Source organism: Rhipicephalus sanguineus, chromosome 6 (assembly GCF_013339695.2).
Source record: "Rhipicephalus sanguineus isolate Rsan-2018 chromosome 6, BIME_Rsan_1.4, whole genome shotgun sequence".
Taxonomy (NCBI): Eukaryota; Metazoa; Arthropoda; class Arachnida; order Ixodida; family Ixodidae; genus Rhipicephalus; species Rhipicephalus sanguineus.
Genome location: NC_051181.1, coordinates 112828579 through 112889526, shown reverse-complemented (window position 1 = coordinate 112889526; position 60948 = coordinate 112828579). Strand labels below are relative to the sequence as shown.

General features: G+C 42.8%; 1 protein-coding gene across 4 annotated transcripts; it reads left to right on the top strand.

The window, feature by feature from the left end:
• The first annotated feature begins 415 nt into the window (after positions 1 to 415).
• Positions 416 to 55499, top strand: LOC119396194 (syntaxin-binding protein 5-like). Of its 4 annotated transcripts, none has more exons than XM_037663290.2 (29): positions 416 to 725; positions 2520 to 2617; positions 6639 to 6720; positions 6852 to 6952; positions 9395 to 9529; positions 9766 to 9829; positions 14848 to 14931; positions 15957 to 16080; positions 17986 to 18061; positions 20495 to 20649; positions 21563 to 21635; positions 23346 to 23496; positions 24434 to 24501; positions 24762 to 24802; positions 25179 to 25387; positions 26584 to 26709; positions 30684 to 30838; positions 32153 to 32241; positions 33070 to 33185; positions 40639 to 40789; positions 43140 to 43208; positions 46317 to 46433; positions 47052 to 47168; positions 48495 to 48827; positions 49580 to 49688; positions 49979 to 50074; positions 51942 to 52066; positions 52193 to 52317; positions 52595 to 55499. In XM_037663290.2, the coding sequence occupies exons 1-29, from the start codon at positions 588 to 590 to the stop codon at positions 52730 to 52732; spliced, it is 3465 nt and encodes a 1154-aa protein (XP_037519218.1). In that variant the 5' UTR covers positions 416 to 587; the 3' UTR covers positions 52733 to 55499. The 4 variants fall into 4 exon arrangements, with proteins under 4 accessions (XP_037519218.1, XP_037519217.1, XP_037519219.1 ...); XM_037663289.2 differs by having other exon boundaries at positions 43140 to 43235; XM_037663291.2 differs by lacking the exon at positions 43140 to 43208.
• Positions 55500 to 60948: the final 5449 nt, after the last annotated feature.

Here is a 60948-nt window from a genome sequence, read left to right as displayed (position 1 = left end):
GAGCCACGCGAGTGTTTTCCTCTCTCTCCTAGGTCGGTAGACAATTATGCATCGTGTAGAATCGCATGGCTGAGCAAGAATCCGAGAGTTATGCAAGGAAATGTGTCGTTGAGTGCGCCCAAATGCTGCATCAAGGACGCTCTGGTTTAGTTTCGGTATTGAAGTCTCGATTCCAAGAGATGATTGCGCGGCTCAGGTTGTCAGAGTTTATATTTGAGCTCTCGTAGTGTACCTCTCCTAACATTAGTCAATATTTTAGAAGCGTAAAACGCGAAAGAAACGCCTTCCTCTCGCGTACGCGCGCTATTTTCGGCGTTGACTGCATACCAAAACTAGCCGAACAGTCACGTGACTAACATCCGGGTGGTAGGAGCGTCGCGCCCATTGGACAACGCAGAAAGCGCACCCAGCGACCCCTGTCAGAAACCGAGTGAATTTTTTTCCGTAACAGTTCACGCTTCGCGAGTCGGGCTGTGTCCACGTAGTTTTTTGTTTTTATCCTTTTACTCGAGACATTGCTTTCGGATGCACTGAGTGCAGCGTACTCATGTTTCCAGTAGGATAACGAGGCCGCATCTTCACCGGGGATGCCTAGATCCGATACGAAAAAGTCTGGATTTTTCAAGGGTGTTCTCGATGGGCTACGGTCCTCGGTAACCCAACCAGTGAAACCAGAAGCCGACGTCGAAGAGACGCTCCGACCGGAACATTTTAAGGTTTCCAGAGTAAGCGAACACAACATCTTTTGAGAACCGTTACGGACTGCAACCGCACGATCGTTGCGGGGACATAATTGATTCTCGGTGCGCGCAGCGGCCCGAAAAAAAAAAAAGGGGGTGTGATTTGTGTTATGACGGGAGTCGGCCATTTCATTCGCGGGTTGTGTGCTTGACAAGAATCCGCCTACCACAGTGAACGCATGGATTGCGCTCGGGCTTACGCGTGCACGCAGGGATGCTCGGATTTGCATTAGATCCGCGTTTTAAGTGGCACTCCGTACAGTTTTGGCTTTCGGCAATGGCTCGGCCCCCGTAGTTATGCAGTATGGCTCTGATGTCGCGATTGTGAAAGACGGCGATGTTTAGAAAAAAAAAATGAAAAAGAAATCGGCCACATCACACTGACCTCAACGGCCTGCGCGTGTTGTATTTGGCATGTTGCGTACCTCTCACTTCGCTCGTGTCAGTAAGACACGAATCCGTGTTATATGCGCGAGGCTACTACGCTACCTGTGCCTTGCCCGTACCGTTTAATGCCAAGATTTTTTGTGCAGCGTCTCCAAGGTTCGGTGGTTTGTTTCGGTTTGCGCATCTCGCTGGTTTATGTTTATGGAATCAGTTACAAGCGCGGAGTTCTATATCACTCGTGTATATCGTTGCGACCCGTATTGACCAGAACTCTACCGCTTCGTCACACGTGAAATACAAGTGCCTACGCGGACAGCTTCTAGATCGGCATTTCCAACGCGGCATGACCCTTACGTGCTTAACGTAAACGCGCAAAGGGCGGCCGCAGATGTTATAAATGTCGTGCGGGGCAGGAGCGGTCGTTGATTATCGAATTTGGTGTCGCAGTAAGTAGGTTCCCGTTCGCCAACCGTGTTCGATCTCGAATAGGGAGTCGCGGTTTCTGCGCGGCTGTACGAGAGCATCTCTGATTCGGAAATGTAAACACCATATTGCCGAGATTCCCTAAGTTGTGCCCGAATTTCCGCTCAGCTCGCGCAAAATAGCGGGACCCGGCCACCAAAATCCTGTTTCCAGGACCAGCGAACGTGCTAGTAGTTGTCTCGCGACCTTTTAGCTATTTGTCGTAGATGCAGCGCAAGTGACGCAGATTGGTTGCATTCCTGAAAAGCACATTAATCATTGCGGAGGTCACGACCTTTTCTTTCTCAGTTTGTTTTCGTCGTACGTCACAAGTATGTTAGCAAAAGCTCTCCAATTTCTTCAGTATTTTCCTAGCTTGGTGTAGTGCACGAAAAAAAAATGAGCAGAATTTAACCGTGAGTATTGTAAATTACCTATTTGAAACACGATGCACCATGGTTTCTCTGGGACTTGCACATAGAGGATTGTCACTGTAGTTCATAAAAAACAAAACAGATCATTATATAGAAGTCGTCATATAGTACGCTCTGAGCTTATATAATTCTCTGTGGCTTTTGAAAAAGGCAACACTTCTCTATTGTACCCAAAACGGGTTTCCGAAGCCTAGATCAAGCACATTTACATGCAAAGGTTTCCCTCGGATCAGTTTCACCCGTGTTTTTGTTGTGGACAGGTGTGCATATGACGCTTCAAGATTTATGGGCCATTTTGTACTTGGTACATGACTAGGCAGGCTGGGCAGCCAAAATTGGGCCAAGAGACGGATATAATGGCAACGTGTGCTGTCTTTGAAAAATTAGAATTTCCTTGATTTTTATAATTGCTGCGAGAAAAAGTAGCAGAGGAAGGCTGGCCCACTTGTTAATGCACTCACGAAATTTCCTCCTTTTTTTTTTTCGCACCTGGCAGACTGTACGCCATGGATTTCCTTTCCAACCAACGGCATTGGCATTTGATCCCGTGCAACGGATACTTGCCATCGGAACAAAAAATGGCTCTTTGAGGTTGTATCCTTCAGTGTGTACGTCCATACTTTCTGTATTTATTGAACGACCAGGTGAGGGGTTGCGCTTCAGATAAGCACAGCAATATTTTAATATTTACAACTTGCCGCATCAGAGCAGTGCTGCCGTTTTAGCCGTTGCAGAAGACACATTGAACATGATTACACCTTTCATGGTGGTGTTGGAATCTTAGGCACATACAATCGCTGCAATCTTGTTCATTTCTGTGAATTATATCCAATGGCCATTATAGATGTTGCTACACACCTTTTCTTTGTTTTTCCATGCCACAAGTCGATGAACTCATGGACTGTGTAATTGGGGCGCTGCCACTATTTGAAAAATCACAAGTGTTTGCATCGTGCTAGGGTTAGTAAACACGTGCAGTCAAGTACAGAGAGCATCAGACAAAAATTGCTGGATGAATTTTTTAATCTCGAATACAAGTTCACTATGTGGGCGTGTTTAGGCGTGGCATGGTGTCGGCTGTAACGTTTAGTACAGATGTCCATTGTGTGCAAGCACGAGTTACGTAGAAATTGACACTACTTTCAGGTGCATGCTGACACTCTGTTTCAAGCACAAATAGCACATTTGTGTTTGGTATTGTTTGGTACGCTTCATCGCCACTTGGCTGTACTTGAGCAAGGTTTCTTTTTGCACCACATACTTTGTTCCCCAAGCATGCAGTTGCAGTTTGTTATGTTCAGTTTGTGAGTTTTATTGCTCTTTCATTGCTCTGTTTTGTTCATACTCCTTTGTGTTGTATGATTTCCTTGTGTTCATGCCTTTTGTCTTGATTTAATAAATACTTGTGTGTTTTATTTCACAGTTTGTGCTGTGTCATTAATGAACACTTCGTTTGTTGAGAGCACGTTGAAAGAGATTTGTGGTTGCTGTAGTTTTATTGCTTATACGTTGCTTAGATGGTCAGACACATTTGAACCATTAAAGTGTCAGCACCATTGTATACCTTTGCACTGATGTGTGAATGATCGGCATCCATCTGTCACTCGTAACGTCATTTATTTTGACAAATGCTCCAGTGTTTTGCATCACATCAACTCCATGAGGCCAGTTAGTCTCCCTTCCCAACAAACTTTAAAGCGGTATACATGCCACCTGTTGTTTCGGAGAACTGCCTACATAGGCATAGGTCAACCAGTAAGACTGTAAAAACATTTTTTGACTGTGATGTAGTGTTTGCTCAGTGTAGCAAATGAAATGCAGTGTAGATCTTTAAGTCAGTAGCTGCATCAAGAGGCGTTCACGCTTAATTTCATCACAAAAGAAATTGATATGCCAAGTCCTGGGTTTCCTAGCTCTTATTGCACATTTATTTTCCCCCTTGGCTTCATGCTATAATCTTCAAATAATTTACTGTCTTTCAGGATTGAGCCTGAATTTATACCTAATACTGTTTTGATGTGGGAGCATTCATTTAAACGGCATTGCAAGAGTGCAGTGGTTGTCAGATCCGGTAGGTATGCACACATAGTAGCTTACCACTTGGGTCAGCAAGAAACGTAACATGCTGTAACAGCCAGCAATAAAGATATCCGCAGCGTGGTACCTTGAGAATATTGTATATGTTATGTGAGCTAGAGGTGCCAAGACTTTTGTTTCGTTGAACGGTGAGCTTAGTTTATGTATGTCTAGCTAAATGATGCCTACGTATGCAGGCTTGTTTCACTTGCATTAACCAGGCCAGGAATTATTCGCGTACATAATTTTCGTCACGTGTATATTTTCTTTTGTTACCCATGTTTTTGTTGAAACAGCATGCTACAATTTTTTTCTTTCTTGAATTTTTCTTTTTTTTTCTGTACTGCATACTCAATCTAAAGCTTGCTCTTCTGCTTGAACAGCCATGCTGTGCAGCCTACTGTGCAAGTCGAGATAGTGTGCAGATGCAAAACCACTGATCAAAATGATTAAAATGCGTTGCATGCATCGTGATGCAACGCATTCAGACGTGCATGTCTGAATAAGTACGAGTACGGCGCTAAGGAAAATGCAAGTGTAAAGGTTGATAACTGAGTCTACTGTCGATGTCATTACATCGTCATGTAGTGAATTTATACCTTTCCTCATAGGGTTTCACAATGTTTTACATCTGGTGTATTTAAAACTGTATTCACACGACGGACGAAATCGCGATTCGAGCTTGCAGATTGCGTATTACGTCACCATGCATCAGCTGTTTCCGTGTTCCCTCTTCGGTTCGCGCAGAGCGATTCGTGAAACGACGGAGGGCCCAAATCATGGTTGGGATCCTCGGGGAGCAAGGCCGAAATCCTTGCGTGTAGCGTGAATTCTCCCCTGTTGTGTGAATGCTGGCTGTGGAGATACTTGATACATCCGAATCACGTCTCATGTCACGGGACTGATTCGTCCATGATCACGTCCATTATGTGAGTACAGCTTAAGTGACTGGATAGGCACTTCTCAAATGGGCTAAACGCAACACAGTTAACGTTTCTGTGGAGAGTTCTCACATGAAATCGACATTCTGTACAATTGATAGCACTCTCTAAAGAACTAAAACATTCTTGCTTGTTCTTTAGCCGTACAGATAAGATTCCGGAGGTGCAAGAAACATGGCAAAACTTAAATTCAAATTCACAGAACTAAATTAGTTGGTAGTGGAAGGCGTGAAGTTTATTTCTTGAAGAAAAATTGTAGCGTAAAATTACACAAGTACAGACAGGTACACATAACTGGCGCTGTACTAGTCCCGTGTACTAAATGTGTATTAAACTAAACGTGGTTTAGTTTGATGCATCACTAACTTTTTGCATTGTTTTAAATTGGTCACCAGTGCAGTCATCGGCCAACATAACGGGAACCATGCAGCATGTAGATCAGCACACCACTTATGCGAGGTCATCATACTGTTCTTTTGTCCTTGCACATTTTGGAGCAATAGCGACCTTCTACAATGTTTTGATGTAATTCATTTATGTATCAGTTTCTGTAATTAGCTGCATACAGCAGCCACATTTCGGTATTGGCAAAATGCAAGACACCCGTCTACTTAGGTTTAGGTTCTCGTTAAAGAACACCAGGTGGTTGAAATTAATTTGTATTTTTCCACAATGGTGCAGCTCATAATCGTATCTTAATTTAGGCATGTAGAACCCCAGAATTTAAATTATTAAAAATTCATCTTAGCTATGAAATGAAAGCTCTAAAAATTCCTGATTAATTTGTGTTATTTTTGTTTCTTGAATGTGTCATATAACGCGGCAGAGTTAAAATTACCAGGTTTTCTTTCCTTCAGACGAACCACATCCTTCTATCTACAGCATGAATTTGTACATTCTCACATCTACTTTATTTATTCCTGAATAATTGTGCCAGATTTTGTAAACACACACCAGATTCATTCTGGGCAAGAGGGATTGCTTGCAATAAAATAGAAAAGTGGGCGTACGGTTAGCGTATAATTGAGGACGACTCAAACGATGCAGGAATGTGTTGGGAGAGCACATCCTTATCCGGACCTGTGGCATATCTTCTAAAAGTGTGTACATTTGGGTTGTATATATGTATCGTATGCTTATTGGAAAGCACGAAATGTCCTTTTGGTTAATTACAAAGTAGAGTGTAGTGTAGAAGGAAGTGAGGCATGCAGGCACAGACACAAAAGAGGAGAAATATACAATACAAATGCTGACTATCACCTGAAAGGCTGTACTGTGGCGGAAAAGAAGGTAGTCGCGAATCTTATTTGTGCATCCTTAGGAATAGCTGTGTCACTTGTTAACCTGGCAAATGTGCGGGTCACATGAGGGATAACTGCTTAAGCATGTCATTTCTTCTTTGACACTTGGCGTTTGTGTTGTAAATTTTTCCCCTCTTGTGGTTGTGTCTGCGCGACTCGATTTATTCTACAACGAATTACAAGCAAATAGCTTGGCTTCCTGTCATCTTAGAGAACGGCCTTGTGTGCTTCATTGCAAACTGTCAGATCGTGTGCAGACACCTTTGCTACAGAACCTTGACTCGCAACGTCTCAAAGGTTCGGCCGGCCCGGCGTGGATTGTACCATTCAACATGTGTTGGAGTATGCTGTGATACAGATTTTATTTTTGGTGAATGAGGTGAGGCTTTTTCACTTACTCAGCATGTCCTTTGAAAAGTTGTGTTCGTGGAAGGGCTGCTATTGCAATGCGGGATGTGGATAACGACGGTCCCGTCCGGTGTTAACGGCCGCGTGTCGCTTTTTGTTCAGGGTGCTCTGATTAGCGTGTGTGCAGATGATACTCTCCACCTCTGGAATCTACGCCAGAAGAAGCCTGAGGTGGTGCACACGCTCAAGTTCCAAAAAGAACGGCAAGTCCCAGTGTTTTTTTTCTTCTGCTATCTTTTACATCTGTATTAGTGATATTTGAGGATTGTTTAAATTCAAGAGGTGTGGTGGTTCTTGAAGGGGCTGCGCCACTGGAATGGCTGGGGTACACGGGCAACGACAAAAACAAAAACAAGTAATAATTTTAGCTGCATTTGTAAATCACCGTTCTGCAAACCAAAAGAGCCATTCTCACTGTAAAAAGGAGCTTCCCTGAGCCAGGAAAGACAAAAGTGATGACTCCCCCTTGAAGTTTGTCTTCTGCAGTTCTTCAGCTTAGTCTTCTTCAGCTTAGTTGTCTTTTCAATTGGTAAAGAAAAACCACATTTGTGTACTAAGAATCCGAAGACTGAACTTGACAAGTTTCCAGAAGTTTTCCCTGAGCCCCAGGGACCTAAATATGAAGAAACAATATTAATTTCATGTTGCATGGTGGCAGTGTCTTAACACAAAATTCGAAATGCAATGATAATATTACCGTAAAATTGACAAAAATTTTGCAGTGGAAGCACAATTTGTCACTCCAAACTTATGTAAGGCTTTTGCTTAGCATCCTTTAGTGAACATCTAAACTGGAGTACACCGGCGCCTTTTTTAGCATTCTGAAATATCGGGATATGGCTGGCACAGCTGGAAGTCAGCATGAAAATTTATGCAGAATAGTGGAGTGTCATCAACATTAAGCTGCTATCGCATCCCTAAAGGATCCCTGACACAGTTTTTTTCAGAATGATATAAATGTTTAGGCTACAACTACAGTAAATCATTCACACCATAATTTAACCGAAGCATCTTGTATCAAGGGAGCTATGGGCGATTAAAGGTTACCCTCCTCTCAAGCCGTGCTTTTTCTCAACTCCTCCGTCGAGTGGTCGGGGCTAAGCGCTGTCTTCTGCGATCCTCTGCTGGCCCACTGCAGACTTTAGATGCCAGGCTTTGTGTTTTTCTTGTTGATCTCTGTGCCACCAGGTGCTGCCACAAACCTGGCCACTCATATTTTCTTTGGTTCAAGATGTTAACAAGCCAATCAGATAGGTTGCAAGAGTTACATTCCTAAACAATGTCACTTCCCAATAAAACAGCGACAGCTGCAAAAGGAAGGGAAACAGCACAAAATTTTGATGGAACACAAGGTGAAATAGAGACGAGAATGGCACCTCAAGCCCAGCAAGGGACAGCTGAATACTTGAATTGGTGTAGCACTGTGATCTTTAGTTATGCGATTATTTAAAACCTTATAATAAATTACATACTTTATGCAGTGCATTTAAATCAGCCTTTTAATGATCTGAAGCAGCTATGCTACCGGCTCAATGGGTTTGTAAGAGATTGTGAAAATCGTTTCAGGATCTCTTGAAATGTTTATTGATAGGTTAGGCATTGCTTAGTTGGGCATAGATAACAATGAAAAATCACTTGCTTCGATGTGATTTCTGCAAGTTGTACTACCCACCCATGAAAGGTACAGCTTGCCATCAGCCACGTGTAGAGAGTTAAGTGAACATAATAAATTGATGGAGAGGTGTGTCTTCTGCACACAGGTTTCTATCATGGTCTTTGGTGGGCCTGTTCCTGTGAATATACTGCATATAAACATGGCTTTTTTGTCTGTGTTTATTCACATGTAACATTTGAAAGTGAACCGCTTCTGCAGTTCTTAAGATGCAAATATTTCGCCTGGAGCATAATCAGACCTTGTTGGAGATTCAATCTTACGATTATCACCATACCGGAGCATGCATTACATAAGGAGGACTAACCACAGTGGTAGCAGATTGTAAGGCCAGTCCAAATAGAACAGCTTTTACATATTGGAAGTGTTCATTGTTTTTAACCAGATCGGCTGTTCCCAGATTTACCTGTGAACTACTTTTTTATTATAAAGAAGTGGGGAGAGTTTTCTTTTTCCGTGAAAACTTTTACCCTTCTCTCAAAACTGCAGGGCATGTTTCGTCCCTACACGCTCACTTATTGGTTTAGTTTATGTTGAAAGCACTGCTTCAGCCCCAGCCTTTATATAAGATGATCTCAGTTTCCCCAGTAAATTCCAGTGGAAGCCTAAGACAATGCCTAGACTGAAGTTTCTAGAGCATTTGCCTACTTTTTGTTGACTCATGGTGAATTATGCCATCTGTTGTTTAGGAGAATTGTGTGCACGTGAACAGTGGATAGGGGCTCCCTGTATAAAGCTCGCATCACTAAGAACTCTTGGCACTGTGTAATTATTTGTTAGGCACAAACTCAACCTCTTGCTGTAGCGTTTCTGGAAGGCAAATTGGATTTGAGACTAGTAAAAGAGCAACTGGCGAAAGACTGTTGTATTGAGACTGTTAAAACTTGTGCCTGCTGTCAAGCCTGTTTTTGACAACAGCAAAGACCATTAATTCCTTTGTGGACCGTATCTCTCGTCTCTTTTCTTTTTCTAGGATCACCCATTGTCACCTGCCGTTCAGGAGCAAATGGCTGTACATTGGCACCGAGCGTGGGAATTTGCACGTAGTGAACATAGAATCGTTTACCCTTTCTGGCTATGTCATCAACTGGAACAAGGCTATAGAATTGTGAGTGTGCTTTGCCAAATTCTAAGATACCCAAGAGAGTTTTAGGATTTCCAGCTCACTCTATAACTAAGATGACTGCATGTGGTTATCTTTTTGTTTACTACAGATGCACTTTGTTTCCCTAATGTGACAAAAAGTGCAGACATTGAGAATGCACAAACAAAAGATTGTGTAAAGAAAGGATCATGCGTGGTCCTGCTGTCATGGTGTACAGAATTTGTGCTCCGTCTATGCAGATCTCGCAAGACTCATCCTGGCGCAGTTGTTCACGTCAGCGACAACCCTGTGGACTCTAATAAGGTCAGTGCTTTGGCTTCTTTTCTTTCTCGCACATGTGTTTATCCCCATTAAATTTTCCTGTTTTACTTTTGTGCATATGTCACTCGATTCACTCGGGAAATGCTGGAATGTGACTGGCATATATCGCCATCTTATGTTACGTATATTGAAGCATTACTCTTCATGATAGCATGCTTCAGATTTTCTGCTACTGCAGTCATAAATGCCAGATATGGCAAACTTACTCCTAAAAAGTAATTAAGTTAAATGACTTATTACATTGCTAGAATATTTACAAATGTAATTGCATTGCAAATTACAGCGGCCAAAAGTAATGACACCACATTACTATTATTTCTGAAAAGTAATCAAATTACTTTGAAATTACTTCAGCAAAAGTTATTTCAAGCAACATCATTCAAGGCTTTGGATTCGGATGCTATGCAGCTTTCTAGTGGGCCTGTTTGGTTCCCATGCCTGAGGTTTGGCACTCAGATTAAGTTGTCTTTGTTATCTTTCATTTGTTTTTTGGTGACTTTTTTTATGCCATAAGGGAGGCGGACATGTTATATTTCAGTCAAAAGTAATCAGAAAAGTAAGGAGCAATTTTTCTCCCTTGAAGTAATTCATTACACTACTCATAACAGTAAAGAGTAATTTAATTACTGTAATTCCATTACTGCCAAGTCTGGTCATTGTGTAGCCTTCCCAGTACTTGGGCAAGTTAGCAGCTCTGACATCGTTGGTACAAGACATGTTGAATGCCAGCTTGGGGCTACGAAGGTCCCAGCTTCGCATTTTAATAGAGCTGATAGCATTTTGTTTGTTGACATGTCACAGAGTTAGCAGTGATTAACATGACATGGCATTCCTGACTCGCTGTTTCTGATCTGTGTGATGCAAGAGGAAACACTTTGATCACCTGTTGAAGTACATGGTTAAGCCTAATTGCACCCGATTCTTGGCTATACCTCCATTGCGGGCATGGACTGTATGTACAGAAAAAAAAACAGTAAACGTGAATGAATGCATATGTTTAGCTCATTAATAAAAAATTATGCTTTAAAGCAATTTCCTGCTCTTCTGTTATCCCTCTGTCGTCTTTCTAAGCATTCCTGCGCAAAAAAAGGTAGGTGTTATTTGCTTTTGGCAGCTGCCTAAGAATAAACTTCTGGCACTGTTTGTGACAGTTTTCGTTGCACAAGGCAATAGATTTTGCTATTAATTGAGTTTTCAGTAAATTAGCTCTCTGAGCTGTTTTACGCAGCTGATGTGAATGCGAAGCCTTGGCTTCCAAGATGGGCTCACAGGAAACCTATTTCTGTGAAGCACTACAAATGTTCTTTGTAAGGCTTTTGAAAATCGTCCTCGTAAGACACTTAAGGCCCATATTTTTAACTGTTCTGTGGCACCATATGGCGGGTGCATCGTTGCTGTGCTGCTTTCGTGCTCAAGCTGCGCAGCACTTTTTAAAAACCTTTTGTTCATCCTTGCACGTTGACAGAGATGAATTGCAAAAGAACATTGTGCATTGTGTATGCCCCGAAGCACTGTGGTCAGCGGTTGGCTGAGCACACATTCAGGCCTGTTTCCTCATGCACATGCGGTTTCGTGCATGCATATTGACCCGATGAGTAGATGCCGGTGTGACTGTGAGGCGCCTGACCAACTTTTTTTGTTGTCCTTTGTGCACTAGTGGAAATCATCCATAGCCACATGCATTCGTTGAATTGGCATGTTCTCGTATCAAGGAACCATTGAGAGCGCTGTGTCTATGTTTTGCAACGTAAACAACAGCCTGCCATGAATTGTGTGTGGCTCTTTCTCAAGTGACCGGTTGTTTTTCCAAGTGGGCATAAAATGGGAAATAATAAACTGTGTTTCAGTAACTGAAGTGTACTTGAGTCACTGCACAGAGCTCCTATGCATGCCTGCAACAAAACTGAAAAATTGAAAAAAATGTTAGTCTGTTTCGTTGGCTGCATGTCATTTATGATGCTGAAGATGACAAACAAGAATCTATTGAATAAAAATAGAATTCTATAAGCAGATAAATCTAGCCCTCCAAATCAGTCCCAGTGCCTGAAGCGACCCTTTATGAAGGATTGGTGACCACCACTGGTTCTTGATCGGCCCTGTTATACACATGCAATTGTTCACACACGATGACTAGAAGCAAATACTATTGTCGAGGTGCACAAAGCATTTTATCAACCGACTGACTGACTGACTGACCGACCTGATCAAGGGCTTTATTTTAGTTTCTACGGAAAAGAGGTGGTGGTAGGAAAAAGCAAGACAATATCCGCCTCATAGAACTCAATTCTTTCGTTGTTTATATGCTCCATGGTACATGTCGTTGCCTGACAGCTTATTTTTGCCTGTTTTGGCTAATTATGTTTTTGCGTGTCTTTTGATTCATTTATATATCTCTCACTACATCACGTCAGTAGTGTTGCAAAGATGGAGTGGAAAGATGTAGACATTACTCACGCTGTGCCGATATCGTCGACATATTAGCTTGCCTAATTGCAGCTTGACAAGGTCTACACATTTAAGCCAGCATTACACTACTTAGTGAGCTTGGCTTGAAATTACTTGGTACTTTGTCCTTATTGTCCACGTGATGAGGTATGACACGAACAATCTTGGTGTGTTGCGAGAAGAGAGAAAAAAAAACAAACAAGCATATTAGTATACGCCTTCAGCAATGTTGACAAAATGCTCTGGTCAAGGGCAAAGGTATGAGGGACGCGAGGCAACTGCGCTGGAACATTTTTCCTTTTTAGACACTTTTCATGTGTTGAGAATACACCTAACCTTTTGCCATTTAGCCCTCAATTAAAACCTAGGCACATCTTATATATCTCATATTCCTACTAATAATGAAGTTTTGTGACACTGCTTCTGGTAGCCATGTACCCAGTAATCTGGTTTCAGGGGCTCATGGTTAATTGATGGTGTGGTGGGGGTGAAGTTTATATGTATAAAGGTATGTCCGAAATAAATTAGGGGGTAGGGGGTGTAAGGAGTTTGTTGTGGAAGGGGTTTGTATAAAACCCCGGCCTTTGGTATTTGTGGAATAATTGCACGTGTCCGAGTAGTGGGCAGCAATATGCTTGAAGTGGGCCGTGTTTAAAGAAATATCTAGTTTGTTTTCACTTGAAAAGGCCATCTTCAAGTGACTGGGAAAACGGATTCTGACTTTCCTTTTCTTTTCTTTTTCCAAGGCCAGGTGTAGCCTTGCATTTTGTAGGAAATGGCCCACATTTCTCTATTAATAATGTTGTTCAAAATGGTGCCCAGTTGATACAGCGAGGTTTTAGCAACTGGAAACAGTAATGGCTCGGAAATTATGGTAGCAAGGTAGGCAGGGCAGAATGGTATGTTGTCTCGCTGGTGTCCCGTTTGAACACAGTCTTTAATTCAGTTGCAGTAACTTAATGTTAAGCAAGGTTTAGCTCTGTTTTGGTAACGATTCTTTGTACATCATTTTGATGAGTGTTTGCTTTCACACGCAGAACTAGCACTAGAAACACACACCTTGCAGTGCTGTCCCATAGCCAGTATGATGGTTTCGAGGTTGGACGTAACATCCCAAAACCTTTGTGGTTTTGGGACGTTAAACCCCAGATAGTATTATTATTATTATTATTATTATTATTATTATTATTATTATTATTATTATTATTATTATTATTATTATTATTATGAGGTTCAACCCCCCCCCCCCTGAAATTTTTACACTATATATGTGCGTGCACATACAGACACACACGTCAACATATATGAAGGGGGGTCGAGCCATCCCCGAAAAAATTTCTGGGTTCACCCTTGCCCTTGAATCATACTGATCCATATCAAGTACACTCCTCTTCTAGCAATACGTTTTAAGAAGCGCATAGTTAAGCAAGTGGTGAGAAGTTGTCATTAAAGCCATAATTTTGGCAAGATTTGTTGCCCCCGCGACGATAAATTGTCTTGTTGAAATGTCGGCTCCAGCATCATTCCTTGCTTGATGATTTATCATCACATCAAGCTTCCAGCTTTTCCTAAACTTAAGGGGGGACCCTGCTTCGGAGACATATTTCTTTGTTTTTGAGTACATTTTTATGAAACTTTCGCAGCTTATGTATTTTTATGTCCTGATTTCAAATATGCAATTATTTTTCTAGTACATTATGCTATTTCCAAAATATCAAATATTTCATGTATATTGTTGGGAGCAAGATTTATTTATAAATTGTAAGAGTTATAAAGCAAATTAGCATACCACAATAAGCTGGAATGAATGCTGTTTGCAATAAAACAAGAATGGATGTTCTAGGCCCAATTGAACAAAAGTTATAGTGCGTTGAACACTTGGCAAGTCAGCAATGTCGAGCTCAGTCAAACTGGGATCAAGCTGGGAATGTTCAAAATACCATAACTTTTGTTCAAATGGGCCTAGAACATCCATTCTTGTCTTTTTGCATACAGCATTGATTCCAGGTTATTGTGATAGGCTGATTTGCTTGATAACTCTCACAGTTTAGGAATAAAGCCTGCTCCTCACAATACAAAAACTATTTAATAGTTTCAAAACTACATATTGTATTAGAACAATAATTGCATGTTTGAAATCAGCACATAAAAATACATAAGCTGTGAAAGTTTCATAATGATACGCTCAAAAACAAGAAACATGTTTCAGAAGCAGGGGCTACTTAAGCAAAAAAACTTAAGGAAACGTGATATCAGAGACAAGGTGTATAACTTTAGCTTCCCATACCTTCATCAGGAGGATATCCTCTAGACAGTTCTCTACAAATACCTGTGGTGGGAGCAGCCATTTTTACCTGTTTTGGTTGAAGCATCCTTACTTGTGCCATCACATTGCTTAGTACCGTATTGTCTGTCGCTTTTGAATATGTGCTTGTTATACAACAAACAAGCCGGATCCAACTGTGTTTGTTACACATCCATATAGCACTATTCCAACTTTTCTTCATTTACGTAACAAAACTGCATGTCATGTGTGTTAATTTTTTTCTGTGCAGCTGCTCATCGGCTTTGAGACGGGAGCATTGGTTCTCTGGGACTTGCGCAGCCGTACTGCCGAAGCAAGGTTTCAACACTCTGAGGTGACATGACATTACTAGATGGGTTGTGTGTCTTGTTTATATTGATATGTCTAGTCATATTGGCAAAGAAAGTTTAGCTTGTGGCCGAGTTCTATTGAATGATTCCAGAAACAGGTTCTTGTAGACATTTTTTCTAAAATGCAGTTATAAAATATTTTTGGGAAATTTCATCGATAAACCATTCGGGTCAACAAAACTTGCATGTGATTCAGGTGTTGGCTTGTCGATGTAATGTGTCAGGTTGCTTAAATAACCATTGCAATGTACCGAATAGGCGGTGAAAATGTTACATTTGTTGAAGGGCTTGTAGACATGAGGTTTGCTCCATCTGTACCCTAGCTCAATCCACAGAAATGGAAATGGTGGCTCTACATTATGGCGGATATTTGTAGGGTGCACCTTTCAGTCATGCCTGAATCGCACTTGCTGCTTGAATGCTGTGCCCATTTAACAACTCTTGGTCTCATTTAATCATCCTGGCAATGCCATGTTGAGCCTTCTTGCGGCAATGGAGTGAAATACCCAATTGTGTGCACTCAATATCATTGCGGTAACCTTATTTAATGCCGTAGAGTGCTTTACTCGACTTGTACTGCTTGCACGTTTGCTTTAAACTAGCATGTTTTATGTGCCTTTCCTGAGCTATGCTGACAAGTTTTGTGTCTGCCTTCTTTCCCACCAAAGCACAACATTTTGGTTGATAGTCAGTGATTGTGTTTCCTGTATCTATTCTCTTGTGCCTGTGTCTGAAAGCCTTTGTTCTGAAATGAATCCCTACCAATTAGCTCATCTTTCCGTAGTTTTAATCTTCATTCTTAGTATCTCGTCAATTCAACTTGAACAAGTGCTGTAGTATGCAGGAATAGACAAATAAGTGAGAAAAATATTGTGGAGAGTTATTCGAGTGAACGTTGAGCTTTGTAATAGTGCAGCCAAGGTCCCAAATGCTGTCTTACGGCAATAAGAGATTGCACCACAATGGTGGCGATAGCTTGTGGTTCACTGAGGCTGTTCTTTCCTCGCAGGCTCTCCATTCTGTGGCGTGGCATCATGAAGGCAAGCAGTTCATGTGCAGCCACTCCGATGGCAGCCTCACAACGTGGAACATACGAGTCCCTGCCAAACCGATGAACATCATCTTCCCGCATGGTGAGATCTGTCGTGCATGCCAACATTGTCTCGGTTGTGCCGGTGCCTGTGTAGCTAGTGAAAACCAAAGAATGCAGTGGCAAATGTGGCCACCGTCTAACTTTCAATTTGTGTCAATGTCCTGGCCAATTGTGTTTCCTTATTTTCATGATGTCAAGACATCCTTTGTTATCATGACGTCATGGCATATGTGAACTTGAAAGCTATATGTACAAATTGGATTTGTGAGTGCTGCTTGTACTAAATTTGTAGATTTTAGTTAGTGCGTTAGAGAGCACTCTACTAGAAACCTCAGGAGGGCAGCTGCCTAAGGAAAATTGTGCTAACACACGGTTTGAATGGTAAGAGCAAGCTTTCTCTAGCATGGACCCGATAAATGTTGCTGAAAAGTGCATATTCTGAACTGCCTGATTACATTAGGTTAGTGCACACTGCACCGTAATTCTTGGTTTAATATATTAGCGGTGAATTTCTTCTGGCTGCAAAGGCTAATGCTACGGGGACGGAAAGTTCCTGCACATGTGCTTTGGTGCGAAGTAGCCCAGGCATGTTTGTTGCTGATTTTCAAGTCTCAGACCTTATGCAGCCTGGGACACTATAAAACAAAACTATTACATTTCGTTTTCTATTCTGCTACCAATAGCAATCCTTGTACAGCAATCCTTGCCAAACAGAAGTGAAATTTTTTTGGAAATGCTTGGAAGTGTCCCATTTTGAATCGAATAGGAGATGGCTGCGCACTGATTGTCCTGGCACTGGATACTTATAGCTGGTGGGGATAGTGAACCAGTTTGCGAGGTCAAATAATCCCTTTAGAGCAGTTTTTTTTTGTTTCACTGGAATGTTCCATTTCACCTCAAAATGGGAACACTCGTCAGTGATCTTGCACATCTTCAAGTTTCTTCAGCATAATTTTACATAATCTCTGCACATATATACTTGTCATTTTGACATCATGGGACTTTGTGTGTGGTTTCCAGTCACCACTTGATTGAGGCGAATCAAGAAAATTTTGAACCAGTTCGACCAATTATGGGAAGCTGATGGTAAATCTGGAATAAAAAAGAGACTTGAGTTACATTATAATGGCCCTATTCGCTTAACAAAGGCAGCCACAAGTGATTTTGCATTCACGTAGTGCATTATTTCCTTCACCTGTTCACTGGAGTTCGTTGTGAGCCACTGAGTTTATGATGTAGAGGGGGGCGCAACTAACACGATACACAAGAAAAGATGGACACAGGACGATGCTGAGTGTTGCAGGCAGACCAGCATACTGGTCAACAGGCGACATGGACAGCCTTTGAGAGATGCATAAAATGTGTGATTCTTCCTTATGTGCCTGGACTCGGAGAGGTGAACTTAAATACTAACTGATCGCTGATTTGGTTCCAGGCTTGATATTATTGCAACTTGGGTCAAGCATGAAATAAAGTAGAACAAATTGATGTGCAAACAAAGGCACAAGAAACAAACATGATCAGCTCGTTTTCAATCTCATAACTGAAGTAAAAAGTCCTTGTTGACTCGTAAATATTACTTCTTAATTACACTCTATTGTAATTAACATAGCAGTACTGACTGTTAACACTGTGATTACGATAGTGCTCTTATTTCTCGCACAGTAAATGACGGCTAAGTTTTGCTATTATTTTCAGCAGCAGTGCCACGCATATGTGCTTTGCATTCATATCTTTGCTTTGATAGCCAGTTAAAAGTTGTAGCTCTGCATTTTAGTTTGCCTCCAGTTAAACGACAGTAAAAGAAGGTATATCATTTTTTTGAATGGCTAAAACTCTGAACTATTTCAATTTTTCTTCACATGTTCATCACATCACAATGCATGTTCAACAGCTAGTGCATATAGTCATGTTTGCTTCTTCTTTCTCGTTAATTTTTTTTCAGTGCGGAATTCCAAAGAAGGCAAGCCTGATCCATGCAAGCCCATTTACAAGGCGGAATGGAAAACAGTGAGGGGGGCGTACGTATCTGCAATCTGTGATTTTTGCACTTCTTTCTCGCCTCTTTTTCGTTTGATGTCAAATTTGATATATAGTAATTTGTAATACTATTGTCATTGGGCCTGCATTGATAGCTTAAGTACAATGACTGTTTCTTTTCTCCTTTCTAAACAGGAAAGCACGACATGCAAGTACCCTAACAGAAATGATTTGCATGCTGCCATATGTCCAGGAAAAGATGTGTGTCTCGCATAGCTGGGGTGCTTTTATACGCTTTGCATGCTGTAACCTTTGACTTTACTGAGTGCCGTGCCATGAGCCGTGCGAGTGGATTGGAGATTTGTGATCTTCGGTCGGGCTCCGCAGGATCCTTATATCTTTGTTCCATGCCAACTCTGAATGTTATTAGGCACAGAGCTAAGATTCGGTAATGCCTGCGCTGGAGTGCGAGTTGATGCTACCACCGTTGGCACTTGTCTGTTGATAACTGCTTCAAAAAGCCAATTGCACAGTTAATGGCACGATTTTGTTCACAAGTGTGACTTCCTGTGCCACAGATATGTCACATTGTGTTAGCATAGTGTTAGCACTATTTTACCTCATATAGCACTTACACATAAAATTTGCAGCATCAAGTTGCCTGAAGACAGTCGCCTGTTTCTTGTAGCACACGCTCATATCGTCATTTAGACAGCAGTAATTATCAGCAGATGTAACCAACGTTATAATTGCACACACACTGGCGTGTAGCTACTATCAACATGAAATATTTCTAAGTGGAGAGCATAGGAATTTTCCTATGCTCTCTACTTAGAAATATTTCATGTACAGTCTACATGCAGAGTAAAAGATGTTTGAGAAATTTTGTGGTGATATTACACGTCTTTTGGGCTTGTAAGAAATTTAGAACAATGCTCGTTAGTCGCAGCTTTGATATGTAAAATTAGAGCATTGTTAAGCTTGAAGGCATTTGATCACACGAAAGATTCCTCATGATTTCTCAGCCATCCTTATTAATAGTGTTCCTATACTGTAACAGGCAATGATTTGCATCAATGTAGTGACGGGCGTTTACCGTTTCTGCAGCATATCCCGTCATGGTTGACAACTGTGTAAAGTGATAAAGAAAATAATGACGCTGGCGAGAAGTGAGCATGCAACACGTTTCCTACTACAGTAGTTCTGGCTTGCTCATTCGACAGTGAACTAGACACATATTTGTAGTTTCCAGCACCACCTGCATGGATATCATTGAGTGAATCAAAGCTTTATAAGTGACGAGAGACTCACGGCCGTTCTATGAGTGTTTTGATTGCAGGCGCATAGACACTGTTACATTTGAGCCTGTTCACTCCTGGTTGTGCATCCTAAGCAGAAATCTGATAACAGTAGCTCTCGACAAATAATAACAGATGACGTGGAATGTGGCGAAATGTTTTATTCCTTTGTGTCATCGGTTATGTCTTGGCAGGATATGCGGGTTATCGGTCATCTTTGTGATTGATGAAGTCAGTAATTTGGAAATATGAGCCACTCATGGCTTGTTACTGTAGCTACAGTGGCTGAATTAATGGGTAGGACACATAAAGGATAACACGATGTGCAGATGTTGTAGCCATACTCGTGGCTCTTTTTTTGGCCGTAGGTTCATGTGCAGTCGTGGTGTGTATGGCAAGAAATGCACCCTTCTCTGCCCTACCTTTTGTATGTGTTTATTTGAATAGCTCTCAATGGCTTCTCTTTGGAGTATTGTGTGAGGGGCGCGGTACATTTATATGATGAAAATATTGAGCAATAAGGCATTTCACAAAGGCTAAATGCAATTATAAGAACACCGTTTAGTTTAAAAAGTCTGAGACGTCGTGCAATGGCTACGTCATGGCATTATAGGTGGTTAGTAGTATTGCGTTGCTAAATGCAATGTAATGATGGATGTTGGTATTAATAGTGTTCTAGAGATTGGTTAGTTTTGCTTTTTGGCTAGGACACATCCCGCCACGGTGATCTAGTGGTCATGGTGCTTGACTGCTGACCCAAAGGTTGCTGGATCGAATCCCGGCCGCGGTGGCCGCATTTTTGATGGAGGCGAAAATGTATGAGGCACATGTACTTAGAGTTAGGTGCATGTTAAAGAACCCCAGGTGGTCGAAATGTCTGGAGCCCTGCACTACGACGTCCCTTTTAATCATATCGGGGTTTTGAGACGTTAAACTCCAAGAATTATTAATATTAAACATGTCACGGCTGGTTACATTGCAACATTCAGTTCTGGTTTCTTTATTAACGAACCTGGAAAGTGCTCTGAAAAAATTTCCTGTCAGGGATGAAATTTCAGCTCTTGGCTTTGTAATGTGCTCTGGCATAGCATGTTCAAATCCTAAATTTAAATTTGTTTATGCTGCTTGTAGGACCTGGATCGCTCCTTACGTGCGCATTTTTTTTCTGACTTCCAGGGACTCCTTTGTTATCTTTTCGGGAGGCCTTCCCTTCGACAAGAGTGGCCAGACGCCAGCCTTGACCGTTATTCATGGAAAAACCACAACAGTTTTGGAAATGGAGCACAACATAGTTGATTTCGTTACCCTCTGTGAAACCCCATTCCAAAGTGGTACGTCTGGCCAGTGTGTGTGTTCTGTCATTTATCTCTACAGTTGACACCGCTAAGTTCAAGGACGCAGGTTTCATTCCTGGCCACTGTGGCCGCACTTCGATAGGCGTGAAATACAAGAACGCCCGTGTGCTTAAATTTAGGTGCACGTTAAAGAACTTCAGGTTGTAAAAATTATTCAAGAGGTCTCCGCCACACTGTGCCTCGTAACCATATTTTGGAATGTAAAACTCCAGAATTTAAAATTTTATCTTGACAATTGGTGATGTACTGTGGGACGTTGCCTTGGTTGATTACCATATAACTGGACAAACCTCTGGGCATGACAGGCCCCAAACACAGCCAAGGCACATAATAACTTTTCGAGTTGCTTCTTATTACCAAATGGTACGTTCTGAACATAAAAAACCAAGTTTTTAAAAATTTACCGGTTCGATCCTGCAGGCTGCATTTTTATGTATGTGGACTAAGTGACTGTCTTTGCAAGTTTGTTGTGGCGGAAACCACTTACCTTGGATTAACAAGAGAGGAAGGTGTCCGGTTTGATGGTACTTTACTGTGCTATTGCTGCATCTTGTGATCTTACATTGACATATGTCAACTCGTGGTGTTTGAAAAGACCCAGTGGCAGCTTATTATCGTCAGTGAATGCGTGATGGTCTACGTTGAATTACTTCCAATTTTTTTCTTTAACTGATGCAAAGAACCACTGCCATGCAGTTCTGCACGCAATTAACTTTGTATCCATTTTTCTAGCGAAATAGACGAGACATAATATCCAGCGAAATAATATGGAAGTGGATTGAAAGTAGTTATCAGTGGGATGTAGTACAAGAGGTCTCGGTATGGTGTAGTGAGCCTACTCAACTGATCACTGGAAGGCTTAAATGACAGATGCTTTGTTTGCTTCCAGAATTCCATGAACCCTACGCTGTTGTTGTTCTTCTACAGAATGATCTAGTGGTGGTTGACCTCACAAGCCAAGGGTACGTTGTGCGTCGTTTTTTCTTTCGCATGTGGGTGCCACCAGAACACTAGGCTACTGTTTGTCCGAATTATGCTGTATTTTTACCTCTATTATGCCTGTATAAGTGTATCTCAAGACACATCTAATGCATTAATTCACTTGCATCAAATACACTAATATGCATCTAATACACCAACACAATAATTCACTAATTCACAAATAAATAAAAAATGTTTTTTCACTTTAGTGTTCAAGGTCGTTGTGCGTCGTTTTTTCTTTCGCATGTGGGTGCCACCAGAACACTAGGCTACTGTTTGTCCGAATTATGCTGTATTTTTACCTCTATTATGCCTGTATAAGTGTATCTCAAGACACATCTAATGCATTAATTCACTTGCATCAAATACACTAATATGCATCTAATACACCAACACAATAATTCACTAATTCACAAATAAATAAAAAATGTTTTTTCACTTTAGTGTTCCTTTAAAGCCACAGATAAGTTGAAAGACAGCACTGGGCTTTTCTTGACGAATTCAAGGGCAGGCCTCAGGTCAAGGTCAATTTGCGAATGCGACAGCAGTCGAATCTAGACATGTTCAATATGAAAGGGATGATAAAATAGTTAGGCATAGTTTGATATATTGGTACTAGTTAAATGCAAGAGGTACGTAGTACACATTGGCACCTTTTTGTTGGCTCTTCTTGCTGTTGGTATGCTTCACAGCATCACAAAACTGTGTTGCAGATAGGTTACTAAAACACTGAAACAAAAGGCAGATAAGATTCTGTGTGAGCCACCCACATTTTGGGACATGCAGCTTGCTAATTTTTCCTCGTTGATACCCTTCTGATTAAGTGCCTTCTGCCAAAGTAATGCATCAACCAAAGCATATGTCACCATGGTGCCGTTAAATTGGCATGAATATTCCTAACAATGTGAAAACTGGTCGTGCTTGTAGGAGAACCCCATTTTGCAAGGATGCAACTCAGCTTTTGAGATATATAGAAGGTGGCTGTGAAAGTTTTCAATGTACGCATAATACAGCCCTATGCTTTTGCATAGGATTTCCGAGGGGACATTGCAACAGCTGAATGGGAACAATTATTTTACGTACCCAGGTTCTGTGTGTGTGCGTTTACTTGAACAAATTCACGCACTGAACGATATTGCAGCTTCCTTACCCCAGCTGACGATCACTTTGCTAGTCTGCGCCTGGGATTCGCTCAACTGGTTTCTACCCCGGTTCAACTCGGTTTGCAGTGATATGAAAGTCCACTCGAGATATGCCTGCCTTAACTGATTGATAAGCTGCTTGAAGAGCCTACAAAGAAACCATGTGACCAGAAGTGCATGGTTTCTTTGTAGGTGGTACTCTCGTATTTCCCTTCTTGAATGTGGATGTACTTCTGAGCACTTCGTTTGAGTCAGGTGATTGGGTTCGTAGCAAGAGTGCCATAGAGCGCATGAAAGTGACTAATCAAGTGTACCGATGGTTTAACTACAAGCATCTATAAACTGGGATACCTTTATGCACTGAATGATTAGGTTTTCACTGGGCCACTTTGCATGAGACACGAAGAGGAGTAAATATCTAGTGTGTGCTATCGCCTTTAGTCACTAGTTAGTGCATTTGCTAGTCTGTTCTTAGGATGTGTTAAACTGGCTTCTTCCACACCACAACTCAGTTTGCAGTGGTATAACATTCCGTGTTCCTGGTCGCAGCTACCCGTGTTTCCAGAACCCTTACTCGATGGACCTGCATGAATCTCCTGTCACCTTTTGTACCTACTTGGCCGACTGTCCGACGGACCTCATCCCTGCTTTTTACTCAGTGGGCAGCAAGGCCAACAAGAGGGGAGGGTTCTCGGAAAAGGTGCGCATATTGCTCTGGCTGTATTATCTCTGCTCGTTTGTCTCTCTACTGTTGTTATGCATGTTTGCTATCATTATGATGGCTATACTAATACGAACTAGCCCACGTCAAATTGTGTTGTGGGGTAGTTGGTTCATGCTTGACCAAAATGGTTAAGATGCCACCCAGGGTGAAAAGAGTTGAGTACAGGACAAGCGAACTGGAAAGACGGTCTTTTCTATCCTAAGATCTTTTCTCCTTGGGCTGCATCTTAACCATCTTGATCAAGTATGGAAATATATCTGGGCCGTACAAAAACGGTTTACTATAGAAGTTTACTATAGTAAACCTGATGTGTTTTACAAGCACTTCTTAAAACAGCTGAATAAGGCTGCTTATTGCTTATTTCTTACTGAACAAGTTCAGTTCAGTGAGAAGTAAGCAATAAGCAGCATTATTCAGCAGTTTTAAAAAGTGCTCGTAAAACACATCAACGCTATCATTGTAATTTGTAAAACGTGCCAAGTGCTTTTATACGTATGTCACACTGCTGTATCATCTTATATGTTAATTAAATATCATCTCTTGCATTATATGTTATACCGCTGCGTAATTGAGAGCACTCTGCTAGCTCTGAAAACATTTGCATTGAAAAGGATTTTTCAAACTTGAGATCACTTTCAAAAGCGGTGTGCTTCAATAGTGCACTGGATATATAACTTGTTTTTTACCAAGCTGGGCCCATAAGCAAAGTAAAGCTGAAGCAACATTTATACTGTGACAAAAGTTGCTCTTAACTATGAATAAGAACTTGCCCGTTGTAACCACACTGGGGCTAGAAAACCTGTTGCATTTAAGTTCTGTGCACTCTAAGTAAGGTTGTCCGGCATTAGATGCCTGTGCTTGAGCCTTCCTGTTTCTGACCCCCCTTTCCTCTCGTTTCCTCTGTTTTTCGTAGGAGTGGCCAATCAGCGGGGGTGAGTGGGGCACATCAACAGTCAGCTATCCTGAAGTGATCATCACTGGGTAGGCCTCGAGTTTTCACTTGGAACATTTGCTATGTGCATGCTTGTGCTGGATATAATTGGTATTGCTTGAAATAAAAGCACTATGAAGTTGCTAAAACTTAAACATAGCTTATTGCTCTTGTTGACATAGTAAGGACATGCTAGCTCAGGAGTGACCTGGTACTTATATTTCAGAGTACAGAAATGAAAATTGGTTTTCATTTTTTCTTTTTCTTTTAAAGGATGGTACATTCATCTTCGTAACTTTTCTTTTTCCAGGCATGCTGATGGCTCCCTAAAGGTGTGGGATGCGTCTTCAGGTAGAAACTGTTCACTTAGCTAATATATTGTTAGTTTTACTTTAAGTGCAAGCCTCCTAAAGACTGCTGTAGGGTTGTTTTGGTTTGTGCGATGTCAGTACCGCGTTTTTGCTCCCAGTAGGTCATGATCTTTCACATCCTTCATTTTACTAGCTCACCGCAGCACTCCTGGGTTTTTGTTGATTATAGAATGTCATCTGCTTTCATGCCATACGAAGTAATGAGTTCTGCAGGATCATTATTTCCTTACAAACTCCTTATTGTGTGTTTTGATGCATGTATTTTCCTATATGTGTCTCTGCTTTAGAACATTCTGTGTTTAGAGTGTGCAGCTCACTGTTAAAACAACGTACAATCACTGTTTTTGTGCCTGCAGTGACGCTTCAGGTGTTGTACCGGCTGAAGACCTCCAAGGTGTTTGAGAAGCCCAAGAGCCGTGGCAGTCAGGAGGTGCCGGATGACGACCCCTTTGCCGTGGAGAAGGTGGCCTTTTGTGCTGACAGTCGTCTGCTGGCCGTGGCTGGCTCCAGCTTCTACGTAATCGTGTTTGTGTTCAGGAAGCAGGAGGCCTCGGTGGAAGTGGATGTGAGTGCGCTGTGTGCCTTGCAGCTCTCTCTTACAGCGTACGCTGTTACAAGATCACAGCAACAGCCAATTTTGGTGGCATAGTTTCTGGCGCCGCCGGCGTCTGTAACCACTGCCGTGCGCAATAAGAAAAAAATAGGGGCTCAAGCAAGATTTGAACCCATGCACTTTCTGTGGTGGTTGAGTATTCTACCACAGGGCCATGCTCGAAACACCTTCGCAAAAAAGCCCTACACGGGCAAGGAATCACGTTAGCAGATGTAATACAGCGTTGCAGACAAGTACCATTACACACACCAGGCATCGCACAATGCGAATCGCATAATGAGTGCGTGGTTTATAGCTTCCCACTAATTACAAAGAATTGTAATTACACGAATTACAATTCTTCATCATCAGCAGCCATGCCAACAAAGTGCTCATAATGCCTTACAAATTCCCTACTTCACAAAATTATAATGATTTATGGCATAGTGGGTATCTTGTAACTGTACTTGCAGTAGTTGCCCCAAGAGCATTTACAATTGGCCCTAGAAAGACCACTTCTCCAGCTTTTGCAGTGACTGTGCTGCACGTTCTGCGCAGGCCTGGTGTCTTTTTACCATGTTTGTTACTTTGGTGCACATGTGTGATTGAGTGTTTGCACAGTAAACTGTCTCTACTGTGATCAGTGGCAATCCTTTCTGCACTGATCAAAGTCACTCCTGTACTTGTTGATTGCACATTACGTGAGGCCGGGGTCTTCTTTACCTTGCTTTCATGTGATGATTAAGATGAAGTGGGGTGCAACTCGTGCCATTTTGCACGATGGCGCACCAAGTAGCTATCTTTGACCAGTTTGAAGATAAGGATGTTAGAGGATGGTAGTGACTACTTCCTGTATACTTGGTGAAGTTATGGCAACTTGCGTAGCTATCCCCCAATTTCTCAAGTTATGGCCCACATTTATAACCTTTATGACCTAGATGGGAATGTTGCCTTAATACTACTGCTGAATTTCTTTTGTTATGGACATTACGAAGGCTGCTTAGTAGTTTCTTAATGTTTAATCTCTTTAAGCTGCAAATAGATTACAAGTGTTGTTCTGTTACCTGCTGCTTCTTTAGATTTGTAGTAGAGATGATATTTCCTGCAAAGCGAACTCAAGCGAGTTGTCTGTCTCGGCAGGAATCACTGTATGTAGCACTTCTACTCAGGTTCTCGAGACACCGATCCTCTACGAGGTTGATGACGACGGTGACTGTTCCCCTGAATGCGAGTATCAACGTCAATCGTCGCAGCAGGGATCCTGCCCCAGTGCCTTGGAAGAGGGTTGTAGAAAGGCAAGTGGTCTCATTCCTGTGCATGGGTTAGTGTAAAAAATGAAATTTGAGTGAGCTAGAGGAGAGGTGCATTGGATAACTGCCAAATAGGGGCCTGAACTGTACATACCTGCCGCATTTCAATGGAACTTGTGTGTGCATATTTAGGTACATGTCAGAGAACTGCAGGCATTCAAAATTAATCCAGAGCCCTCCACTACAGCGTGCCTCATAATCATATCGTGATTTCAGCACGTAAAACCTCCAGAATTAAAAAAGAAATTTGTTGCTCGTATGCTCTCTACTGGCGGCTTTGTGTTCATCATTGCCTTGTGAACACACTGTCTTGTGTTCGTCATTGTAAAGAAGTGCGACAGACAACACAGGGACTAAAAAAAAAAAAGAAACACGAAGATAGAGTGCTGTCTTGGTTTAACGTAGCTGTTCCTGCATTAGCTGCAACACTGCTTGCTGGTGACAAATATGAACCAGTGTGCCAAGCATGCAGCTTAGTTTCCAGTGCTCAACTCTTGCTGTCTGCCAGCAGCAATGAATTTCCATGATGCATTGTCACATGGCATGCAGGAATGTTTTGGCTTGAAATGTTTATCGAGCATGTGTTTCAGATTCAGTGCTTTTTGATTTCTTGTAACAAAAACATGGCATTACTGGAGAGCAGTTGGTCTGTACATGTAGTTTTAATGCATCTTCCTCGTTAAAACTGCTCACCACATCATTGATAGCATTATGATACCCTGTTCCCAGTGGTTCCACTCCTGCGCCAACTGCGCCAAAGTGCGCCAAATTGTATTTACTGCGCCATCCTGATAATATCGACAAAAATTGCGCCAAACTGCGCCAAAGTCTCGGGTTTGGCGGCGTCTATCACCGGCAGTCGCACTGCCGGCGCGTCAGAACATGTGCAGCTTGATCTTGGGGCTGCCAAAGTCGCAACCATGGACCAAGAATTATTCCGCTGAATAAATAGAGCTCGCGCGTGCGTCCCGAGTAAGCCACGATGCCATGCACGGTGCCGACGCAGCTTCTGTTCTGCAAGTCGGTTCGACAGCAAAACGCGCTCTCCCCAGAGGCTCATGACGTCTAGGCCTATCGGTAGCGAGAAAGTGCGACGGCAGTTCATCGGCGAACGTCGTCTGTTCCAGAAACGCTGCTGATAGCTCGTTTCAAAGTCGTACGGCACATAATGAAAACAATGTTCAGTAATAACTACACGCGTGCCGCTAAAATGTCTGTCACTTCCGTTTCTGGACATTGCGGAATGAAATCTGGGATCGCTAGCAGTAGATATGGAACAATATCGAATTCTCCTTGCTTCGCGTTTATGGAAGAGCACGCGAACGGTGGGAACGCGTTGACACTTTTCCTCAGATACACTTTATCCATGGATCTTCATCCAGAAGACCTTTTTCGTAATTCCTTCCACCAGCACATCCGAGTTTGTAATCACTCTGCGCTAAAAGGCCCTGCCCTTTTGAGCTCACTAGCTAGGGTTCCAATTCGAATTTTTCGCTTGCTTTTATAAAAATGTCATCTCATTAATAACAGCATATCTCCTGGTCGGAGCAGCCGCAAATGCTCAGCTGTCAGTAGCGGGCCCGTCGCTGACGGCCCACAGTGAAGCGGCTACGCCATGTTACACGTCCGCCCCTCGCTTTCGAGGGTCAATAGCTGACGATTAAATAAACTCAGTTTCGCTGAAGGGCGAAGCAATGAATGCGATACCAACAAATTGTATGGTTAAACGAAGTAAGGCTAGCAGCTAACTCTTTTGGATCCGATCTCGCGTAACTGAACAAAACGCTGGTTTAGGGGAATATGGCCGCTCCAGGAACCGAAGCGTTTTCGTGCTCTTAGTTCTCTGAACGCGAAGTAAGCGTTGAGAGCACAGCAAATTCACGAGCCGTCTCCTGATGCCTCGAGATAGCGCGCGCGCAAGCGACTGCGCCCTTCGAACGATGCGGTCCCCCCCCCCCTCTGCTTCCCTGGCGTCCCTTCGTGCTCTTTACGAAAGACGGGCGGGGGGTTTCTTCTCTCTTTGATGAGCAATCGACGGCAGGCCCGCACGCGGGAAGATGTTATTTCATGCTCTCTCCGTGCGACGGAGACAGACAAACGGCTAGTTTAATCTCCGCTTCAGCCGCGTTCGTCGCCAGCGCTCGCGAGCTTTTACCCGCGGCTAGAATGAGCGTGGTGATGTTATTAATTTCGACTTTATACGGAAAATTATGGCAACGGCGACGGCAAAAATCCGCCGAGTGTCCATATAATTGCTATCACAATATTTTTTTTTTAATTGAGGAGCTGTGAAGTGGATGATAAGCGAAGTTGTTTCGCGCATGGCACAGAGGTGACATGGTGGAGGACAGTTTGGTATGTAAGACCAGGTTGTTAACGGCCAGGCTGTTAGCGTTCAATCCGCAATATTAATGCGAAAGCCTCAGATGCTTTATCAAACACAAAAATAGACCGTCGGCGGCGTTCGATTGATGCAAAACATAACCATCATGTGATGTCAGCATCACGTCATAGATCGTCAAAACTTGTGACGTCATCATGGCGTCATATATCGTGATGTCACGTGACGATGTCATGACATCGTCACTTTACACTGCTTCCGTGATCGGTGCGCCGATCAAGGAGCTTGCGTAAAACCAGGTGAGGTGCAGAAAGCTTGCAGAGAGGGAGGGGAGGATCAACACATCGATCGAGAAAAAGAACTTAGCTTTCGCCTTTGAGTCGTCTCAGGGGAATGCATTAGGGACAGTGTGACTCTATAGCATTGATGCACTGTTGTACGTCACGGCGTTTGTCTACCACGCCTGCTGATAACCATGTAGATGTATTTAGTGTGTTATTTCATAAATTGCAATTTTATTGATCCGGTAGTTTGTTTATTTGCTAGTGTCGAAAATAATCGCCGAAGGGGTTAATTCAGAACACTCAACTGCATGAGCCGTTATTTTTTCATTAGCGAGTGAAGTATGGAGTTCTCCTGAGATAATTTTTTCCATCAGATTTGCAATGAATCGAAATATTTCTAGCCTTCATAAGAGCCCCATAATAATATTCAGGTGCTTGAATGTTGATGCAATATGCTTCTGTAGTACACTCCAGGATGTAAAATTTGCTGCTCCAAAGTGCTCCAAGATGAACATTTTTGCTGCTCCAAAGTGCTTCAAAACGGAAATTTTGCTGCTCCAAAAATTGCTCCAAATCAGAAGTCCTCGGTAGCATCACTGTGTTCCCTTCTTTCGTTTCTTAGTGATGTGACAGAATGTTTACTGACACAGTTATCAACCAGATATTATCAACAAGATGTTATTATGCAGGTACTATAATAATGTGTGTGGTCAGGAAATTATTTTGTGTCTTCATTGTGTGCCATAGTCTTTGCTGCTGTGAAAATCGATTCAAATGCTGAAAGCTATTTGCTGAAACAACGAAACAAAATCCAGGAGGTGTCATTGTTCTTTGCTTTGCATATCCCATTTACAATTTTTTTTTATTACGTGAAAGGGTATTTCACACACTGTTGCTTGTTTATAGAACATACATCTTTTTCAGTAAACATACTATTATACATTTACGGTATTGTTGTGATACAGAATTGTTTCAGCATGGTAGAGATTTATCGGAGTAATACAAGTCTATATTGTACTAACACAGAATCTATGGGTGTAATACAGAAGTATATTGCATCATTAAGTAGTTGTGCTTCACCTTGTTCCGGGATTCCGCAGAGTTGATTTGCGTTCAATAATTACTATACTGTCGGATCATAATAGTTTTGCATTGGTATTCTTGATAGATCCAGCTAAAATTAGTAGGGATATGAAATTGAGATTCTGTGCAATTGAGGACATGGCGGAAACTGTAACATTCGTACCAGAGAGTGCAAATTCTTGTGGACACATGTTATGATTCACTGCGCAGCCGGGTTGATGGGTCTTTTTTTTGCCGGTCCTCACGTGCAGGCTGCTTCGGAGCACTACACCTCGTTGAACGTCAAGTCGGGCCCGCAGAAGTGGGGCACAGGCTTCCAGCCTTCCTTGGTGTGCATGCTCCCATGGGTGCGGGGGGAGACGCCTGGACACATCACTTCTCTCAGCGTCAACTCTACGTACAATCTGTACGTCCCGCCACTCATGAATCTGCGGAAGTATAGCTGAGACTGGTTTTGGGACTGCAGTAAACTCTCGTTAAACAGAACCTGAAAAAGACCAGGAAAATGTGTTCTATTTAACGGGAGTTCCGTTTACTGAGAGATGAACAGGGGTGCTGAATTCAAATACGAAACCAATCTTATTAGAGGCAGTTGTCCCGTTTAAGCAGCAGTTTCGTTTAAGAGATTTTCGTTTACTGAGAGTCTACTGTATTCTTTTTCTCACAGCAAAAAGCTGTCTTTTCTGTACTCGATACCAATCCTGTCTTTTGTTCTTTACTACATTTTATGGATTACTGTCTCGCCTCTACTCTCCCTACATGCCACAGTATTTCTATGGCATAAAAGAAAGACAAAGGAAAGACAAAAATTACGGAGCTGCATGCAGACTAGCACGTAGAATATTTTTAACAAGTTTTTCTGAAGGCACTGAGCCTTCTCCTCATGCGTGTTCATCTTACTGAATTTTCATCACTGTCACCATCTGATTTGTCTTATTGTTCTTTTTCGAGTTTTCGGAGTTAACCTGCTAGCCTCTACTTTATAGTTGTTTTAGCTGGGATTAGCCCACTTATTGCAGTGTATGATAAGTGTATTGAAAGGGTGAAACTGAGTAATCACTGCAATATACAACTCTTCTTTTATGGCACTCTTTGTGATGGTTTTAGTCTGCGTTCACCGCTGTGCTGGAGCACAGTGTGCCTATGTGCAACATACAGGGCTCAGGTGCTCTCAATGGATTTCCTTGTAGTTATATTCAGAGGAGACATAACTCCTGGTTTTTGTATTATGCTTATATAATTGGAACTGAACTGTCAAGCACTATTTATGGTGTACTGTATGCTCCACAGATTGAGTGGAATTGTGAGAGGCAGCTTGTGCATGTGTGCGTGCATGTGTGGAAGAGAGCTTACGTGTGCGGTCATTCTTTCAAGGCCATTGCAATGGCTGCCCTTGATTTCCTCCTCAGGTATTCTACACAGCTCTTTGGCTGCAGTGAGGGCCATTTGAATACACATTGTCTTGTATCATTTTGCATCAATTATCTGCATTTATTGTTTCATCCATGCTGCTGCCTGTATATGTTACCAAGTACGGTTTACTGTGTGGGTTCAACGTAGGTGGTTGGAAAACTTTCTGAAGTAAACAGATCTGCTTTGCGTACGATGTGCCCAGTTTTATTTACTAGATGCATAGTTCTATGCTATAAAAGAACGGTACTGAAGATGATGTCTATTCGCATCCTAGGCATCTGTATGGTGGTTCTCTCTTGCTTTCCAGTCTAGCCTATGGCAATGAGTGTGGCCTGGTTGTTGTGGACCTTTGTACGAAGACCTGTGTGTTAAACCTTGGTACCCCCGATTTGTATGGTGAGCACTTCAGTTCTTGCCCTCTCTTGGTTTCTGCTGTATGGAAACATGCCGTGTACTCTCTGATCAATTTTTCTTCCTCCGAATTGGCTGACATATACCATATCTGCGTAATATAGTGCAAGTATCAGCTCTCGCTCTTTTTTACAGCAGAGCTGTTATGTTCAAGATGTGCCATGTGTCGTAGATAGAAAATTGTCATCATCATGAACCAGCACGTGCTCAATGACCGCCCAAGCATTCTGTTCAGATGTTTAACAAGAGAATCTGAAACACGATCACCAACTCTGCTGGGACCCAGCCTTGTGTGACTTATATGCTATATGTGTGACTTAGTACAAGCTGCACTAATTTTTTTCTCCTCATAATTACTATCATAAGAAAGTACCTCGTGTTATATTTAAAACATACTTTGGGTACACTGCTAGGGCCTACATGACTATTTTATTGCTAAAAATAGTTACATTCTGTTCTAAGCGAGCCAGAGACTAATCGTGACAAGTGGCAGGAAGTTTGATTGAACCAGTGTGGCCTAGACACCCAAAAAAAGGCTTTGAAATCCATGATGTTGCACTGTCATTGAAGTGCTGTGACTCTACGCGAAATTCGGAAACTAAGCATTGATCTTCACTTCCTCTAATGAACCTACAATCCCAAAATTGACGACAATGGAGTTCCCAAACAACAGTTAATCACTCTGGACTGATTTAGGGCTGTTTCACTCTAGAGAACTTCTGGTGACTCTTGACAATCGTTGGCGACTCTGGAGAGCCGTGCAATTAAATAAGTGCAGCCACTTTCTCAGGGGCGTGTCTTTGCTGTTCACAGGTTCGTCTGATCCCTACCAAAGAATTGCCCGATCACCCAAACGGAATGCAATACTGCCTTCTTGTGACAACAACTCTGGTGAACAAGAACAATGTCGTTCTCCTAACGCTGACCAGGTCAGGTCTTTGGTTCATTGCTTTCTTCACTCGAAATGTTAAGCCTCTTGTTTTGCAGTAGGCGTGTCTCAGTTATGTCTAGACGGTCACATGCACTTCCTTGCGTCATGATGCAAGTGCAAACTTTTAGTCAGAGGTGCCAATCAATCAATCAATCAATCAATCAATCAATCAATCAATCAATCAATCAATCAATCAATCAATGAATGATTTATGAAGAAGCTGCTCACTCTTGGCTGAAGGTGCTACTCTTCATTTAGTCAATCAATCAATCTCGCTTGTGTTAATATCATTACAGCATATAAATGCCACACGTATGAGGGTCCCACAGTGCAAGACTGCAAGGGGGGCCTGTGTGAAAATTACGGATAAACTGTACAAATATTAGTAGCTATATATAACTTGTAGATAACAAAAAAATTCAGTGTGTGAAAAAAAATTTATTGCATTTTTATTATCATGCTAGAATCTGGCTCATTTCTGAAAATTTTATTCTAGTGATCATCTTAGAACCAGTCTTGTCATTGGATCAGTTTATTTTCTGGCCAGCGCTATTCTCAAAGCCATGGTTGGTTGCTCGAGTACCAAGATTGCATTAAAGATATGCCGAGTCTGTAGTAGCTGTATGCAATAAGCTCCATATGAAAAAGCTGCTGTGTCATTGTTTAGTCTATCTGCATAGCTTGAACCATGGTAAACATATATAAAGAGATAGGCATAAGACTACGCATGTATTTAAGTGATCCCATGTTGAGTACTATTGTTCACTAATAAAGACACTATCTATTTTGACCACTCATTAAACTGTGGTCAGGATATGAAGTGAGCTATGCCAGGTGGTCCTTTTCAAAAGTTTTAATATGTGTGACTTTTTTCGTGCCTTGCGAGTTTCTAATTGAAACCGACCTTAGAAGTTTATTAGCACTGACACTCTGGCTCATTAACAAATGTTAATTTAATTTGCATGTGACAACTATCGATAATACTGCTTTAAATTGACCACCGCAAAATTTGTCAAATTATTGTGCAACCTGGCTCAAGCTATAAAAGGACACCATGTATTCGAGGTGTTTCAGCAATGACTGTTTGCAATTATTAAAAATAGAAATTTTAAGCATTATTATTGCTGGTCAAAATTTATAGCAGTCATGTACAAAAAACATTATGCAATGTTCACTGAAGAGCAAATTTTAGGCAAATACTTTCTTCATTCTTTGCTGCGACATCAGTGGTTTCCACATATTATATTCCTTTTCTTTATATGAGCACTAATTAAGAGTAAACAGTAAGCTTAGTGTTCTTTCTATATACAAATGCCTGTTCTGTCCTTAGTGCTTATAAAGGCATTTTTCAAACTGGAGCACTTATACAAACACCGTTTAACCTTAAGCTTCACTTTCTAGTATAGTTTTAAGGGCCAAATGGAAATAAAAGCTTTTGTTTGTAAGTGATTTTACCTATAGTGTGGTATAAATTGCTAAACTTTGCTAAACTTAGATTGGATTATTGGAAAGTGCTTATTCGTTCCTGCTGACCAGGACGCCACCTTTCTGATGAAAGAGCACGTCTTTTTTCAACTACAGTGTCCCTCATAATCATATTGTGGTTTTGGGATGTTAAACCCTAAGAATTAATATTAAGAAGCACACTATGTGGGTAAAGAAGTAGCTGCACTTTGCCAATGACATAATTGTGCCCATGCATGCCCACTTGTTTCATTTGCCCCTGTATATGTCTATTTTTACTAATGGGAAGTTGTTTTTCACAAAAAGCACATGGAAATGTTTTTTCAGGTTGCTGTTTTGCTCTCGAAAGCACATTCGGTTATTTATTTCTAGAAGGCTTGCCAAAATTTAGGTGCCTATTTTAAGTGCCCAAAAGGTGCATTTTTAATGTCTAAATGTCTGCCCTCTGGTGATCATGGTAAGCTAACTAATTAACTAAAGCACGTTAAGTTTAAAAAATGATTATGTTAATTCGATTGCAAAATTTATAGTACTGGTTGATTCTTGAGGCACGTCTGTTGAGTAGAAATCCCACGGCTACTACTAGTTTCGAAACGTCTGCTCTCAAAATTTTCTGTGAAATGCGGTTGTGTTTCATGTAGTTTTGTTCCACAATATGGAAGGAGCAATATCTGGCGAAATAAAAAAACAGAATGCCAGCACTTTTCTACACAAGTTTGTTATCATAGATTTCCCAAAACTTGTGCTGGTTTCAGATTGCTTCCTAAATTAACATGCCAAGTGCACCGAACAGCTGCAATTTCATAACTGCACTGTTTTTCCTAAACTAAATTTTTTTAAAGGTTGATCAATAAGTATTCGGCATTTAAAGAGTGATTGAGTTATTGCTGTGTGGCGTCCGATATCCACCAGCAAGAATAATATATCGAAAAAAGAAAAACAGGTTGGTTATTTTTGCTACAATATTTTTAAGAATTGCCTCGAGTCCTTGCTGAGACACCTTGTGTGTAACTGCAGCGCACATTGAATGTTTTTCTGCATGCCGTTGCTGCTATGTGTAGTGCATCTTTCACAACCTGCAAGCTAGATTTTCTACGTAGTGCAGCTGTCCACAGCATTTGAGCCCAGACTAGGCACTTCCGAAATTGTCGACGGACATTTCATATAAACATAGTCTGTAGAGTATGTACCTTGAAACCACGGTTCCACGTGCTGTGTGAACAAAAGCTGCAGCTAGCTGCGCTGCTGTGTAATGTAAAATTGCAGCCTTCATCCTATTCGCCTGCAGCGATGTGATCTTGAGCTTCGCATTTTATATTACAGAAGTAGCTTTTATTTCATACACTCTTCGTAGTTCTGGGTTTCTTTTGAAAACCTCCCATGTGACAAAACTAGGTTATTAATACATGACAGGGTAAAATCTGCAGTTCTGTCTGAAATATTTGTTCTCTTTTTTTTTACACTAGTTTTGACAATGAAAGCTTACCTCTTCTTTTATTAAATGCTAGTAATCCACCTTTCTTGTGCATAGTTTTAAAAATATTCGCTTGCTAATGTCTAACGAGCCTCTTATCACATAATTCGAGGACATCTCATTGCACATAAGCAGGATTAGTGCGTTAAGTTTACACTGTGTGAGGAAACTGGCTTGCTGTGGTGTGTGAAAGGTGACTGCTGTGCGATTACGCCGACTTTTCTCACGAGCTCTGTTACAACACGCGCTCTGAGCTTTCTTGGTGAAAGCGTTCTGTTGCTCAGGCTGTGCTGCATAGTTGTGGTTTTTCATTGTGCGTGACATTTGTTTGTAAGACAGCTTATATAGTTGACAGGAATTTCCAGTGGAACAAAAAATGCTGCTTGATTCTTTTTTTAAGCTCTGTTGGTATACGTTTTTTTTTTCGTGTGCTAATTGTTCAGGATTAAGCTATTAACCCCCACTGGACATTCCTCTTTAAAAAGGACCCTGATGTGGTTTCAGGTGATCGGAAGGTATGCGCAGTCATAAAAAGCTAGTGTTTGCGATTATAATGGTCATGACAGTTAATGACACTACAAGAGCAATAATTTGAACTTTGTTAAAATGTACAGATCTTGTTTAGTTGCAACTGCAAATCCATGAAAGGCTTTCAGCATATAATTATGTGAGCACTTTGGTATAAAAACAAAAAGACGCAGGCAGAGTGCTTAGTTTCTTCAGACTAAATTTATTCACAAAACACATACTCGGGCATCACATATGAGTGTGTGCAGGTTTGCAAAGCAAGCTTAGCTGGACGACTGTGCTCAGTATGTTTTTTTTTTTCGTTCCTGTGTGTTTGTTTAATTTTGTGCTGAATGTTGGCCAAGGAGTCAGAGTTGATTGAAAATTCCATAAATAAGCCTTTCACTTTGTATGCTATTCAGCACCAAATTTGTAGGCTTCTGATTTAACTTAAGCTGAGAACGTTCTTGCCCAAACCACATGTGATAAACCGAAGTGAGTGAGCTTGTCGAGCACTAGAAACTATATCAGGGTCCACTTGTAGGCCAGGCTGTTGTCAAGCATGTGCTAGTGGAGGTTCTGAAAGCAAAGCATGACATTCCGCTTCACACGCCTCGAGAGCAGGAAAGCAAGCTTTAGCGAGCTGCGCTCCAAACAGCTGCACACACGACATGCTTTGAATGATTAAAGAGAATGCCATGTCACTAGCTCTTGCACGCAGAACCTCTGCTTAAACAACTGCATGGCTTTTGGTGTTGTACCCTAATGTGTAAACTGTGGCCTTAACCCTTGTTCCCAAGACCCTGATTTTTTTGGAATTTGGCTGTCCGTAAGAGTGTTTGCATGCACTGCTGTAGCTATGTGTCGCCTTTATCCTGTTCCTCTCGGGGTTGCCATGGTTCAACAAATTACCATATTTGCACGAGTATAGCACTAGCTCTCAGACGCTCTTATCCGATTCTAATGATGGCCGCTCAGTACATTACAAAACTGTCCAAAGCAAAACTAAAAGCAAAACGTACATAAGCCCTACGTGGAATAACGGCAAGGAAATCTACGCTGAAAACCAATGCTGGCCCAATTTGGTGCTGACGCTAATTTTCTAATGCTGGACCAATGTCTCTCTATTGTCACATAATGCTGACCTTGTATTTGATCTTGCATAGGGCCTGCATAGCCTCTCCTTCTACCTGCAATACTTAGGCAGCTACAAACGTAACTTAAGCTTTCCTTTCTTCAATGTCTTTGGCTCAAAGCATCGTGTTCGTGAGGTGGTAGAATATGAGACTGTTTGGCGTAGCGCACACCGACAAGGACAAAGAAGGACACACACACACACAGTGCTATACGCACTGTGTGTGTGTCCTTCTTTGTCATTGTGGGTGTGCGCTACGCCAAACAGTCTCATGGATCATAACCAACTAGCCCAACAACGCGCCTTGAGTGGTAGAGTACTTCCCCAAACATTTAGAGAGCACAGTGCTGAAATGATGCAATGGCAAGAGCTTTACAACGTTGGCCCAACTCATTTGCTGGGTTGCACTGATATTTAGCAGAGTGAGTTCCTAATATATTGAGAGTAACCCGTCCTTCAGAGTGCTTATGCTTGTGACTTCAATTTCTTTAAGCCCATGGCATACTTTGTATTCATTGTTGGAATATATTATAACTGTAAAAACTTGGAGGATGCTTGAGCTTTGCTTTCAAGAGTAGAATGCGATAGCGTAATCAGACCGTGTTCGTATCGCCTTCCCAATCGCTATCCTGACTTCGCTTCTCGGTGGAGACCTGAACTGTGCTGCAGGGGAAGCGAAGCTGTGGACGCCCTCCTGCTCCAATATCCATGCATGCAGTGCGATGAAACACAGCCACACAATGAGGCGATGCCGTTTAAAAGCGCACCCGTCGGCCCTTCGCGCCATCTTGCGGATGATAGTCAAGCCGCGGAAGAACCTTTGAGATGTGTGTACCACCGACGTTAAATGGTGTATATAAATAGCTCGCTGTTAGTATGCTAGAGAACGTATGCGTGTTGGCTGAGCGGCTAAACGCGTTGCACCACTGAATGAGGGGTCGCAGGTTCGAACCCCCGATCCCACTCGAACCAAAAATTTTTTATTATTTCTTTATTTGCATCTACCTCAAATTCTGGCTCATCGGCAATGCTGATTTTTCACTCACAACCAAAGACGCCGCCGCTGACCCCGACACCAACACCGAAATTTCTGCGAAACGAGCTCTTTAACGCTGTCGCGTTAATAATGTGCTTGCTCAGTGCTTCAGAATTAAGTCAGTGCCCATGTTAAAGTTATTGTCATGCTATACACATGCAAATATGAAAGTTTTTTGGACCTGAGCATTGCGTTGAGGTAAAGCTGTTCTTCTTTTTATAGAAATAAAAAAACTATCTGTTCAACATGTAAGGTAAATGAAGCTCAAATGCCTATTGTGCCACTGCATAGAGTTTTGGCTGTTATCTGTTAAAGCCATGTTTAGCTAGGTGATTCAAAAAGACGTGCAGCAACCTTCATTGCAGAAGTGTGTGGCTTTGGTGTCTCTCAAGGTAATTTAAATGCTTCACTACATTCACTGCATTCGGAAGGCTGTGCATTTCTCAATTGCAGAGGAAGTTGTGGGTGACTTAGCCATGAAATTGCAAGGAAACTCCTACGGCCCACTCTTTTTAAAGTACCACCATATCTTACGCAACCTTTGAATGTTCTCACTACCATGTGGGGACGAGAGTTGTGGTGAGACTGATCAGACCGTGTGGTATATCTTTGATAAGCCACTCTTCATTCTCTTAATTATATGCATTTTAATTCAGTATGCAGTGCCAATTACGTAAGGAATTAAGTAGGCCTTTGTAAATCCAATTGCAGTGAAAGATCAACAGGTTGCTATGCCTAAATGGCCTTTATGTTCCATTGCAAACTAGTTTGTAAAACTATAATTGGGTACAGGGGGATTGACAAAAAAAATGTGGCACTGCTTCAATACTTGTCCTGAATTTTTTTAATAGTTATTCTTACAGCTTTTCTTGCTGTGTGCATAAACCTTCAAGGTCTCAAAAGGAGAAAAAAACAACACCCTCTGCATTTTCAGACAAGCTTGTGCAAGTTACACACACTGCTCTTTTCCCTTGTGCCGTGACCCACAGTGGAGATTTCACATGCGTGCTCATTGCCTTGCTGGCACCTGTTGCGTGCTCCGTATGCCTCATTTTTTTTTCTCCTCTACCCCCCGTTCCCTTGCCGTCACCTCATGCCCACTCATCTTCTGTCACATCACCCTCACATCACCTTCACCAATACCACCACCACCACCACCACAACCACCACTGGTTCCTGACTGTCCCGTGCTAATTGTGCCCTCCTGTATTGGCTGGGAGCAGAGGTCTATAGGTAGGTGGCACCTGCTTTCAGAACCTTGAGAAAAAGACAGCACTTGTGTGTTTGTTTTTGTACAGATCGCGCGTTAGGTGAAGCAGCACAAGGTTGCCAAGGTGTATTGGTGGGGCGTGCGAAAGCGGAAAGCGTTGACGGCACAGACCTGACTTACGTTGGATGTTTTTCAGTGCATTCTCAAGTAATTACATTCTTATTGGTGTGCCAAATAGGTACACAGCTTTAAGTACGGAATAATCTGCCAGCCAGCTGAATGTAAGACATACTGGCTGAATGGCTGGTGTGTAAATGAAATGTTACTGTAGTGCCATGTCTGTGGCCCGGCAACGATGGACCTTGCCAGAAATCGATAAATCGCCACCGAAAGAAGCTCCTTCCAGCATTGCATTCGGCATAGCGTACGTTTAAGTGCTATTTTTGAATGAACTCACCTCAGACTGTTTCATGCAACTCCTGAAGCATTATGTATGCGTCGATCTGTGTCCTGAAACGCTAGCCGTGCTCGGGGTGCTCCAACAGGCTGCAATGCCGTCGTGGGGGATGGGCTGCTGTGTTGCTGACTGTTGACACTTGTCCTCCTCCTCCTCCTCCTTCCTCAGATTAACGGTCTTTGCAATAGCGGCACGCTTGCAGCCCAGCCAACTCAGTCGAAGCGGCAAGCAGACTCCCGCCGCAATAAGTCACGCAAACTTCAGAAACTTCCCAACTTGGTTTCCACTGAGGAACCACCCTGTTTCAACACTTTACCAGGTGGCTGAAGAGCTCGGCTTTTATTTGATTTTTTATTCTTTCTTTCTCGTTTTGTGACACCTTCTCGGGTGAAGTCCTTTATGTGGTGCTGGTTTGGTGCTCTGTGCAGTCGCATAGATGCCTGCTTGTGTCGCTTACTTCTTGTGCATACAGTGGTTGTTTAATTGGGTAGTCATGCTGCTAGGTGTAGCTTATTTGTACACGTGTCTGGCAGTCTGCAGCCTTCTCTAACGATTGTTACTTGTGTTGTGGGTGCATTGTATGCGGTGTCCTAACTGACATGTCACAGTTGGAATGTATTAATTAATTAGTAGTCATTAGTAGTATAAATGTTAAGACATAATGATACTGGAGGCTTGTCTAGCTTTATGGCCACAATGTCAATGCAATGTTAGCAAATGAAAGCTCAACTTTCTGTTGTTTGCAATGCATAATCAATAGCCAAGCTTCTTTTCTGTGCCTAAAGAAGTGTGCAGTACCTTTACAAAGTTGTTGGGGCCTGCTACTGATGTGGAACAAGTGACTTAATGTAAAAAAAAATTATGCAAGAGCTAGCCCATTGTAAGCTTCTGAAAGTGATGCTTTCGAACATGCTCTAAGGCCTCATATACTGAACACTCAGTTTGTAAAGGGAGTGTATTAATTATATGTAGTCATTTCTAATATAAATTTTATAATGACAAAAAGATACTGGAGGCTTGTCCAGGAGTTTTCACATTATGTACAGTTGGTTTCATCTTAACAGAATCTTTCTCTTTGCTTTTTTTAAAACTGGCTTCGTGTTAGTTGGGATCCTCCGTATACATTGCATAACTAGCTTTCCTTAACAATCCAGGACTTCCGGGCTGTGCACATGCCCATAAACTCAGGTGGCTAGCTAGTAGCAATAGAACAAACATTGTTTCAGTTGCTGTGGTAAGAAAAAAAACAAGTCGATCAGAATTAGTCGAGAAGAATTTGTAAAGGTTGTTCTTTCCAGATAACTGCTTTGTTGCCAAGAAATATAGCGGCTTTAGAGGCTACAGATGGCCGATGCTAAGCACTTAAAGCTAATGTAGATAGATTTTCTGTTTGTCATTAGATAATGAGATAGACGATTAAGTTGTTGAGAAGGTCAGCCAAAATTCACTCGGCAGTCTGTGCCTGCCTGCCTGTATTTGCTTTGTGGTATTGTTTTACGTTGCCTAAAATTAACATGCATCAACCTTTCCAGCAGGTTGTTTGTAATCACTTTGAATGTACCTGTGTTCAACGAAAAAGCAGTATTACTTAAGAGTGCTGGTACTGATAGTCTGAGTGTGTTAACAGTGAGTGTGCCTACTTAGGTCACAGAGGGAGCTAGATTGCAGTGCATATTTCATAGAGCCCTAGAAAACATATGGCAGATTGAGTGCTCTAAAGTTTTTTTTAATTTTTAGTTCACCATTTACCGCTTCAAATGTGCACCTGTTAGCAGAAGTTAAGAAAATCTTATGCCTTGGGTGTACGATTGTGTGCCTGATAGTGTCTCTGGCTTCCATGGCAAGGGATTGTGTAAGTGTGCGAAATAATAGGGGCAGGTCAAGAATGCATGAAAGACTGCTTTCGCGCAAGTGTGCTCTATGGATTGCACAGTGCCCTCTCATTAACATGGTTGAATAGCACGGGGAAGAGTTCTAGCTTGAACGGGACACCTTGGTCAATTTGTACTAAGACAAATGCGTGATGGCGATGCATCACATGCATGAACAGACAAGATCAGCAGGAATTGTGACAGAGAAGGAAGCTTGTCGCACAAATGCGCCCTTAGTGATGTGGAATGGCTTGAAAAAAGTAAAATTGTGCTGAACATGCTGGTAACCTTGTATTCGATATTGTCTGGTGCCTGAAGGTCCTCTTCGCTTGCTGTCCGCACCAATAAAACGTGAATCACAGGGTCTGCACAGCAGCTGAAAGATTCACGTTTGAAGTCTGAGTTAACGATGGCCAAAGAGGGGGTAGTACCTCGACCTTACAGTCAGGCAATACTTCCAACCCATCCTTTTTCTGTTATGACGAGATGGTCAATTTCACTGTACTGTATGACAAGTGGATAAAGGTAGAAAGGTAAAGGAGAATCGGGCAGGGGTACATGCACAGATGTTCATTTCGAGAGTAGCTTGCCACTGCATTCTTGACCTGTTGCCGCTTAGTTTTGTTCAATTTAACCTTGCCTTAAGGTGTACATTACACTGTGACACCTAGTCTTTATGATTCTTCCACTTAGCAGTTCAGTTCAATGTTTCAGTTGTGTTTATCCTTGTTTCAATGAAACCAGTGTTGTAATGTGGCTCTTGTGAGGGGCTGCTCGTAAGTGCTGCTTTTTTGTTAGGAAATCCTCAAACGCCTAGAAATGAGCGGCAAGGTCTGAAGTCTCCCAGTGTCGCTTATCAGCGAGATGGTACGCCCCACTTGTTCTTGGCGCTGGGTATGGCCAGGCTTTTGGTGTGCTGCTTTTTCTCTGTCATCACCACCACCACTATCACCTACCCTCACAGCTGCGCCGACCCGCAGTGCAGCGTTGCATTTTGGCCCTTCAGCCATGAATGTTCTCTTGTCCTGCATGGGCTATCAGTGCGTAACATTCATGCAAACTGTGCACTTAAAGGAGTACCAGCCATTTTTGACTCCCATATTTTTGCGATAGATAAGGGCCCAAATTCTTTCATACCTAAAGAAAAGGCTGACAGGTACAAGAGATGCATATCTGCCACCTTTTTTTTGGATGTCATGATGTAGTGATAACGATGGTAATGCTAGGTTTGGAATTTCAAGGCCAACTTTAATATTAAATGCTATATCTCACAAGTGTTTGACAACATTTTCACTTAATGGTTGTCATTCTTTCGTGTGCAAAAAGCAATGAAAATGTGGGCAGGTACTCCTTTAATGTGGGGCTTGTGCTGTGCAGCAGTTCTCCATTTTCAATGCTGCACATTTGTTTGGCTGCCTCTGACGTAATTCCTGACGTCCTTCAAGTTTTATCTCTCTGGCACACATTAGCGCTTGAACTTAAGAACAAGTGAACTGCTACACGACACAACTTCAAAATTCATCATTCCCTCTTTTTATTTGCGTTGCATGTTGTCATCATTATGTTGAACAATCACAAGCTTGAGGAGATTTCAGGTTGAAGATTCTAGCTTTATGAAAGTTTCTAGCTTTGACGAATTAAAAAAAAAGATTGTCCAGGTCTTCTAATGCAAGTGTTCTAGCTTTTTCACTTTACCCCAGGGCTGATGTAGATGTGTTTTTGTTTGCAGTTTTTTTTTGTACTGCGACTAGGACTAGTCACAAGCACAGATCTAGCAGCAGCTACTTTGGCACTTAAAAATATTTTTTGCTTAATTGCACAAATTGTTAATCTCGTCTATACTTTAGAAGGGGTCTTGCATAGACAAGTTAAGCACATCTGGCAAGGTATTCCAAGTCAAAAATTAATGTTATAATGTTCAAGCAGAAACTTAGCTACTGTAATGGAAGCATTCGTTGTTGTAGTGCTGTGTCAAAAATTTGATCATAAGCAGAAAGACCCTTCATTGACATCATCAATGTGTTAGATGTAGTCCCTCATGGACATGCCAGCACTGCATGTGTCACGTGACATGCACTTCCTGTACATATGTAGTGTTACAGTAGATGGCTGAGTATATTTATTGTCTGAACTGTGAAAAGATTGCTGGAGCTTTTGGTGTTGTTAGGACAGTAAGCGAAGCTTCTGTGATGCTACGCATGTACTGTGCAGCGGCTGCTGGCCTTTGCCTATGTGAGCTGTGTGTTTTCATGATGATTATTGTTGTGTGCACTGAGACATTGTAATATAGCAAGACTCATCGTAGAAGAGTGATTTTACTGCAAGATTTCTTATTACTAGTCTGAAAGGTTAGTGAAAGGAGACCAATCGAGTAATGTTGCTATTACAAGCTTTGAGAACAGGGACAATTCAGGACTGCCGAATGCTTGTGTAAACTCAATACCCCTAGCCAGTGCATAAAAAATTTAAGTATCACAGGAAGCTTGATGTGAAAAATGTGCAGACTACTTTAAGTGGGATGTTGTCATCCAGCTTTGTGTGCAATATTGTATAATGCTCTTACGTCTAGGTCGAACCTCCAAGTCAGGAAAAAGGAAAAGGTGCACGTAGATAGAATGCACACACGTTAGCAATAATACTTTGTCCTTTGTATTTAACCATGTTCATTCTTAAAAACTTGAATGTTGGTTCTTGTGTCACATCAACTACCTTCAGCGCTCAAGTTATTAATCTAGTTTTCAGACAGCAGTAGACAGGTGCTCGTGCATTATGTAATACATTTTAAAACTACTCACTCTAAAAATGTTTGCACCATTTGAAGCTTAGCTTTTCTTCAAACTGTGATTGTCATCTATGTTACATGGATTTTCTTTCTTCAATGCTGCATGGCTGGCATTTCCAGTTCTCAGACATCGTCATGTCACAGCATTCTTGACAGGAAGGTAGCTAGTGCAGAACTTTTAATGAGGTCACAAACCACTGTTGGGCTTGGTGAAAAAAACACATCCTGTGACTAGCGGGCACTGTTATGAACATCTCAGTCAAATCTTGCAGTCTTGCCCAGCAAGGGGAGTTTACAAGCGCAGCGCAAAGTTGCCATTTTCTTAGGCGCCCTCTTTTATACAGAGGCCCGTCATCACTCGCTTCGAAGCTGCCAGCGCCTGCTGTTTGATGTCGAACAACGGGTAGCATGCTATTGGCCAATAGCTGGTGTAAATCAAGAGCAGTGCTTGGATGAGATGCGCTTCTTGCCACGTGGTGCCGCCACGTGGCTGCGCTGCGCTTCATAGCCTGCTAACATTACATAGTGAGCCACACTTGTGCACAGGGATCAGAGTGGGAGACAGCGATCGTGTTTCATCACGCGCACTCAAGGTCATGACACAGGCTGACATAACTTCTTTCCTCCATGCCATTCCTCCCTGTGTGGCTTCCAGCACACTCATTATGACGAGAGAAGAGTGAGCGCTTGAAATCATTACTTGGAAAAGTTGTTCATGACCCTTTTAAGGAGGATAACACAAGCTAGACAGACAATGATTAATGTTTCGGGACAAGATACACCCCAAAGGAGTGCAAGCTAGTTCTTAATGCGCAGTGTGTCATAAACCTCTGTGCACATTATTACACACTACAGACTTGGCTGCGTCCATGGCGCACCATGATTATGAAGTTGGATGACATTCCTATTTAAGGCTGGTTAGCACTTTTTGCATACGCTAAATGTCTGGTGAAGGGTTTGTTCTTTCGTATATGATTAACTGCCATTTTGGGCATGAGCTAACTTTTTTAGTAAGGATGCGTAGCTGTTGTATGTGGGCGCAACACAACATTCCTGTATATCGAAGTGCAAGTGCATGTTGGAGAAAGAACTTTGATACCGCACACCTCTCCCCTTGAGCCACAGTGTTGTTGTAGCGGACTTTTAATCGATTTATCGTGGGACGTCTGATCACTGTGCGATGTCTGTTTCAGACAAGCTGGACAGCTCTTTCTCACGGTCACGAAGCTCAAGCATGTCAAGTTTAGAAAATATTAGTTCCGAAGCAATCCTTTGTCTTAGCTATGCCGAAGCCTTCTGTCGAAAAAGTGGTGAGTAGTGAATTCCACAGAAGGGGGTGAGATTGGGTGGTTAGTTAAATTATATACATATGTACGTCAAATTTTTGTGTATGTACTTTTAGATATATGTCGGCCTACAACTTCTCCTGTTTTTGTTCTGTAGACACAGTGAAATCCCCAATACAACAAAAGAAAATAAGGAAAATTGGCTAATACTGGAAACAGTGGCTTTATTGCTAGGCACTCTGTGCCTTCATGCATGAGCCTCTATAATACACATGCTTACAATGTCGGAGGGGTGCCGAGGGAGGAATCAAGCAACTTCATTGCTGCCATATTAACATTGCAAGCTGCTTTCCAGCACGGATTCCAGTGATGCAGGTTACCGTCGCAGGAAGCCATAAAAACAAGTCGTTTCTAAAGTTCAGCTGTCAGACAGCTAAACTGCTGTTCTGCTGCGATATCCTGTTGTAAATTTTGTCATTGCTTTCGGTGCTTCCATGAAGCAACACACTAGAGTACATGAGCAGCTGGAAACGAAATAAATGGCGAAAGAAATTCCCAAGTGTCCCTTTTAAAACTTAGTATAACAGAAAGTGTAGCAGTACATGTTTTGACTCAGTGACGCACTTTGTTTGCCTTGCACAGACACATCAACATCCCCTAGTCTTTGGGTTGGCACTCATCTCGGATCTGTGCTCGCCATTTCCCTCTCTGTGCCCACTGAATCAAGGCACACGCAACCAGTCATTGCCTCTCCAAGTGGTGAGTGCCATTCAAGTCATCATGCTGAGTGCCGCTGTGCTGCAATCCTGGGGCACAGCAGGCTAAAGAAGGCACAATGTTTACGTTTAGCATTTTTTTCACTCCCTTCTGGCTCTGTTTTCTTCCCTAAAGTCCAGTGTGTTTGTAAAAGCTAGGTGATGCGAATATTGCGAGGCAGCACGAAATGTTTCTACCACCCGAAAACTGTACCATCAAAGGAATGGCAAAAGTCAAGAAAACTTGTGGCAAGTAAACTTCCAAATGTTTTCCAACTCCGTATGCTGTTTGAGGCATGAGGCAACAGGAACCAGCCTTAATGCTTATATCTGACACATCTCCAAAGCTTAGGCAACCTCCAACACTAGGCGTGCAGGAAGGAAAGAAGCACGCATCAAACAAACAACCACGTCGCCAGGCATTGCGCCTGCCTCAGATTACATACAAAATTGGTCGCGTTGGACAGCTATGCACTGAGTCACGCTACGAGCTGGCACAGCCAGTACGGCTGCGCAGGGTGCTCTGATCACCTTTCCCCCTTGTTCCCTCCTTCATTGTGAGCATTAGGCTCGGAGGGGAGAGAGAGAGAGAAAGAGGTTGCATAGAGCAAAAAGGCACAGAAAGAGAGCGTTCATCAGAGTGAGTGCACACCATTTCTCGGATAACATAACCTGATGGGACGTCAAATGCTGGCTAATTGATGTCATGCTCACCTGAGGTGGCCTGATGGCTACAGGCTATCAGCATCCCATGTCGGCAGCCGAAGTCACAGTTTTCACGTTCTGTAGCATCCGCAGTTGCATCGCAGTACATTTGGAAGTACAGCTGACGGTTGAATGCATGTATGCCAAGGATTACAGCCATGGAATATTGCGAATGTTTATTGCACCAGAATTTGTACCAACTGTGATTGTGTCACAATGGTTTTGCTGTAATTTCTTTATATCTGCAACCATTTTGGATTTTCAAGAGTGATTTGTATCACACATTTTTGAAATCTTTGTTTTTGTTGGGGCTCCAAAGCTGAACTAGTGCAACATTTAATTTCGAGGACAGCTTGCCTATTGTACCGAGTATATATATGTGTCATTACTCACATGTGTGAGTACCACAGTAGGTCGGTGAAGTGAAGCCTCAGTGAAATCTCTGAAATTGCACTGATGCCGTGTAAAACTTCAGAGCGGGAATATTGGTTTTCTACACTCAAATTCCAACGTCTTCACATCGAAGAGATAGAGAATTGAGAAAGAATGCCTCACTGAAGAAATTGAGTGTTGCTCGGTAATATCCGTTTGATGTAGAGCTCTTCCTCTGTCCTTTTGCATGCAGGGAGCATATTTCGGTTGAAGGGTCCCATCCTGTCCATCTCCTTTCTGGACAGCAGCGGTGTGCTGATGCTTCCGATGAGTGAACAGTGGAAGGACAGACCAGACTCGCGGGAGCGGGACGATCGACGGTTGCGCAGTGTGCCATCGCGGGGTGCCCGCATCTCGCCCACAACATCCCAGTCATTGGAGCCTCGGGACACCCAGTTTGTGGTAATGGCCTCAGAAAAGCAAGCACGCATTGTGGCCCTGCCCTCCCAGACGTGCCTATACAAGGCGACCCTCACAGAGACTTCCTTTGTTGTATGTGCTGAGGTGCTCTCCATCAAGAGCATCGGTGAGTGTGTTGAACAGCATTCTGCGATAAAGAAGCTTTCTGCACTCTTTGGCATGGGCTGAAAGTAGTATTAGAATGGTAACGAATGAAAGAAGGGGAATCTAAGGAAAACATATTCAGCGCTAGCCGACAAGGATGCAAGAGAGACAACACCACAATGCACTAATGTGTTAGCATTGCCATAATGAGAATGCTAAAGGAATTTAAGGGCTCGTTTTTCTTTGTTAGACAAAACCTTAACGAGAACCAACAGAGTCAACTCAAGGAGAGTATAGGGGGCGTTATTTGTAGTATTTATGACACAAGTATGAAGCTATTAAAATGGACAAAAAGACAGCTTGCCATTAGCAGGGGCCGAACCCGCAATCACTGAATGGACACGGTCGATGCTCGACCGTGTCTGTTGAGCATCAGACATGTTATTCGGGGGTTGCGGGTTCTATCCCTGTCGCCGGCAAGTTGTCTTTTGGTCCCCTTTAATTTCTTTACATTTGAGTCATAATTACTGCAAATAACGCCCCGTATACTTTTCTTGGCTTGGTTGTCTGTTGGTTTTAGAATGATAACGGTATTACCTAAATGTTATGACAGGTGGTTCCATCTCTTCATATTTGTAAAGAGGTGCTCATAAAGAAAGAAAGACTCTGTGTTGAATGTGACAAAGCTTACAAAGGCATCTGGAAATAGGTCATCTTTAGAGTTCTGACCTGCCATTACATCCTGTTTTTTTTTTTTTACTTTCTCATTTACAGATACTGCATGCTTGGTGTGTTACATTGCAAATGGCAACATTGTTGTGTACAGCCTTCCTAGCCTTAAACCACTTTACGAGACAGACTTCCTGCCACTTGTCGACATGAGGTATGTGTTTTTTGGAAAGTTTTGTTGTCATGTTTCATACAGATATACCACTGGTGGAGTTGGAGCCCATCCGTTAGCATCAGTGGGCATGACTTGTTTAACACAGATTCACCAGAGCAGTGCTGCGCATGCCTTCTTTTTTTATTCCCATTGTTCTTTCTTTTGTTCTTCTGCAATCACACATAAAATGTTCAGCTGTTCCATTGCTTGAACTTGGCTGAAGGTCCACTTTGAGTAATTGTCTTCAACCATGCCATGGCCTGTAATATGGCTTTCACCTTACTTTGCAGAATTGCGAGGACCTTTTGCTTTAGCAAGAATGGGCATGGAATGTTCTTGTGCTCCCCATCAGAATTACAGAAGTTCACCATTTCTTCTGATTTTTGGTGAGTTTTCCTCCAGTGTGCTGAAAATGCCTATCTTCAGTTGTCAATGTGAAGAAACTCTGTGTAGTACTAAGCAAACAACACATTGCAGTACATTTAACTTTTATTTTGCCTTTCTGTGCACAATACAGATTCTGCAATCTTCACATTCAACTTGAGAACATAATATAGTGGAACAGACAATTGAGCAAGCTGGCCACTAAACTCATGCACGGAGCAAGAGAAATGGGATGTGGGCTGACTCACAAATAAGAAGTTTATTAAAGTGAACACATACTGTTGTATAAGATTGTGTAACACTTGTTTTTGTAGAATAGTTTCTGAGAGCTCATGACGTGATCGCGCATCAAAGTATGTGTTCATTTTAATAAACTTAGTTGCGAGTCAGTGCCCATACCAATTGTCTTCTTGCATCCACATGTTGTTTGCGCTGTTTTTTAAGGCATGGGCAAATACTGCAATAATCGAATTCGCTTTGACATGAATTTAAAATTTTCGAAATTTTGAAGTATCCGAAAGGGAACGAATATACGTATATTTTGCCGCATGTAACCCATCTGAAAAGGTGGCTTTACTGCAGCGTGGGGCTGCTATGCCGTGAGACCACCTATCCAGGAGAAATCCGCACTGCTGTTAAACCACACCTCAAGATTAAATTTAGATATTACCTGCACTGCGGTTAATTTTTTTTAAAGTTTAAAAGCGTGTTATATGGGTTTACATGTGCTAAGTATAGCAAATTTTAAAACATAACCCATTTTATCGCTTATAACTTGCATGCTACTACTGTTAAAGTCTTGCTACTATTCAGATTTCTTTTCACTTCACTTTAAACAAAAAAATAGACATTCGCACTAACCTAGTTATAAGTCTCAGAATTTTTTTAACTATTGTGCCTCACCGCTTTTCATTATGTATGCGTGACTGCATAACACCACTGCATTGCAGAGAAGAGGACTTTTGCGACCCATCATTCTGCAACACTTCTTGCGCCCCCTGCCATGCTTTCTGTGCCCTCAAGCAATCGGCGAGCATGATGAAGGTGGATTCGGCACCGTTGCCGACAGTGGCAAATCTGTTGAATAAAAAAAAAGGCACGTTAAAGCAACTAGGCCTAGTGTTGCAAGGCACACTACTCAGCACCACGCTACGGCGGCGAGCAGATCAACGTGCAAGCGTGCTGGTTTGAGGGTGCAAAACAGTCAAAATCACGGTGGTGGGGTGCTTTTATTAATGCTGTTTCACACACCTGAAAATAACATACGGCAAAAGATTTCAACATCCGTAGTTGCAGACATTTTTATACAGATCCCTTGACTCGATTGGGCATAGAGACTTGTATGTCCTGGCAGGGTCAAAAGTTCGTCGTGCAGGTTCAACAAAAAAAGTAATATATCCTAGTCAAACACCCTAGTCTGGGCATGCAACCTGCATTTTCGTTGTCAGACCCGTAGTGGAGTATGCGACCAACATACTGCTGTAATCGTAATCTGATTATGGCTGCCCAGAAAAACTAGGCTGATATCAAGCTTTTTTGCTGAACCTTCATCTCGTAAACATTCAACCCTGCCTGTATATGGAGGATACATATGTTATTTGGATGCAAAGGCATCCGAATCGTCAGTCATGTCTGAAAATTCAGGTGTCTAAAAAGTTCATTGTTGATTTTATTTGGGCGCATTAGGTACAGAGGTGAATTATCTTTAATAAATTGCAGTAGTTAGCTTAATATAAAGCTGTATAAAGCTGTATAAAGCTGTATATCAACAGCATTTAGTGCTGTTGATATAGTTGCAGGAGTGCCATGCTTTCTGTTTTTTTAATCGTTTTAGTTGACTTTACATATTTCCATGTACCTGTCTTGCAGTGCCAACTTGCAGGAAATGCTTGGTACCATATTCTTAAACAAGGAAATGCCAGAAGCACCGAAGCAAAGCTTCTTCAAAGGTCTATTTGGAGGTGGACAAAGTGTGCTGGACCGAGAGGAACTCTGTGAGTGCACCAGTCAGATTACATGGCGGCAGGTTCTTGCTTTCTCTCGCTGTCCACCCAAATTCCAAGCAGTCTGTGAACGTTATTTGCTAATCTTCCACTTTCATGGTCTCACCATGGTTGCAGTTGGTGAGGCAAGCGGCAAGCCATCAAAGACTGTTGCTCGTCACATCCCTGGAAGTACTGGCAACATGGATGCCATGAGGGCACAGGCTGGCACACTGGCTGGAGAAGTCATGAGGGCTAGGCAGGTGAGTTCACAAGGCATTTTGCAGACTGTCTGAATAAGCTCACAGCACGAACCAGCACGATTCACATTTAAATGCGAGGAAATGTAATTGTTGTAGCTCTACATAATGCAAGTCCATGTTTTAATTGATGTAACATAGTGGACACGAAAGATTGTAGATCATGTGGGCTGTGAAACATGTACTACCTGGAAGGACCCCGTGTAAAAGTGTCAACGCTTGCTGCTCGTATGTTTTGTCGCACGATCTCTCACAAGCTTTCCCTGCGATTGCTCTCCAGGGGCTGACGGAACGTGGCGAGGCCCTCACGCAGCTTGAAGAGCGCACCGCCCGCATGATGTCCGAGGCTGAGAGTTTTGCCAACACCACGCACCAGCTCATGAACAAGTACAAGGATAAGAAGTGGTACCAGTTTTAAGGGGGAAAGAAAAATGACGACAGGAGGAGGTCTGCGAAACCCTCTCACTCGCTCTCCTGGTGTGTGCCTCCACTCTGTGATTTTCACAACAGGGTGACAAACGCCAGCTTGATTCGCTGACGCTTTCGACGCATCTCTCAGAATGGCGAGATCGCATCACTCGGTGATTAGGACGGCGAGAGCAGGAGCAGTCTGTGGACGGCCAAATCAGTCTTGTCCGACACCTTCTCGTATGGGCTTTATCAACTTGGACCCGCATTACTGTTTATATCGAAACGGCTCAAAACAGTACTGAATCATATAACGGCAGCTGGACAGATAGAGCGCTATAGAAAGGGAGTTACCGTCTCTGCATGCACTCTTTATATACTGCATACTCTCAAGTATTTCCTCTGTCATTGCCAACAGCTAAGAGTAAGGAAAGTATTGACTGGCTTGGCAGAGCGTGAGATCTTGTAGTAAAGCTTTCTAAGCAAACTTCGCGAGTAGCAATGGGAGCGTGCTAGAGGCAAAAGAGAAACAAGCCTAAGTTCTGTGTGTGTGATGCCAATAGCAATAGGCAGTCTTTGCCTGCTTTTTTACCGTCTGGATGCAAGTCACGCTAACGTGTGGTTGGCTGGGATACCTTATCTGTGCATGTGGGGTGCAAGTGCATGACTTGAAGACTTCAGATTTCTCAGTCACCGGGCAAATATACCTCACAAACAATAAGGCACTGTTTTTCTTTCCCTTTAGCATTGGACGAGAGGGCTCCCTTGTCTGCTGCTTCGTTATGAAAGGAGAGTTGTGAAATGTAAATTTGTGGGAAAAGAGCAGTGGGAAAGTCTTCAGAAGCACATAGTACGAAACAGCGAATCAAAAAGCGTATATGCATTGTTTCTATATATTGAGCAAGATCAAAACTGTGCTTGTCATGACTGTATTGGCAACTTTTTCTAGCCTTGACAACTGCAAGTGGTCTTAGACAGCCTACGCAACAAAAGCTTATTGCTTTTCCTTCCTGATGACTAGAGCACGACCCTGCATAAAAGCACGGAGTTTCATATAGCGTGAGCTTTGAAAGCTACGAGTGTATATCCACACAGCAGCTTGTACACGCTTCACTGCGGCAGCTACTGTGACACCGATCACCTTCTGTTGCAGCTGAGCTGTCGGGTGGAAACAGTATTTCTTTTCTACTGGTGGCTCGGCTATAACTGGCTCTCAGTGGATGCTACAACGAAAAAAAAAAAAGAAGTGTCTTCATAGGTTATATTGCTGATACATATAATATCCCTTAAAGTGCAATCCGTTATCAGACAGTTTCCTTTATAGTTTACTGCGTGCATTCAGGTTCTGGACCACCATCCTGCACAAGAGTCCTCCATCAGCTTGTTAACACTAAGCAACTTCTATGGCACTGCACACTTCTCATTCGCTGGAGTAGGCATAAGTAACAGCTGCGTTAATGCACGATGTGCGCCATTGTTGGTAAGGCTCGTTTAAGGGTATATACTTTGGAATGTGGAAGTCTTGCGTTGTGTCATGCCTGGTGTTTCTCTCCGCACATTAGCATCTGGCGCCGCTTCCTTGCGGGAGATGCGTCGAAAGTTGGCGACTTCTGCGGTTTGCTGCCCTGTGACGTACATTCCTCAGTAGGAAGGTCGTAACTCTATTCCACTGCTGTGTGTCCCGTTCCTTTAAAAAAAGAAACTATTTAATTTTGAGCATTCGTTCAGTTCTCACTTCTCTTTTTGATTATTCTATCTTCTGTTTGTAATGTTTGTTTCACGTGCCCAGAGCAAGCGAAAGATTAAAAATAAAAAGACGTAACACACACCACCAACCACCACACAGTCCCGCCATGCAGCAGAAATCACCAGCACCACCACACCACCAACTGGATGTGTACGATGTGTATATATGTAGCATCAGAAAATGTTGACTGTTTAAGTGGTTCCACACACTTTTTCTGTAGTGTTTTGCCGTTTCCTGTATTGTATTTCTTGGGGATCAGTGTTATGATGATGAAGTCAGTGAAGGCAAGATGCAGGGGTCTAAAATGCGACATGCCTTTTTCGTTTCTTTCCTTCGTTTTCTTTTTTCACCTTTGTTTGTTCGCTTCTGTTGTTACTAAAAGATTCCTGAGGTATTTTTCTAGAAGAGGCTTTGAAACCCATATATGCAATTTGCCAAGTCACGTAGAGGCGCTCTTCGCAGTGTTGTTTTCTGTTCTCATCTTCCCAGTAGACTACAAACACTGCAGCTATCTCTTTGTTCCTGTTGTGTTTTTCTTTTGTCCTTTAGAGTCTTGCCTTCACTGTGCAGATTGTGAGCAAACAGTTCTTCCATGGAAAGGTGTGAACTCTTTTCAACCATTCTGCTCTTGAGTAGGCGTTTAGGGATTTTCGGATGGGATAGGAAACTCTCTCCAAGAAACGATAGCATGCAATCTCCAGCTCTCGTGAGAGAGGGATGCAACTTAAGATGAATAATAAAAAAAGTGCATCGATGATTCAATCGTATATTAAGCGGTGGCAGTTTGTTTTCTGCACTTGTTTTTTTGTAGCGAGATTATGAAAAACTGTTTCTGTGATCAGCGGCATCAAGTACAATTGTAAATAAAGGATATGTACGAGTTGGCGCAATGCCACACCTTGTCTGTTGCCGTTGTGTATTAAGTATGAGGTTGATTAAATTTCTTTCTTGTTTTGTTTTTCTACACGCTTGAGTTTTCTTGTACCCGGTTGTCATCCACTGGACAATTAAACGAATAGAAATGTTGCAACCTCTGCTCTGTCTGTGGTTCTTATTGTTGTTGTTTGCAGCTATTATGGAGTTCGGTGTAAATGGCCTTGTGGCAAAACTGCTGACTCACTTTTGCTCGTATTTTTACGCAGAAGTGGCACTTTGCGGTGCACTTCACTTATTGTACTTTGCTTAATACAGTTGTATGTTCCATTTGTATAATGAATAAGTACACACGCTTATAGGAGAGCATGATGAATAAGTACACAAGCTTGCTAGCAGTGCAACGAGTTTCTCTGTGCCGAACCGCTAAACTCGGCAACAGCTTGCTGCTTCGTTTCTACAAAGCGATGTGCACTTGAAAGCCGTGTCGTATAACACAGCAATGGAGAATTGGCAAAATACTGCATGACGTGATTAGGTGCTTGCCTATTAAAAGCGTGCAGTATGCATAGAACAGTGCTACGCCACACGCGCAGCCGAGCTGACAGAGAAACATGCTCATTATGAAAAGGTTGTTGCTGGTGTGTTTGACCGTGGCCGCTATCTTGCCTTCGCCTTTCTGACGCTTATCCTTAGAGGCCTCACCGTAATTGCACGGAAGTGTGAATCATTGATCCACCGGACTCCGCAGTTACCTAAAAGCAGAAGGCCTTACACGGCACATTGTGGCGTTGGCAAGTTCAGGGCAGCAGTTAGCTTTCATGCAACGAAAGGTCATCGCAGTTATTGGTCCTTGCTTCTTGCATTTATGGCTTCATGCATTCCAAGGTCTTGTTTGAGTAGGCAGTGGTAACTGTACACAACGGCGTCGGAAATGTTGCCGTGCGAAAGCTGATTACGGCTTCATGCTCCCACCTATTTTTTCAGTACCGAGTGGCACTCTTTGCTCTCTTCCAGACCTCCCAGTCAGGTGCCGGCACATGTTGTCAGGAAAATCTTATATAAAAAAAATTGAGTGGAATGAGTTAGGCTGAGGTTTAAATATGGGAGTGGGCATTAACGTATGCAATTAATTGAGACTGGTGTCAAAGTTAGAAATCAGTATAAACAGCAATCAGTGTAAATGGTTCGGCAGTCTAGCACGAAATTGAGGGTTGTGGCCGAAGTGAAGGCATATTTTAGTGTCTTAGATGCCTTGACAGGAAAAGTGATGGTTGGTCGGTCGTTCCGTTCTTTTCGTCCGCCCGCCCATCCATCCATCTATCCATTATGCCGCCTAAGTCTTTGGCACTTCCTGGCCATTTCATTAACTTGGTGTATACTTAATTGGTATGACATGACATGAATGTATGATGAGCATAAATGATAAATCACTTAGCAGGAAACGAAATTTCATCTTGAAGAATTTGAATGATTCAGCTAAAAAATAAATGGACCACCTCCCTGCCATCTTATGTTTAGTTTTGCTATCGCACTCTCCTGCGATATGGCAATATTTATGAGCTCTGGTTAGAGTGGAAATGAAGTTTACTGTGACTGTGCTTGCGCATGAACTTTTGTGGAGGGAAGTCTTTTTATCATAAAATCTGCTGCAAGCATAGGTTGGCAAAAGAAATGGAGCTGAGTAATACTTGCTTAAGAAATTAGTTTTTTCGCTTAGGGCTCACTCGGCTCAGACTCGCCAACATTTTCCTCAACTGGAATCTATGAGACTCTGTTCGATATCAGCCCGAGTGAGTCGACTCATGAGTGAGTATGCCGACCTATCTCGGTGCACAGTCTGCTGTTTCCAATAAAGGAACCATTTGATAGTAAGCGCCTTGTCCTGTGTCTTCTGTTGTCCCGTTCGCACTGTTTCACCAAGAATCTTCAGTTTTGCTTCCTCTGGAGAGGGGATGAGGGAGTCTGTACTTTGTGCTTGTCATACATGCTTTTTTTTTTCACTTCAGATATTGCACTTTCTCCAGGACCGCCAAACGTAAAATGTGGGCTTATCCTGCCGCCAGTGTCATAACCAAGTACGCGAATGCCATGGAAAGACAGTATGGCATGTTTGTTTATGCGGTGTTGCAGAAGCATAGTTTGTTGAAGCTTAGCTGACGTATGTCTTGGAGAGTGTTCGTCACCGAATGCAAATTATAGCTTTGTGAAAAGCACCTCAACACGACTCACTCGGACTCAAGTTTTCCTCAAATGGCCTAACTCGCCAAAATTTTCTCAACTGGACTCGCTCGGGCTGAGAATCATGGCTTCGTCCGAGTCTGGGTGAGTCCAACTAAGTCGACTCATGAGTGAACTTGCCGACCTCTAGTTGCAAGTGATGACTTGTGTACTTTCTTTCGAACCACTTCCGCGCTCCCCTCGGAAATATGTTTTTGTTTCTTTCTTAGAGGCTAAACAAGCTCTAGGTTATGCTGGGTGGCCACCATCGCATCTCGTGCTATGGGCCTCACTGTAATCGTCAGTACACTGTTCCTTGGTATCGCATTTTGCACAGGTTGGTCACCCTCGGCAGCATCGCATGCACGATTGAAGTTCTCACATTTGAATAACGTAGCGGGTTTAGAATATAGTCCGTCATGAAGCCTGATGGAGTCGCTCTGTAAGGTGTTAGGTGAAGTGGTAGAACTAAATGTGAGTATTAAAGGCTGTCATGAGTAAAGGCGCACGAGGCACGTGCCTCCTTGATCTGAAGTGGGGGTCGGGCAGGCAGATGTGATCGAGTGTCATTTTGAGCTCTGTATGCCATGGATGGATGGATGGATGAATAAAGGGAAAAAATTTTCGGGAGGGGGGGAGGGGGGGCACTAGAGTTACTGTATATGCTACGTTTAGGTAGCAGAGTTGCGCATCTGTCTTCCAACGCCGCTAGCAACCATGCATTGCGGAGAAGCTGCCGCCTGGGCCAATTTTTTTATTTCTCGACGCCTCCGCTGCAGCGAACTGAATTAACACTAGCCATCGACAGTCAATGTTTATCGCCGGTCTTCGACACGCCAGACAGGTTAATCGGCGACGCGGTAAGCATGTCGCCTGCAAAAAAATTCCACAGCATATCCACGGGATGAATGATGATGAGTGGGGCGAAGCTCTCGTACGGCAGGATCTTGGCGGCGGCGTCGCGCAGCTTCACGCCCAGTGCATCATCAACGACGTGAGATCGGGCCGGTTTGTGCTAAAGGGTCGATGAGAGTCATGGCGACTTGCAGCCACTTTAATTTTACATGTACGCTGTGAATTTTTATTGTTTAATCACGCACAGGAGAAATCTCACCAGGCACTACCTTGGAGGTAAACAATGGCTGCTAATGGGGAATGAGAGACAGAAGTCGGCTTTTAGCTAACACTTACACTTCTACTTCTACTAACGTTTCCTACTGGAACATGCCAATGGCTGCTAATGGGGAACGAGAGACAGAAGAAGTCGGCTTTTAGTTAACGCGCACGCTGCGAATTTTTTATTGTTCAACAACGCACAGGAGAAATCTCCCACCGGCACCACCTTGGAGGTCAAGATCTGGTACTAGCGTTAAGACTGGTTACGCACTACGACGGGGACGAACGGGTGCCGCTTTAAGGAGCTTCGCCCCCAAAACGAAGTGCGACTTCACCGCATAGCTGTGGTTGCTAGCCGGACCTGTGCGCTACTCTGCTACCTAAAGGTAACATATACAGTGACTCTAGGGGGCACGGGCTCGGTGTGCCCCCTCCTGGCTACGCCACTGGTTTGCGTGGAGGGCCCTGCAGCGTCGGAGCTTCTCATAGCTTCAGGGCAGCAAGGACGCAGCAAACGTACTAGCTTGAAACGGCGATCGCCCTGGGGAGGGGTGCGCGAAGTTGGGGGTGCGAACTCAGCCATGGGAGCGTTCATGTGTCGCAGGCATTGTGGTCGCCAGAGAAAACACGCCGCACGGCAAACGACCGATAGTCGCTGGAAGCACAGTCACAGTCACCTGAGTGAGGCTCACCGGGCGACGTGTACTGACAGTAGAAAAAGACAAAGAAACGGGGATTTGCAGAAGACGCCACAGCCTCTCTCGCAGGCGCAAGAGCTGAATACTTTGAGAGCCGTATATATACACATGATATCGGAGCATAAGTTTAGTCTGCATTAGTTTCAATTAAGTGACAGAATAATTTATGAAAATTAACTGAGTGAGTTCACTGAATATGCAGGCTGTTTTGTTGTGAACAGCAGACCTTAGAACAGCAGGGATTGTTGCGGCACCTAGCGGGGCAGATCTCAACCACGCGCTTCTTCCTACATGGCCTCTGCGATCAGCTTCGGCAGCGCGACGGCGCGCTGCAGGAATTTACTGCGGAGGCCACGCAGAGGAAAGCGTAGCTAGCTCGACTCGTCGGGTGTGCTTAAAACAATTAAATGTGTTAACTGAAAGATATAACTGTTCTCTAGTGAGTGTGTGCCGTCAATATGGCACATACCCACTACAGAACAGTCAGCCCTTCGCTCAATGTCCACCCAAGTGAACCAAAAGTTCACCAATCTCGGGGGGGGGGGGGAGGGGGGTCAACCATACTTTATGTATTTTATGTATGTTCGTGCCTGCGCTTGTATATACGCAAGCAAAACTGAAAAAATTGGGGGGAGGGGTTGTACCCCCCCCCCCTCTGGCTACGCCCCTGGCCATTATGGCACATAAATCTCTCTCTAAATGGAACATTATGGTCGCCTAAAGTTGTTATAAGGTCAAGCTTGAGAGGACGCGAGAGTCTTTGTACCGGACGCCCCGTTTTTCAAGATCTGCGTCTGGAGCCCACAGTATGATACCTGCTCTAATTGTTTAGTCAAATAAATTGGGGGACTTATTTGGAAAAACCGCCTCTGTTTGTGAGTGTGGTAGGAGAGCGGTAAATGATGATGATGATTGTGATATCCTTCAGATATGACTCATACCCACTCCGGGAGTATTCGGAGGATTGGTTCATATTGATTGATTGATTAAAGCCTTTCAATATTGGCACATACCCACTCTGGGGGATTGGCCAAGAAAAATTATGGTATGCTATGGATGATAACTACATTAATTTTTACCTCCCTATTAGTAAAGTAGAAAAAAAAACGTGAAGATAAAGAGCAATCAAATTACAAAATGTATTATAGCCTATGGAGGATAATTACATTAATTACAATTTTGATCCGACCAGACAGCTGAGTTTACCTGACCCAACCAAATTTGACTGTATGACTTACTTTTAATCACATTTTATAATTATGTCGCGAGTATCTTTGGAGCACTTCAGCGTCGTCGGCAGTGCTTGTGTTCCGCGTGCGGGGCTGAAAAGCGCGGTTCGCGCGTGGTTGGTGCGTGGTCACGGGCAGCTCTCGAGCGACAGTGCGGACCCTGCCGTCATACGAAGCTGGATGTCACGGAGCAGGTCGACTGACTGAGCCGTGAAAGCCTGTAATCTACGCAGCAGCCTGTCAGGTGAGTCTTGCGTGTGTGACCAAAGACGCTGGGTCCCCAAGCTGCGTTGAGCAGCCTGCACTTGCGTTCGGATGATCAGCAGAGTTTGAGAATTGGGCC

Coding starts and splice junctions, on each gene's coding strand:
- LOC119396194 (XM_037663289.2), top strand. CDS start 588: ATGCCTAGATCCGATACGAAAAAGTCTGGATTTTTCAAGGGTGTTCTC. Junction 6,721..6,851: donor TTTTATTTTTGGTGAATGAG/GTGAGGCTTTTT, acceptor CTTTTTGTTCAG/GGTGCTCTGATTAGCGTGTG. Junction 20,650..21,562: donor TGAAACCCCATTCCAAAGTG/GTACGTCTGGCC, acceptor GTTTGCTTCCAG/AATTCCATGAACCCTACGCT.